At 38.5% G+C, this 72,089-nt stretch overlaps 2 protein-coding genes across 3 annotated transcripts in view; one reads left to right on the top strand and one right to left on the bottom strand.

The window, feature by feature from the left end:
• The window catches only part of smtnl1 (smoothelin-like 1), a 9,868-nt gene extending 8,111 nt beyond the window's left edge, over positions 1–1,757 (bottom strand). The window contains exon 1 of the mRNA XM_079893367.1: positions 1,197–1,757. Within this exon, the coding sequence (XP_079749493.1) occupies positions 1,197–1,253 (57 nt within the window). The 5' untranslated portion in view covers positions 1,254–1,757. The remainder of the gene's footprint in view (positions 1–1,196) is intronic.
• Positions 1,758–23,178: 21,421 nt separating this feature from the next.
• Positions 23,179–59,466, top strand: slc43a3b (solute carrier family 43 member 3b). 2 transcript variants are annotated; one of them, XM_079892772.1, is made up of 13 exons: positions 23,179–23,276; positions 31,849–32,057; positions 32,435–32,564; positions 37,630–37,676; positions 37,762–37,838; positions 38,655–38,747; positions 38,851–38,990; positions 40,829–40,959; positions 44,794–44,937; positions 45,189–45,296; positions 47,587–47,773; positions 57,194–57,317; positions 59,054–59,466. In XM_079892772.1, the coding sequence occupies exons 2-13, from the start codon at positions 31,874–31,876 to the stop codon at positions 59,156–59,158; spliced, it is 1,470 nt and encodes a 489-aa protein (XP_079748898.1). In that variant the 5' UTR covers positions 23,179–23,276; positions 31,849–31,873; the 3' UTR covers positions 59,159–59,466. The 2 variants fall into 2 exon arrangements, with proteins under 2 accessions (XP_079748898.1, XP_079748899.1); XM_079892773.1 differs by lacking the exon at positions 23,179–23,276 and having other exon boundaries at positions 31,745–32,057; positions 59,054–59,207; positions 59,290–59,466.
• The last annotated feature ends 12,623 nt before the right edge of the window (positions 59,467–72,089 follow it).

Raw genomic sequence — 72,089 nt, 5'->3', positions numbered from 1 at the left:
CATGAGTAAATGTGTTCATATCGTATTACAACATGATAATAATTACATAATATTGCCATTAATAATCATCTGTGGAAACACTGAACATACACCCTCAGACTGCGAGAGAGAGCCTGTGTGTGTGTGTGTGTGTGTGTGTGTGTGTGTGTGTGTGTGTGTGTGTGACACACTGTATTGTGAGTTTCTATGCATTTTATTGTAACTTTGGAGAAAATGTTATTGTAACTTTGTTCTGTGCAGACTCTGACTTTATCGGTTTTATGTTTGTGGTCCCAGAGAAAAACGTATTGTAGTACATCCAAAATAACCTCTTATTATCCTGTGTTTAATATGTTCCACTGAATTATTCCAAATTCATTTGACATTCATTTGATATTCCATAAATCAGCCATAAATCAGCTTGACTTGCTCTCTTGTTTCTGTTTGTGGCCAGTTTGACCCCAGCGCATTAAACAAATATAGTATAAGAAATAAAGATGAACCAAATAAACACCTGGAATGTATCTAACAAACATATATTCTAATAAAGTTATGTTAACGTTCCCATTAAGTTATGAAAATGTTATTTCTGAATGTTCTCAGAATGTTCAAAAACATCCAGTTTATTAAATGCTTTTGTCCTTGGTTTTGCACACATTAAGGGAACATTCCAATATTTAAATTAATCTTAAAACATTATGGGAACGTTACTTTTGAACGTTCTGAAACAAGTAGGAACATTTAAAAAACATTTGACGAACCTCAAACTAAAACATGTCAGGTAAAAACATGAATGATGTACAGATAATGTTTTTGAGCTAATGATTTGAGAACATTATTAAAGACCAGATAACTTTGATTGAATGTTGTATTAACATTACTGGAATAATGTTTGTTCGTAACTTTGAGAGAACCTTGCCAGAACGTAAGCTAAAGTTCTGACAATGTTCTGGGTATAGTCACATCTTTGCCTGTGAAAATTCATTGCATTCATCAATGTTTTATATCTGGAGTCTCTGACGACCCAAACTGAATTAGCATACCGTATTATTTGTGTGATGTTATTTTCTAGCACACCTCATGTCGTGTCAGCCTGATGCAGCATTAGTAATGTCTGTGAGATGTTAAAGGGCGTTGGGGTCTCAGACAGGACACGAGGGTTACCGTGAGCAGACGGAGAGAGAGAACAGACACTGAGAGAGAGAAACACACGTTACCTGCTCCTTCATCACCGCAGTCTCACCGGTCACTGCCAGATCCTCTGAGTCCTCCATTTGTCCAGAGTCTTCAGCTCAAGCCAGTCACACTACAGTAATCGCTGAACGGACACACAACACTGTCTTCTCCCTCCTTCACCTCTCTGTCTTTCTTCTGGTTTTCTTGGTCTCCTCCCTTCATCTTTTCCCTCTACCCCCCCCCCCCCCCCATCTCTCCTTCTGTCTCTATCTGACCTTTTAAACAACTTGCGCTCCAGAAATAGTGTAACACTGGCTCGAACAGAACCACTGAGCAGCTGTTAGTGCTGGTGAGGAATACACAACATTACACACACACACACACACACACTCAACACATTCACTCACACACTCACAAACACTCACGCACACACACATTCTCACACACACACACACAAACACACACACTCACTCACACACTCACACACACACACACACACACACAACACACTCACGTACACACACATTCTCACACACATTCTCACACACACACAAAAACACACACACACACACACGCACACATGTCTGTTTCACTATCTTTGCGGGGACTCTCCATAGACTTAATGGTTTTTATACTGTACAAACTGTACTTAACTCCTTACACTAACCCTACCCCTAAACCTACCCATCACACACACACACACACACACTAACCCTACCCCTAAACCTACCCATCACAGAACACTTTCTGCATTTTTACATTTTCAAAAAAATATAATTTAGTATGTTTATTTACCCATTCCCCTCATGGGGACCGCTGGCTGGTGATCTCAGGTTTTACTATCCTTATGGGGACATTTGGTTCCCACAATGTAATATAAACCAAACGCACATATACACACACGCAAACACACACACACACACACACTCACTCACTCACTCACACACACATTCTCACACACACTCAACACACTCACTCACACACTCACGCACACACACACACACACACACACACTCACAAACACTCACGCACACACGCATTCTCACACACACTCAACACACTCACTCACACACTCACGCACACACACATTCTCACACACACTCATTAACACTCACGCACACACAAATACACACTCACACACACAGTAGGAATAAACAGTACTGACGCACATCCAAGACACTGAATGGTCTAAAACTTTGATGACAGAAATAGTCTTTGAAGATCTAAATGTGTTTTAAGAGATTCTGCGAGTTGGATGTGAACTGGCTTGCCCTCGTTGAACCTTACTGGGCTTACACTCCTCTTTAGACACAACAGAATGTTGGGGTTTTATGTGAATGTGAGCCAAATAGGAGTGTGTAAATGAGTGTTTTGTCCTTTATCTGCTCGTCCACTTTGTCCACTCCTGTATGGCAGCAGACTGCGGCTCATCATGACCGGTGCAGCTCTTATCCTGCAGAGGAGCATCTCTTCCCTCAACACAGAGCAGATGCTTTTAAATATAGCCCGCTATCTTTGCTCTCATTCACTCGCCACCCATGATTATCTGTTCTCTCCATTCCTCTGTGCTCTCCTCTCTGCCTCAGCTCAGGCCACTTCATGTGCACAAATATATAGAAACATGTCAACCTTTAATTTAAAGGCAAAGGTTTGGGGTTGATATCTACGGAGCCCCTCAAAAGAAATGGTGCTGGAAAAAATATGAGATGGAAGAAAAAATTATCTGTCAATGCTTTTACGTTCCCTCACAATGCAGAAGGTATAGGGCGCGAATGCAAAGTTCCTCAGCGGATGCAGAACATATGCAGGCAGACGCATAAGCATTGACATAATGTTTTTCTCCCATCTTGTATTTTTCCACCACCATGTCCCTTTGGGGGCTCTGTAATCCAGCGGTGGAGATATGATGGCATTACAGGCTCGTTTAGTCAAAACACTACACAATTCACACATCCACACAGTAGCAGATCACCTCAGATCCAAAACTAAACACATCCTTAAAAACTTTACAATCATTTAACAAAACCCAGTTTTGACACGTCCGTATGGTACACACATGGTTCATCCGATCTGATTCAGTTTGAACCACTTACACACTGCTGCGCTCAATCATTTGTTAAATTTCTGCTTTTGTAATGATACTGTCATGCCTCCGCCTTCAGTTTTCACTCACCCGTCCACTTTTTACGTTGAATGTAGGCAGAAATAGATTACAGCTGTACAAAAACTAATCCCTGTAGCTTTTAGCCAGCCTTCTGAAGCGAGAGTAGAGAGGGCCAAAGTTATCACAGAGGCAATTGGCATATACATCTAGTCCACTATGCAGTAGAGGAGCCCAGCTTTACGTATTTATTAAAAGTGCACTAGCACTCATCTGGACACTTACAATGTGGAATTCATGTGGAGTGGTAATCATGCTGTTCAGTTTCTCACTTTTGTATACTCTTTTTTTTTGTATAATCGTTTGAATGATTGGATGATTTTTTAATTAGTAGTAGTGTATTTAATCGAACACATTATGGATGCCAGCATTTTGGTTTTGGAAAGAGTGTCGTTTAAACGCTGATATGTTGCCTGTGGATCATCTGTTCGAGGTGCAGCGGAAGAATGAGAAGACAGTTAAGTGACTTAATTATAACGATAATTATAATTAATGTATGTCTCCTTGTGTCAGGAGATACATCAGTGTCCCGGCCCTGTTGCAAGTAAATGTGAGGGAATTAGTATGGGTGATTCTGTCGTGAAAAACCGTATAACGACTATAGAGCCATGTCGGCGTTCGGAAATTGCGGTGGAATGGAGTTCTATAGCAGACCAGTGGAGTGAAATGCTCCCTTGTTACGAGTCAAGACACTTAATTCAAATGGAAAATGGGATGGAGGACATTTTTTCTACATCTGTGAAAGCCATCGAGGTCACAGAGGAGTACAGGAGCTGGGGTTGTTGAGGAAGACCCTCAGTTACTACGCGATCAAACGGGTTCGGTAGCTAACGGAAAGAGATCTATCGGTGCTTCGAAGGGTCTAAACATGGTCCACCTCAACGCTAGAAGTCTGCTTACAAAGATGAGTGAACTACAGCATTTATGTCAAGAATCAAATGTGTCTCTGTTTAGTTGTAGTGAAACATGGCTGGATGAATCAATAATGGACGCAGAGATAGATATAGCCAACTATTGCTTGGTAAGGAGAGACTGGAGGTGACCTTAAATGGTTCAAATTCAATAGGTCAAGAGACAATAATTCAGGGGGATCTTAATACTGATATGCAAAAAAATAATACTCTAATCTTTAAACATTTTGTAAAATCATATGCATTGAAACAGTTCACTGTGGACCCAACTAGGATTACTCTTAAAACCCAAACTATCATTGATATTATATTGGTATCGGATCATTCTAAGATATGTAGAAGTGGGGTCTTGGAGGCTGGTATTAGTGATCACTGTATAGTTTATCGGTCCCACTTTATATTAAGTGGCTTTAAGTACTATGTACTTACATGTACTTAAATTGAAATTAATAATTTGATACAATGTACTTATTGTGTAACTACATGTTTTTACATTGTACTTACATTTTAAAAATTCCTGCATGTAATTACAGCTGTAATTAATTTATGTAATTACATTTGTAATTACACAGTTGACCCTTCCCTTACACCTTAAACCTACCCAATCCACCACACCTGTCCCTAACCTTACCCGTATCACACCTCAATAGCAGCAAAAGTGTTTTACAATACAACATGAACACAATAAGTACATTGTACTTATTTTTTGATGTAAGTACATAGTACTTAACGCCACTTAATATAAAGTGGGACCAGTTTATCTAATCAGAAAATTGAGGAGAAAATTGCTGTATTATTATCATAATACAGCAAAAATACAGAAATACCGAAATACAAATTCTCACTCAAGAAATACAGTCCAGAAGTTTTTAAAGAAGAACTTAGTAAGGTTAACTGGACTGAGGTGATGCAATGTGAAGATGTGGAGTTGGCTTGGGACAGGTTTAACATAAAAATAAATAAAAAATTATTGACTGAAGTCAAGAATCAAGCAAAGGACATAACATTGGATGACAGATAGTATTTTAATGGTAATTAAGGACCGAAATGATTGTTTTAAGGATTTTAAAAAGGATAGAAATGATTTTAATTTTGAGAAATTTAAATCTAAAAGAAATGAGGTAAGAGATAAGATAAAAGAGGCCAAATATATATATATATATTTTATGACAAGATTAGTGAACTGAAGAAGGATACTCAAAAGATTTGAGTGATTAAGGACATATGAAAAAGAGCAAGGTCAAAGGATCTAGAATAAGTCTCAAGGTAGAAGAAAGATTGATGTCTGATCAGAAGAAGGTAGCAGATTATTTTAATAGCTTCTTTACTACTGTTGCTGAAAAACTGGCAAACGAGCTTCCAGCACGAGCTGGGATTTTTAATGATGAATTAGTCAAGGAGTATTATACAAAAAATGGTGTTATTCTGGGTGGTTTTTAATTTACAAAAGTAACTGAGAGTAATGTTCTTAACAAGTTAGGTGAACTCCAAAGTATATTAAGGATTCAGCTAAAGTTATTACCCCTATGGTTACTCATATTATAAATCTTTCAATTACACAAGGAAAGGTTCCTGGGGAGTTAAAAATAAGAGTTATCCCCATATTTAAGAAAGGTAGTAGGTTAGAATGTACTAATTATAGACCAGTTTCAATCCTGAGTGCTTTATCAAAAGTGATGGAAAAGATTATATATGATCAAGTTGAAGACTATGGGCCCTATTTTAACGATCTGAAACACAAGTATCAATTTGTATCGGATTTGCCAGGAGCGGTTCACAGCCGAGGAGACCGACGTTCTCGTCAGGGCCGTAAAACACAGAGAAGTGACATTGGGGATGGAGAAACACACCCAGATTAGCTTCGGTTAAACAGGCGTATGATCATTTGTGTAAATGTGTAAGCTAGATTTATGCCTATTTTTCACATCTTCATGGACACCACAATGATTTCCCTCGTGTGGTAATATTTTTCCTTGTAATAATGTATGGTTTTCTAAAAATGTGAACTGATGTGTCTGTGTAGATGAGAGAAGCAAAGTGTGTGTGTGTTGTGCTCATGCTACATTGATTATGGCCAAGCATGCGCCCTTAAAATAGCATATGAACGCGCCACTGACTTTAGACGAGGTTTCTCCTGGTCAGTGGAGGAATTGTTTTCTGAAACTGCAAAATAGCACCAGGGAACGTTTGTGCCGGAACACGCCTCCTCTTTTCGCTGAACCGCCCCCGGGAGCGCAAGTTCATTCCCTAATTTACCGGTGTGCGTCTGTGGAGGGAAAAGTCTGCTGTGCGCGGGTGCAAAATAGGAATGATACATGCGTCGGTGTACAAAGTCAATTGCGCTGGGTGCAAGATAGGGCACTGGGATTGTGTTTTTTATGTTAATGATTTAAAAATGGTCTTTTCTAGTAAACGTTTTTTATATGCAGATGATGCAACAATAATTGTTTTGCATGAAAGGAAAGAAAATGTTGAAAATGAGTTAAGTAGAGAGATTGAAAGGGTCTCTAAATTGTTTATTAATAATAACCTTTTTTTACACTTTGGTAAAACCAAATCTATATTATTTGGTTCGGCTGCTAAATTGAAAAAAGCTCTTGATTAGAGGTAAAGGTTGGTGACTTGATCATTACACCAAAACAGGAAGTAAAATATCTGGGATGTGTATTAGATAATAAATTGACAGGAGAAAATATTTTTCAACATTAAATTTTTTTTTTTTTTTTTAATTCAAAAATATGTAATAGGACAACATTTTTAGCAAGACAGGTGGCTTTTCTAAATACTCAAACTTGTTAGCTGGAGCATTAGTGCAGGCACACTATGATTATGCCGCAACATTTTGGTTTAGTGGTAGTACGAAACGAACCAAAAATAAATTGCAGACTGCTCAAAATAAGCTATGCAGGGTAATATTGAAAGCACATCCACAGTTGCATCTAAATGAACATTTTAGAGAGCTTGGTTTTTTAAAGGTCCCGTTCTTCGTGATCCCATGTTTCAAACTTTAGTTAGTGTGTAATGTTGTTGTTAGAGTATAAATAATATCTGTAAAATTATACAGCTCAAAGTTCAATGCCAAGCGAGATATTTTATTTAACAGAAGTCGCCTACAGCGAACGGCCCGTTTGGACTACATCCCTCTACTTCCTGCTTTAATGACGTCACTAGAACCGTTTTTTGACTAACCTCCGCCCACAGGAATACACAATAAAAGGGGGCGTGGTCTTGTTGCGCTCCCACAGAGAAGAGGAAGAGTTGCGTTTGTAGAGTGTGTTTGTCGCCATGTCGTCGAGACGCTGTTATTTTCATCCCGGAGTCCAATCACCTTTGTTTGGCCTTCAAATTGATAGAGTAATATTAAAGACATGTTTACAATAACACTGAGCGCATACATCTCCACGTTATGGTAAGAGGCGTGACCTTTCCGGGCAACGTGCGCTAAGCTGCTGTCGGATCACAACACAGGAACCGCTGCACAATCAGGACTCGTTACGTATTTCTGAAGGAGGGACTTCATAGAACAAGGAAGTCATCAGCCCGTTCGTAGGACAGTGAAAACAGCAATATACAGATAAGTAAATTGTGTGAAAAATACTGTGTTTTTTTACACACGAAACATGAACACATGTTATATTGCACACTGTAAACAATCAAAGCTTTCAAAAACACACGAAAAATGGGACCTTTAAAAGTTGAAAAAAGGGTAACATTTCTTAAATTGGAGTTGGCGTTTAAAATAATAAAGAAAAGTGTTCCAATGTACCTGACAGATTATTATGTACATGTGAAAAAAAATGCATGGTCATTCCACAAGGGGGAGTAGCACTGATATTTATCCTTGTAGATGTAAGAGTTTAATGGGGATGAATTCCTTTCTATATAATAGTGCTATAGCCTAGAATAATTTACCTTGTTGTTTAAAGCAGACAAAAGTTGAAAGTGTTTTTAGAAAGGAATTTAAAAAATGGCTTTTTTATCATTAATGTAAAAGTGAGGTAGTGTGAGATGCTGAACTTGATGGTGATTTCTCTCCATATATGATCTGTTCTTACATTTTGTAAACATTTTTTTTGTGTATCTTATCCTCGACAGTTTTTGAAATGATGTATGATACCTCTTTGTACAAATTTTCTGTTTAAATATTGTCTAAAAAAAAATCAATCAATCAGGACAATGCAAGAAACATAATGCTGTCAATGAAGGATTGGGTCCACATATTGGATGCTTTGCCCATAACCTTGAACTTAGCATCACAGCAAGGAATGGCAGTCAATCAGGTATCTCGACTGCTGGGGAAAATCAGAAGAACTGTTGCCGTTTTTTTCACCGCAGCTCAGCAGCTGCCCATAGTTTGAAGATAAAGCAGGAGATGCTTCACTTGCCAAAACATTGTTTAATACACGACGTGCCCACACGCTGGAACTCCAGCTATGAGATTGTTGAGCGGTATCTTGAACATAAATCTGCTGTTTACTAACAGAAAAGGCCCTTAAAAACATGGATATCATCAATCTGACTGACCACGAGGTGAATGTCGCAGAGAGTGTGATTGAGATTATGAAGCTTCTAAAGATGGTCACTGAAATAACACCATCAGTTTTCATGATTTTACCATTTAAAAAAATGATCTTGGAATCAGTTAAACAAAATGATGACGACACTCCCACTGACAGGGAAATCAAGCAAGCCATCAAAGAAAATCTGCAAACCAGATATTCTGACCCTGGTCTTGAGAACTTCCTTTACAAGTACACATGCTTCCTGTCGGCCTGTCATGTGAGAATCTATGAAGATATCCTAATCACAGAAGTTCTGATCACCGCAGAACAGGTATGTATTATATAATAATTTTATCCTAAGATTGATATTTACTCTCATGTAAACTGGACATATTAACATTGTTACAATGTTCACTTGACTCACTTAGTAATTAGCTAAATAGTAATTTTATTTGTGTCATTTTACTGCAGGGTGAGACCAGACTACAGAGGCTAGTCCATCGTCTGTGACAGCAGAGTCAGCATCTTCTCCTCTGCCAAAGAGGTTAGCCTTGGCAGAAATTTTTGGCCTACTCTTTAAAACTATTATAAAGAGCCAGGATGATTTGCAGCAGCAGTTGAAGGATGAAGTGTACACCTACATAGCAAAGGAGTGCTCTTCAATTGAATCAAACCCGCTTGCCTGGTGGAAGGCTCAATAATCTGTTTATCCTAAACTAGCCAAGCTGCCAAATCATTAACTGGCAATACCTCGCTCTCGCTCTGTCCCCAGCGAGAGGGTTTTCTCGACTGTAGGTGATATAGTTACTGCCACAAGATCTTCACTCACTACTGATAATGTGGACAAAATTATCTTTTTGAAGAAAAACCTGAAAATAGAATAAATCTTAGCTTTTAAGAGGTGCATAATGACCTTACGTCACAAAGTTAATCACAAAATATTATACATTGCTCCAAATGCAAAGAGTTTACATATAACATTTTATTTTATTTTCACATCGGGAGATGTCATTCAGTTCTGTATTGCCTTTTATTTTGCATCAGGTGTAGGACGAAATAACTGAAACATTCCTTAGTATTCATTTGGTAGTATTTTCACAAAAAGAGATTTGTTTTTGAGTTTATTGAATCTTGTTGTTTGAAATCTGGCGTATGTGGCTGTAACGTCACACCAGCAGAGGGAGCATTCACCCGAGTACTGACTGTTGCCACCCCCTCTGCTACCTCTGCAGTGTCCGGTCTCGCAGCCATAAAGCCTCACCACGCCAAAGAGAAGTTGCGAAGAATTGCCAGTTTCGCCTGACTTACTGAGCGTTTTTATCTATTCTATACTGACCTTTCCGCTGCCATTATGCCATATTCATATTCGAACACTAGCTGCAGAGAGTGGCTGGAATGATGTCTCGCGAAAAGCAATGTTTTCAGAAAAGCTTGAACGTTGAACTCGCGTGTAAAGGTGAAAACTGTTCCTTTTCTGAATATGTCACCTTGGCTATAAAAGTGGATAACCTCATGAGAAATGCTCCAAGGAGAAAGCCAACGCATTTTCCAAAGCCACTCATGCCAGTTAAACACACACCCCAGTCAATCAGACACTTGTTACCACCTGCTATACCCTCTGAAACCCAGTCTCCCCACAAACTCATGCAGCTTGGTTTTGCTAAACCCACTGAGGAAGAAAAACTACGACGTTGCATGCACAATCTTTGTTTTTACTGAGGAGAGCTAGGCCATCACAGCATCGGTTGTCCACACAAAGCCCGGAGGTCTACCAATTCAACGGTCGAAATGGTCGGTGAGTGTTGAACACTTCTCTCTCCCCCACAAAGTAATTTGTGCTTCCTCCCAGAATCGCTATTGAAGGTGTTTTTGTTTTTCAATTCCACAGCGCTGATCGACTCAGGTGCCACCCTGAATCTCATCCATCGAGACCACATCAACAAATTCAACATTCCTACCCAGCTATGCATTCCACCAATACAAATCAGCGCTGTTGACAACAAGTCCTTTGGAGATGGCATCATTCAGCAGACTGTGCCCCTACAACTTCAGATTGGTATGTTTCACCAAGAAGCCATTTCATTCTATGTGATTGAGTCACCTCGCCACAATTTCATTCTGGGAAAAGTAACCATGGTTTTCTCTCCATGATACCAGGAGATGGTGGGGTCATGGAGAGAAAACCATGGTCAACTGACCCATTGGTCACAATTCTGCCACTCTCACTGTATGAACACCCTGATTGTCAAGCCATGTCTTACCACCAGCATTGAAAGCCCTGATAGTGAACACTACAAAGCTATTCCTTGTTACCATAACCTTAGAAGTGTTCAGTAAAGTAATATCCACTAAACTACCACCTCATCATTCCTGGGATTGTGCCATCGACTTGCTACCCAACGCCATGCCTCCTAAAAGTAAAGTTTATCCACTTTCACGTCCCGAAACCCAAGCCATGAAAGAGTATATAGAGTAGGCCCTGAGCTCTGGCTTCATCTGTCCCTCCACTTCTCCCACAGCGGCTGGCTTCTTTTTTGTCGAGAAGGCTGGAGGATTACGCCACTGCATTCTACACTACGGCTTCATTGGCACCATTTATTTTCAAGCTTGTTAATGGCATATTTTTATGAATGAAGACCAGTATCACTGATATAGCTACTTATGTCTCGATGAAAATTTATTTTTCCAAAATTTGAAACATTAGGCTTAAAAAATATAACAACTTTTAATTTAAGTGAACTTAAAACAATCCTCACTTAAACCCATAATAAATGTCATATTTACCTGTACCTTACCTGCCTAACCGATGTGAATTATATAGAAATTGAATACGTTTATATAACAGTCCGCACTGCATAAATTATAAATGAAAAATAGATTAATCCTTAAGCGTTGAGCAGTTAGTCATTTTCTCTGTTCCCATTGTTCTTTGGTTAACTTTACTAACAGAGAGAATTGCTGTCACTTTAATACCCGCCGCTGCTGACAGGATCTCATTCTCTACTCTTTACTTCCATTTCAGATTGTATTTAACTCATTTGACTGTTCTTGTGAAGATACTCGACAAAACTTACATTTTGGCATAAATGTGTGTGTTATGGTTCGTTCAAACGCGAAAGAGAACTCGCACTGTCGACTGCGATACTGGCGCGCGTCTTTCTGTGTGTGTGTGTGTGTGTGTGTTTCAGGAGGACATTCACTGACAGCGCGTTCTCTTTTAACTTCTCGCGCATTGATAGTTTAAAACATTTGCGTGAAGGAGAGCATGATCATATAACCCAAAGGATGACAGAAATAACGGGACACTGCGATAAATATTTTAACACGTTAAAGCTGGACAAAAGTTAATCGCATGCGCTTACGGTGACAGCACTAAAGTTAGGCTACTTGTCATACATTGCTGACAGAAAATGCTGCGGTTTAAAGTGGACTCGTTTTCATGGTAGGCCTACACAGAATGTTTTTTTTTTTTGTAAGCTACACAGAATATTTAATTAAATATTAAAATTAGCCAAGTCTGAAGTTACCAAGCAGCAGTGTATGTTAACGTTAGCTCAGTTATCAACAGGTGTAGACAGAAAATATGATTATCCTGACCTGAGCTAATTTACTGAATCAACCAACTCACATCTCCTTTCTTTCTTTTCATCCATGATGACATTAAAGTCACCTGTTGTTGTTTCTGGCGTTTCATCGCTGTCTGTGCCGCAACCGCTACTTGCTCATACTTGCTCATTGCTCATTCAGTGAGCTATTTTACACAGGCTCGGTCCTGCTCCACTGTGGCAATGACGGCGTGCGGTTAAACATCATAACAAACGAATTTGAGTGGGGGTGGGGGGGACAACGGGATTTAGGAAAGTGTCCCCATAGGAAATTACGCCCGTGGGTAGGACATCATCCCCAAGTTTCATGAACTAGCGCTCCTTTCACCGACAACATATAAATCTCAATCACACTGTGTTGCCAGGCCCTGCCCTGCTCCGCTTCTGATAGGCTTGTAACGTTAGTAAGAGCTGCGTTCCTTTCATATGATTGGTAGGTGAAATCAATTGACTCGAAAATATTAAACCGCATGCAAGTTACAATTTTTTTTTTTTTCTTCCTCACGGCCGCACGCCGGAGATCCGGCACGGTGCCGGAATACTTTAAGCCCTGACGCTCAAAGGTAAGCCTTCGAAGCCACCCATGCTTACGACAACTTAAAGAAAAGTTTCACTCCAGTGCCCATCCTCAAGCACCCTGACCCCAACCTTCCCTTTGTAGTAGAGGTGGATGCCTCCAACAATGGCATCGGAGCTGTCCTGTCGTAGTGGCATGGACATCCAGGGAAGCTTCACCCCTGTGCTTTTTTCCCCATAAACTCACAGCTGCAAAAAGAAATTATGATGTTGGAAGAACTACTCTCCATGAAAGCAGCAGTCGAAGAATGGAGAAGAATAGAGGGGGCTCTTCATCCATTCCAAATTGTAACTGATCACAAGAACTTTGAATATATCAAGAACGCCAAGAGATTAAATCCACGGCAAGCTCATTGGTCCCTTTTTTTTTTTTAACAAGATTTCAATTCACTGTCACGTATCGACCAGGTAGTAAAAATAGCATGTTGATGCCTTGTCAAGACGTCACGACTCCCTGTATGATGAACCCACTCCTGAATCCATCTTGTCCCCATCTGTCATCATCGCCCCTATTACCTGGGACCCGATGGAGGAACTCCAACAGGCTCAACAACATGAACCGACGCCCCCAAACTGTCCCCCCAGCAAACACTACCAACCTCTGCACCTGCGGGTAATGCAATGGGTCCATACCTCACTGAGCTCCAGCCACCCTGGCATCTCGCATACCCTCCATTTACTGCAAAATTCCTTCTGGTGGCCCTCCATGATTAAAGATGTAGCTACTTACATCAAGGCTTGTCACATCTGTGCCCAGTCTAAGACACCTAAAGAACTGCCCTCTGGTCTTTTACAACTCTTACCATTCCACAACGTCCTTGGTCGCATCTCTCAGTGGATGTTGTCACTGACCTGCCCCTCTCCAATGACTGCACCACAATCTTGTTCATAATTGATTGGTTTTCTAAAGCCTGTGATCTGGTACCACTAAAGGGTCTTCCCACAGCCATAGAAACTGCTGAGACCCTGTTCCAACGTCTTCAAGGTTTATGGTATCCCAGAGGATATCTTTACTGACAGGGGAACTCAGCTCATATCACAAGTCTGGAAAACTTTTTGCAGGCATCTGGATGTTAACGGCCTCGCCTCCTGTCAGCCTCAGCTCCGGTCACCACCCCCACTCGAATGGCCAGGTTGAGAGGTTAAATCACGAGATTGGCAGGTACTTGTGTTCATACTGTAGTCGTGAACAGAATCGATGGGCAGAATTCTTACCATGGGCAGAGTACGCTCAAAACTCCCTAACACACTCATCCATCGCCCTAACTCTGTTCCAGTGTGTGCTAGGGTATCAGCCCCCCTTATTTCCATGGTCTGGTGAACCCTCCTCTCTACCTTCAGTTGACGACTGGATCCGTCGTAGCGAGAGTGTGTGGGACAGTGCTCATGCATGGTTCCAAAGAGCCGTGCGAAATCAGTAAATCCAGGCTAACTCACATCCACCCTACCAACCAGCGGGTCTGGCTCTCCACAAGGGATCTCAAGCTTCGGCTGCTGAGCAAGAAGCTCAGCCCTCGGTATGTAGGCCCATTAAAAATCTTACGACAGATCAATGATGTCACTTTCCAACCAGAGCTTCCTGTCAACTACTGCATTTCTCCTTCCTTCCATGACTATATCCTCAAACCCAATGCGGAGAACCAAGAACCACCACCACCACCACTTGACATTGATTGTTCACCAGCATACAAGGTGACTGAACTACTGGACTCTAGGCAAAGAGGGGGTCAGCTCCAAGATTTTCAAGAATGTGTGACGGCTGGTTCCTGGCAGTATTCCTGTTCAATACTGACCTTGAGGTTCACTTTCAAAATTTTAGTTGTCCTGTTGCCACAGTGGCACCATATACAGGTGCTGGTCATAAAATTAGAATATCATCAAAAAGTTGATTTATTTCAAGAATTCAACTTAACAGGTGAAACTAATATATTATATAGACTTTTTTATCATTGCAAAAGTGAGATATTTCAAGCCTTTATTTGTTATAATTTTGATGATTATGGCTTACAGCTTATGAAACCCACAAAATCAAAATCCCAGAAAATTAGAATATTACATGAAATCACACAGTAATTACACAGTGATACCATGGTCATTGAACCAGGTTTTGGTTATTTTGGCAGTGTAGGCCGGTGCAAATCCTGCTGGAGAATGAAGTGAGCATCTCCATAAAGCTTGTCTGCTGAAGGAAGCATGAAGTGCTCTGGAAATGTCCTGGTAGACGGCTGTGTTGAGTGGACAGCACAGTGGACCAACACCAGCCGATGACATGGCTCCCCAAACCAACACAGACTGTGGAAACTTCACACTGGACTTCAAGCATCTTGGATTGTGTGCCTCTCCATTCTTCCTCCAGACTCTGGGACCTTGGTTTCCAAATGAGATGCAAAATTTGCTCTCATCAGAAAAGAGGACTTTGGTCCACTGTGCTTTATTAAATCCAGAGTCAACGCAGCCGTCTACCAGGACATTTCCAGAGCACTTCATGCTTCCTTCATTTTCCAGCAGGATTTGCACCGGCCCACACTGCCAAAATAACCAAAACCTGGTTCAATGACCGTGGGATTACTGTGTAATTACTGTGTGATTTCATGTAATATTCTAATTTTTTGATTTCGTGGAGTTTCATAAGCTGTAAGCCATAATCATCAAAATTATAACAAATAAAGGCTTGAAATATCTCACTTTGCATGTAATGAGTCTATATAATATATTAGTTTCACCTGTTAAGTTGAATTCTTGAAATAAATAAACTTTTTGATGATATTCTAATTTTATGACCAGCACCTGTATACATTTTGTACGTCTTCCGTGCACATTCAAAATGTTGTGTTGTTTATGTTATGTGTAAGGTTGTTTAAACACATTTCAAACTTGAACAGTATTTAATTAAGTGTGCTTCTAGAAAGAGAAACAACAATAAATAAGTATAAATATACACACTGATAAAGCATCAATGTACAAATGAATAAAATCTGCATTTCTTATGACATTAACATTAGAAAAATGGGTAACACTATACGATAAGGTTTAGTTAACATTAGTTGACTTAGTTAACATGAACTAAGAATGAACCATACTTCTCCAGCATTTATTAATCTTAGTTAATATTAATTTCAACATTTACTAATACATTATTAAAATCAAAGGTTGTATTTGTTTGTTGTATTAGTTACTGTGAACTAATATGAACAAACAATGAACAGCTATATTTGTATTAACTAATATTAACAAAGAATAAATAGGCGGTTACACTTTATTTTAAGGTGTCCTTGTTACAGTGTAATTGTATATTTAAGTACTGAGTAATATTAAGCAACTACATGTACTTGTTATAGTTAGGGTTTGGTTGAGGGTTAGTGTTATTACTATGGTAAGTACATGTAACATATGTAACAAGGACACTGTAAAATAAAGTGTTACCAATGAAACCTTATTGTAAAGTGTTACTGAAATATGTCTTTAAAGTGGTCGTATAATAGGATTAGCTAATGAGTAGCTGAAAGACATGTGTGCTCCGGCAGACACGATAAGCACGTCTTTAAATACAAATTCTCTAACACTGCACAGTGTAAATACACAGTATAACAAATGAGATTAACTTACTCTTTGATGCACACACACATGCGATCACTCAATACTGCAGCATCACGGATGAGCTGGCGTTATCATCACGTTAGGTGAATGATTTACATATATGAACATATTACATATATGAACATATTAATGACTGGCCTCAGTTTAGCACATTAACAATACCCTTATAATGCATTATAAATAACAAAAGTGTTACCTTTTTTTTTTGTAGAACTGCTTTATGGATGAAATTAACTGAATTAATAACTATGATGATTTTTACAATGGAACTTAATCAACGCTGAACTTACTTAAGCTGAACACTTCTTCTAGATCTGTACAGCCAAAATACATAATGTTCCTGTTATCACTGTAAAGCTGCTCTGAAACAATCTGTATTGTAAAAAGCTCAATAGAAATAAAAGTGACGAGTTCTGTTTTTGTTTAAAAAAAAAAATTATTTCTGTTTTGGATTTCCATGAATTTCTCTAACAAGTTTGAAAAGGAATAAATCCTCCATTTTGAGTTACATTGTTTAATTTCTATATTCATTTCAAGCATGGCCATCCATTGGAAATACTCCTGTTAGGACACCTGGATGGCAAAAGGCCAACGGCAAAAAAATAGATAAGAGAGAACAGTTGGATATCAGCAGTGACTCAATGACGACATAAAAGTCTATCAACCTGGCAGGATCATACTTTCCTTTGACACTTTATCAAGGTTTGCTTTATCAAGGTCGTTTCATGCATTAGCATTTACATACTACACTCCGAAAAACTGATTATAGCACAATAACTGTTAATCTATTAAAATTGCATGTAAAGCACACTGTATTTAATGCTACTCTCTCAAAGCCCCCACTACCCGATCATCAGTCTAGGTTAGAGCTTCCTTTCTTTCCTTTCTTTTTTCTGCAAAGCGCCTTACCATCAGACCTGGGTATGTTTTATAATGTTTTATTAAAATATTACACACACACATATATATATATATATATATATATATATATATATATATATTATTTGATACATAGTAGCCTGTGATCTTTACTTATCCTTGGTCAAAGATTTGTTACCCTGATTCCATTTAAAGGAATGTTCGGTTACACTTTATTTTAAGGTGTCTGTGTTACTGTGTAATTATATATTTAAGTAATGAGTACTACATGTACTTGTTATAGTTAGGGTTTGGTTGAGGGTTAGTTGCATGTAATTATGCCTAATTTATAGTTATTACTATAGTAACTACATGTAACGTGTAACAATGACACTGTAAAACAAAGTGTCACCAAATGTTCTACTAACATACGTTAAATAATTGTTCTAACCGAGTTTCTCTCTTAAAGGATTGTAAAAGATGACGAGCCAGAGCATGAAGTTTATTCTGATCATCACTTTTCTCCAGCTGTGCCTCTCTGCTGTGCCACCATTTAAAACAAACCAAGTAAATTATTTTTTCATCACTAGAGACATTTTTAACAATCACACATTTAATTTGATCAGTATTATTAATGAATGCCCATTACTTACCACTGATTAGTGTTTTTTTAACTATACAGCCTGAGTTTGGAGATATACTTCAATTTTCTAGCAGAGGTCCATGTGGAATAAAAGTTGCCAGTCACTTTGCTATATTTGTTGGTGACGAGAAAATACCTGGAAAAAACGAGGACGACAACATCTTTGACATGCTAAGTATGACGCAATATATTTCAAAGATAATACGAATATTAAGATAGCTATACGCTGGTCAGAAAGTTCTTGCATAATTCTTCCACAGAATATGGCGATGATGGATCCAGTACATCCATCTCATCCAGAAAGCCTGGTACTGTACATCTGGCTGTGCTTTCAGACACCTGGACATAGATAGAGATGTTACTGTAAACAATTACCAAGATGATGAAGTGAGACCAGAAAAGGCAGACATTATAGCTGCCCTTATAAAGATGAATGCAGGCTGTGGAGAATGGAGCTTGGCAAACACTTGTGAACATATTGCCACTTCTATTCGTTATGGAGAAGCCCGTGCAAAGTGCAAACAGGTGTGCTAGAAATAAAAAAAAAAAATCATACTAAATAATGCCAAAACGATTATAACATTTTACATTGTGAAAAATGTTGTTATAATATTACTACATCCAATTTCGTTCTTAGACGGGTACATTGGCAGCAGCGATATGCCCATTCGTCAATTTATTCTCAGAAGTGAAGAAATCCCTGAACGCCAGCAGATCCCGGCGCGCAGCGGCAGAAGCAGCTTGAGAATACACATCTCTGTATTCATTTGTCCATGTCCTTTTCCTGACAGTAAAGATCTTAATAAACCTGAGAATATGCAATACAAGTGACTTTGTCTTGTTCAGGTGTTATAGATTGAATTGCTGTGTGTGTGTAACAGGCTGTTTGCATGCAATCATTTTACTAATATATAAAGTAATTTAGACACAACAGCATGTTTTCAAATTTCAAAACCCCTTTGCTGCTTTACATCTGGACATCAGAACTTCACTATTGTGATCTGTGAAAGGTTTCACAGTACAGTTTTGGTTAAGTGTCTAACAAAAAAAGTGTAAAAATGAATCAATATATTGACACATATAGAGGGAGACATCTATTTCTTAAACACTTTACCCATTAATACTATAGTAATTTATTCTAATCTATTTGGTTTCTCTATGTATTTTTTTTTATGCATATCTTAGTGTTTTTTTCCCACTAACCACACATACATGTTATTTTCTGTTATTTTATTAACTTAAACATAGGTAAATGGTGCTGGCATATTATTGTAGGAGATTGTATGCTAAATACAGTGTAATCAGATTAAGCCATGAGAATGTTATACTGTACATTAAGCAAATGGAAGTAAGCACAAATGTCAGGGAAAGTCAAACTTATCCAGGGCTCAAAGCCCCTCAGACCCCAGAGGTTAACACTGCATCATGCTCTCTGTTTCAGTTCAGGAAAATGGAAATCCTTCTAGGTCTAAATCTCTGGAATAGTCTTCCTGATACTGTTCGTTGCTCAGACTCGCTCTCCCAGTTTAAAACTAGATTAAAGACGCATCTCTTCAGCCAGGCATTCATATAATATTTTTAATCTTACAGTTAAATCCGACCTCTAGTTCATAAACGCCAGAGGAGAACTGGCCCCCGACTGAGCCCGGGTTCTCCCAAGGTTTTTTTTTCTCTATTAGGTCTCCTGATGGAGTTTTTCGGTTCCTTGCCACTGTTGCCTTTGGCTTGCTCAGTTGGGGATATTTGGGGATATTTAATTTAACTAATCAATCAACGATACTATTGATCAGCATTACCAAACGTGGACGTTTTCCACTAGAAACAAACATTGATGTATTATTTTAATTTAATACTGTGAAGCTGCTTTGATACAATCTGTATTGTGAAAAGCGCTATATAAATAAACTTGACTTGACTTGACTTAAATCTGTCATGTGCCAATGAAATACTGAAGGGTCCGAGTACCTTCGGATTATTTGTTTTCTTGTTTTTGTCTTCAAAATGGGAAAATGAAGAAACCATTCATTACTCATTCGACCCTTCTTATGAACATAAAAAAAAAATCATAAAACATTGAACTTTGTTCTAATTCGCCAAATGGAAAAGCAATAAAATGGGCAGGTGTTACGGGTCTGGTTGCAGCAACGAGGAAACAGGATCTATATGCAGCAGTCTTTATTAATCATAAACTCATACTTACAGAAATACTCAAGATACTAAGAATTATCTCACACGGGACAGAACAACCAGACAAATACCAACGATGACAGACAACTGAACAGGACAGAACACAGGGCTTAAATACACAGGGACCTAATCAAAGAAACAAGACACCGCTGACATGACTAACGAGACAATGACTGCGGTGTCTTGTTTCTTTGATTAGGAGTGGCGGGAAAAGAACAAATTAACACAGGAAGTCCAAACACAAACAGACATGTAACAGCGGGAATAAAACGCCCCTTTCTGCTGATCGGTCAACCAAAGATCAAGCCATGTCGTCATCAGTTCTTACTCGGCTCCATGCAAATTAACAGTAGTAGCAGTTACATTAACCAATTATTGAGAAAACCAAAAAGAAATGTAATTAGTGGTTAATGAGGGATATCAATAATTGGGAGGGTATTGTTGTCAAAGGAGGAATCTTTATCATTAGATGTGCCTCAGAAGGTGATTAAGGATTTAGATAAGATACTTTAAGGGCCCTATCTTACACCCGGCGCAATGCAGCGCCAAGCGCGACGCAAGTGTTTTTTGCTAGTTTCAGCCCGACGCAGTTTTCATTTTCACGTCCTGCGCCACGATGTTTAAATAGCAAATGCATGTGCGCCCATGGGCTGGCCTGAGAACGAGGAGTGTTCTGGTGCATTGTTGGACCGTTACTATTTTGAGGAACAGAAATAGACTGAGCCATTGACCGACTGAAACCTGCTCTAAAGTCAATGGTGCAATATTATTCTTTTTTTGTTATTTAAAGAGCGCGTTAGTAATGTGCGCCTATAATGAAACCTTTAAAATTAAATGGTTGATAGAGTTTATGAAGAAAAGAGAAAGTCTTTGGAATGTATTTCCTAATTATATATTTAATACTCTTGAAGGCATAGACTTCTTGTTGAAATGTAATTTTTCTGTTGACAAAATCCCTGTTAAATAGGCCAGTTTTCACAGACAAGCCCTGCTAGCATGGAAACTGGTACAGTATATAAGCAAAAATTTTCACTGCACAGTTATTTCATGGAATAACAAAGACATACTATTTAAAAACAAATCACTATTCTATCATACTTGGTTCAACGAAGGGATTATTTTAGTAGGGCAATTGGTTTATTCTAATGGATGTTATCATATACTGAATTTCCACAAACATTTGAATTACCAGTGAAACCAAGAGAGTTTGCTATTGTTCCTGATGCGATTCCAAAGAGAGTGATATTCCTCTTAAAGAGCTCGAATTCAGTGGAAATCAACATGGACAATCTTTGTGGCAACATTTTCACTTCGCAACTCATATTGCAGTCAGAAATAATATGTACACAACTATAAATTAAGTAAAATTATTTATGCACTTCCAAGTACTTCCTCCAGAGGACAGTCATCTGAGAGGGTTTCTTCACTGTCCTGAGCAAAAGAAACAAATGGGTATTGCAAAGTGTTGCACTTTCTTCCCTTCTGATGTAAAGTTAGAAAAGTCCACTTACTGCACATGCTTCAGCCACTTTCCTGGGAACAGGTAAAAGTGTTGGTGTATTGTGTAAAACTGCACAAAAGAGGAAAACACAATGGCATTACAACGAACTACACTATGGCAAAATATTTTTGCATTCAGTTCAGCAGTTTTCACCTTCACAAGTCAAAGCAATTGATCACTACTCAATATTTAACAGTTGAAATGACTGTACCAGCCATTTGGATTATATGCGTACTTAATTTAATGCAGCAACTAATTATTTTACAGTGTAGCAAGATTATTTAAAACTCATTTACCAGTAATGAAGGTGTTGCTGCTACTGGGTCTGAGGAAGAGCTGAACGCATGATGCCCTCCACAATGGGTCGGTTCACATTCAACCCCAGGGCCAGCTCTTCTGCCGGGGTGTAATGTGGGGGTGCAGGACCAACACCTGTTTTTTTAGCTCAGCCTTTTTCTTGGTTGCTGTTATAAACAGACAAACACATCATTTAACAGTGTTTTTTGTAAAAGAGACTAAGAACAGTAGGCTACAAGTAGAAAAGATTACCATCTTGTCCTTCACTTTCACTTGTTCTCATGTTCTAGTGGGTCCTGAGGTGGCTCTGACATTAAGAAATTATTAAATTATTAAAATACAAGAATATATACTGTAATAAGTGATAGAACCATAACATGGTGAGCACTTGCACATTTAATTTGTCTGCTACTTTTTGCCAGCCCTCTCTCCTGGCTTTTGCACACTTTGAGGTGTTCCCTGGCGTTTTAATTAAGCTTTCAAATTCAGCACAATCTTCAAGCAATAACTCTTGCTCTGCTGAGGGGAAAAACTGAGCGCGCTCTTTGGCCATGATGATCAGCCAATAGCAGCGTTGCTGATCAATGTTCTTACTATCGATACATATCCCCTTTTAAACCAGCGCATGAACGCACAATTATCAGTACAAGAACCTAATTAGCCAGATCATGATTAGCACGATGCTATTATCTTGGATGTCTCATTTGATCTCGGATGTTTTAAGCAGCGTACGAAGAACGGACCCCAGAGGGCACTCCACACCGGATTAACATTATTCCTGCACGGACTACATTTCCCATAACTCACTGCCTGGACCCATCACCCCTGATTGCTCACCCTATGAAAGCCTGGTCACTCCTGTCACTCATTGCTGAGTGTTGTGTGAGTTAGTTCTGCACTGCTGAGCATTAGTGTCCTGGTTCTCCTGTGTCCGGGTTTCTCTGTTGGCCTCAGCCCTGTGCCTTGTTATGGTTTGGACTGTTAGCTTATGACCTTTGGCTGTTAGTGGACTTCGATTGTGGATTTACCTTTCAATAAACTGCGTTTGGATCCCGAATTAATTATAGTAAAGCCAGAGTCAGCACACAATTCATTAGCTTATATGCTAGTGTTCTCTGCCAGAGAGAGAGAGAGAGAGAGAGAGAGAGAGAGAGAGAGAGAGAGAGAGAGAGAGAGAGTGAGTGAGTGTTCTCTTCCACAGAGAGAGAGTGTGTGTGTGTGAGTGAGAGAGACTGCGTGTTTCCTCATTCTCTGTCTCTCAGTCTTCTCTTCACTCATGACCGGTGAGTTCTTCATTCTTCGCTTTAACATCACATCATAAACACTGCACTGCACGAGAATGAGGAAAGATCGGAGTGTGTGTGTGTGTGTGTGTGTGTTGGGTTGAGACCTATATTTTTCAGTCTATGGTTGAGACGGAGAAATTGGACCAATAGCGGTTTAGCAGTAAAGACTGATTTTTGTAATGCATGTCTGTCCGTCAGTATCTGGAGTTATGTTCTGTTGCGTGTAATATTACCAACAGCGAACAAAACAGCTTTGTCATATTCATGCAGCTGTATTATTCTCTCTCTGCTGGCATGATGTGCTTGTAAGTTGAAATCAACGAAGCTTTATAAGTCATAACCGGCAACATGTACAATACAACATTCAATTCACATTTATTTGTAGCCTACAGCGCTTTTCACAATATATTTTCGTTTTAAAGCAGCTTTGCGGAAAAGAGTCCACACTGCAGTTCAGATGATCTGTTATCAGAGGAAACTAGTTATCGATCCCACAAATGTACAAATCACGCAGTTAACGTCATTATGATTTTAGGCAGAAAGCTCACTGAAGTAATTATTACAAGTTGTGAACATGATTACAATAGAAAATGTTGTGTTTTCATAACATAATGAATTGAACTAAACAGTAGCTCTACATTAAATAAATCAGCAAATAAATATATGAAGTTAGGGGGAAATAATAAACAATAATGGTAACTCTTTACAATAAGGTTCATTAGTTAAAATTGGTTAACATGAACTAAGAATGAACAATACTTCTCCAGCATTTATTAGTTAATATTAATTTCAACATTTACTAATACATTATCAAAATCAAAGGTTGTATTAGTTAACATTAGTCAATGCACTGTGAACTAACATGAACAGCTGGATTTTTATTAACTAACATTAACAACGATTAATAAATACTGTAATGTATTGCTCATTGTTAGTGAATACATTAATGTTCATGTTAACTAATGAACCTTATTGTCAAGTGTGTACTTGACTAACTTCAGTTCGAGACTGAGATCATGATGGTCTGCTATCACACAGGACTATGAGCTTTAACTGACTATAGAGCTCAGACTGATCATTACACACACACACACGAGTCAATAAAGCGTTCTGTGCACTGAGTATCTTCAGGCCTTTGGACTCGCTGAGATCTTCAGCTCTGAAAGCTGGATTTGGGGAGAGTGTGTGTTTCATGGCTCTTTGAGGAAGTGTAGTCAGATATCTGATGATGTTTGACATTAAACTGCTGACGAGATCATTCAGCACATCTGTGGTCACATGATCGTGTGTGTTCGTCATGTTTATTCTTAGTCTTCATCACATGGACTCTGTGTGTTTCACCGTCCTCCCTCCGTTAGTTTATCATCATGATTCTTCACTCAGTTGAGGTGTGTGTCTCTGTGTTCAGGTGTGTGTCGCTGTGTTCAGGTGTGTGTGTGTGTGTGTGTGTGTGTCATCATCCTCTCTATGTAAGTTCAGTTCTGTTTGTGTTCATTAAAGATTGTAACTCTTCTTCTTCGTCGATCGTTTTTCTCGCCACAAAACCCCATTACAGTGTTGATGAACATAGCCAAAAATTAATTTGATGTTATGCATAGAAAATATATTTATTTACATGTGCACAAACGTCCATGCTTTAAATCTGTAATCTTTACTGGAAACTAAATTTGTGTGTGTTTTTTTTATCTCTATTAACTGAAAAATTCTAAATGTAATTTATACATATAATGACTTGAAGGCGTATAATGTGTAGTGAGCTTGTTTTTAATGTCTGGATTAAAATTGATTTCTGATTTCTGTTCTGAATATCTTGAAAAGAAAAATTAATTAGTTTGGCAGGATCATTTTACTATGCTGTCTCACAAAATATTTAAACAAAACTATTTAATCAAATGCATGGAGTGCGATCACATGCAGAACATCTTATCTTACAATAGTTCAGGTTCAAGACACTCAAAATAGTGTCATGTGATCTGGCTCCTCAAAATGTAATGACATTTATTAATTATGAATTTATATATATTATATATAAATATAAATATATATATATATATACATACACCGTGAGCGAAATTATTTGGCAAATTGTATTTTTGATGATTAATTTTATTATTGAACAACTAAAGTGCTCTTGGTCAATCCAAAATATTAATAACCCCAAACTGGGATATTTAAGGAAGTAAAAGTGAGGTTTTGGATTTCTTAAGAGAATATCTGTGTGTGCACAATTATTGTGCAACTGTTAGTGTGCAGAATTATTGTGCAACAAAATGAAAAACGAACATTTTTCCATCTCACTTTAATTTTTTATCTCGTAAAAGGAGAATAATAACAACTCAAAATTTACAAATAAACATTTCTGACATTTAAAAAAAAAAAGTCAGTGCCCAATATATCCAGCCTAGAAGTCATAAGCCTTCATTCCTGGAGTCCGTCAGTGTGTGATGTCCTCTATAGGGTTTAGATCCGCTGATCCGGGTTAAGAAGTCCTCTATAGGGTTTAGATCCGCTGATCCGGGTTAAGAAGTCCTCTATAGGGTTTAGATCCGCTGAAGAAGTCCTCTATAGGGTTTAGATCCGCTGATGAAGTCCTCTATAGGGTTTAGATCCGCTGATCCGGGTTAAGAAGTCCTCTATAGGGTTTAGATCCGCTGAAGAAGTCCTCTATAGGGTTTAGATCCGGTGAAGAAGTCCTCTATAGGGTTTAGATCCGCTGAAGAAGTCCTCTATAGGGTTTAGATCCGCTGATCCGGGTTAAGAAGTCCTCTATAGGGTTTAGATCCGCTGATCCGGGTTAAGAAGTCCTCTATAGGGTTTAGATCCGCTGAAGAAGTCCTCTATAGGGTTTAGATCCGCTGATGAAGTCCTCTATAGGGTTTAGATCCGCTGATCCGGGTTAAGAAGTCCTCTATAGGGTTTAGATCCGCTGAAGAAGTCCTCTATAGGGTTTAGATCCGGTGAAGAAGTCCTCTATAGGGTTTAGATCCGCTGAAGAAGTCCTCTATAGGGTTTAGATCCGCTGAAGAAGTCCTCTATAGGGTTTAGATCCGCTGATCCGGGTTAAGAAGTTCTCTATAGGGTTTAGATCCGCTGATCCGGGTTAAGAAGTCCTCTATAGAGTTTAGATCCGCTGATCCGGGTTAAGAAGTCCTCTATAGGGTTTAGATCCGCTGATCCGCTGAAGAAGTCCTCTATAGGGTTTAGATCCGCTGAAGAAGTCCTCTATAGGGTTTAGATCCGCTGAAGAAGTCCTCTATAGGGTTTAGATCCGCTAATCCGGTGAAGAAGTCCTCTATAGGGTTTAGATCCGCTGAAGAAGTCCTCTATAGGGTTTAGATCCGGTGAGGAAGTCCTCTATAGGGTTTAGATCCTCTGAGGAAGTCCTCTATAGGGTTTAGATCCTCTGAGGAAGTCCTCTATAGGGTTTAGATCCGGTGAAGAAGTCCTCTATAGGGTTTAGATCCGCTGAAGAAGTCCTCTATAGGGTTTAGATCCGCTGAAGAAGTCCTCTATAGGGTTTAGATCCGCTAATCCGGTGAAGAAGTCCTCTATAGGGTTTAGATCCGCTGAAGAAGTCCTCTATAGGGTTTAGATCCGGTGAGGAAGTCCTCTATAGGGTTTAGATCCGCTGAGGAAGTCCTCTATAGGGTTTAGATCCGCTGATGAAGTCCTCTATAGGGTTTAGATCCGCTGATCCGCTGATGAAGTCCTCTATAGGGTTTAGATCCGCTGAAGAAGTCCTCTATAGGGTTTAGATCCGCTGATCCGCTGAAGAAGTCCTCTATAGGGTTTAGATCCGCTGAAGAAGTCCTCTATAGGGTTTAGATCCGCTGAAGAAGTCCTCTATAGGGTTTAGATCCGCTGAAGAAGTCCTCTATAGGGTTTAGATCCGCTGAAGAAGTCCTCTATAGGGTTTAGATCCGGTGAGGAAGTCCTCTATAGGGTTTAGATCCGGTGAGGAAGTCCTCTATAGGGTTTAGATCCGCTGATGAAGTCCTCTATAGGGTTTAGATCCGCTGATCCGCTGATGAAGTCCTCTATAGGGTTTAGATCCGCTGAAGAAGTCCTCTATAGGGTTTAGTTCCGCTGAAGAAGTCCTCTATAGGGTTTAGATCCGGTGAGGAAGTCCTCTATAGGGTTTAGATCCGGTGAGGAAGTCCTCTATAGGGTTTAGATCCGCTGATGAAGTCCTCTATAGGGTTTAGATCCGCTGATCCGCTGATGAAGTCCTCTATAGGGTTTAGATCCGCTGATCCGCTGAAGAAGTCCTCTATAGGGTTTAGATCCGCTGATCCGCTGAAGAAGTCCTCTATAGGGTTTAGATCCGCTGATCCGCTGAAGAAGTCCTCTATAGGGTTTAGATCCGCTGAAGAAGTCCTCTATAGGGTTTAGATCAGGTGAAGAAGTCCTCTATAGGGTTTAGATCCGCTGAAGAAGTCCTCTATAGGGTTTAGATCCGGTGAGGAAGTCCTCTATAGGGTTTAGATCCACTGAAGAAGTCCTCTATAGGGTTTAGATCCGCTGAAGAAGTCCTCTATAGGGTTTAGATCAGGTGAAGAAGTCCTCTATAGGGTTTAGATCCGCTGAAGAAGTCCTCTATAGGGTTTAGATCCGCTGAAGAAGTCCTCTATAGGGTTTAGATCCGCTGAAGAAGTCCTCTATAGGGTTTAAATCCGCTGAAGAAGTCCTCTATAGGGTTTAGATCCGCTGAAGAAGTCCTCTATAGGGTTTAGATCCGCTGAAGAAGTCCTCTATAGGGTTTAGATCCGCTGAAGAAGTCCTCTATAGGGTTTAGATCCGGTGAGGAAGTCCTCTATAGGGTTTAGATCCGCTGAAGAAGTCCTCTATAGGGTTTAGATCCGGTGAAGAAGTCCTCTATAGGGTTTAGATCCGCTAATCCGGTGAAGAAGTCCTCTATAGGGTTTAGATCCGCTGAAGAAGTCCTCTATAGGGTTTAGATCCGCTGAAGAAGTCCTCTATAGGGTTTAGATCCGCTGAAGAAGTCCTCTATAGGGTTTAGATCCGCTGATCCGCTGAAGAAGTCCTCTATAGGGTTTAGATCCGCTGATCCGCTGAAGAAGTCCTCTATAGGGTTTAGATCCGCTGAGGAAGTCCTCTATAGGGTTTAGATCCGCTGAAGAAGTCCTCTATAGGGTTTAGATCCGCTGAGGAAGTCCTCTATAGGGTTTAGATCCGCTGAAGAAGTCCTCTATAGGGTTTAGATCCGCTGATCCGGGTTAAGAAGTTCTCTATAGGGTTTAGATCCGCTGATCCGGGTTAAGAAGTCCTCTATAGAGTTTAGATCCGCTGATCCGGGTTAAGAAGTCCTCTATAGGGTTTAGATCCGCTGATCCGCTGAAGAAGTCCTCTATAGGGTTTAGATCCGCTGAAGAAGTCCTCTATAGGGTTTAGATCCGCTGATCCGCTGAAGAAGTCCTCTATAGGGTTTAGATCCGCTGAAGAAGTCCTCTATAGGGTTTAGATCAGGTGAAGAAGTCCTCTATAGGGTTTAGATCCGCTGAAGAAGTCCTCTATAGGGTTTAGATCCGGTGAGGAAGTCCTCTATAGGGTTTAGATCCACTGAAGAAGTCCTCTATAGGGTTTAGATCCGCTGAAGAAGTCCTCTATAGGGTTTAGATCAGGTGAAGAAGTCCTCTATAGGGTTTAGATCCGCTGAAGAAGTCCTCTATAGGGTTTAGATCCGCTGAAGAAGTCCTCTATAGGGTTTAGATCCGCTGAAGAAGTCCTCTATAGGGTTTAAATCCGCTGAAGAAGTCCTCTATAGGGTTTAGATCCGCTGAAGAAGTCCTCTATAGGGTTTAGATCCGCTGAAGAAGTCCTCTATAGGGTTTAGATCCGCTGAAGAAGTCCTCTATAGGGTTTAGATCCGGTGAGGAAGTCCTCTATAGGGTTTAGATCCGCTGAAGAAGTCCTCTATAGGGTTTAGATCCGGTGAAGAAGTCCTCTATAGGGTTTAGATCCGCTAATCCGCTGAAGAAGTCCTCTATAGGGTTTAGATCCGCTGAAGAAGTCCTCTATAGGGTTTAGATCCGCTGAAGAAGTCCTCTATAGGGTTTAGATCCGCTGATCCGCTGAAGAAGTCCTCTATAGGGTTTAGATCCGCTGATCCGCTGAAGAAGTCCTCTATAGGGTTTAGATCCGCTGAGGAAGTCCTCTATAGGGTTTAGATCCGCTGAAGAAGTCCTCTATAGGGTTTAGATCCGCTGAGGAAGTCCTCTATAGGGTTTAGATCCGCTGAAGAAGTCCTCTATAGGGTTTAGATCCGCTGATCCGGTGAAGAAGTCCTCTATAGGGTTTAGATCCGCTGATGAAGTCCTCTATAGGGTTTAGATCCGCTGAAGAAGTCCTCTATAGGGGTCTAGATCCGCTGAAGAAGTCCTCTATAGGGTTTAGATCCGCTGAAGAAGTCCTCTATAGGGTTTAGATCCGCTGAAGAAGTCCTCTATAGGGTTTAGATCCGCTGAAGAAGTCCTCTATAGGGTTTAGATCCGCTGAAGAAGTCCTCTATAGGGTTTAGATCCGCTGAAGAAGTCCTCTATAGGGTTTAGATCCGGTGAGGAAGGACTTCATCTTTAAGGCCTTTACTGGAGCTTTGTCCTGCATAAACATCATGGTCTTCTTGAAATATGCAGACTTTTACTTGTTCCAGGGCTTGAAGAAAGTGTCTTCTTTAACTGGCATTAGGTCTGGGAGTTGATTTGAGTCCATCTTCATCTAAAGAGGTCCATCTATCTGATCTTCAGTAATAGCTCTGTGCGGTTCCTGATCCATCAAGAGCCACTCTCATCTCATCAGCCCATGATAAAGCCTTGGAGAAATCAGTCCTCTGAGGTTCTTGGCCCAGTCTTCACGCTTCATTTTGTGTGTGTGTTGTTAGGAGTATACTCCTATCTATATATGCCGTTCAAAAGTTTGGGATCAGTAGGTTTTTTAATGTTTTTAAAAGACGTCTCTTCTGCTCGCCAAGGCTCCATTTATTTGATTAAAAATACAAAACAAACAGTGATATCTTGAAATATTATTTCAATTTAAAGTAACTATTTTCTATGTGAATATATAGTAAAGTGTAATTTATTCCTGTGATGAAAGCTAAATGTTCAGCATCCTTACTCCAGTCTTCAGTGTCACATGATCCTTCAGAAATCACTCTAATATGATGATCTGATGATCAAGAAACATTTATGATTATTATCAGTGTTGAAAACAGTTTTGTACATTTTTTGATTATTTGATGATGAATAGAAAGTTCAGAGGAAGAGAATTTATTTTGAAATAAAATATTGTTGTAAAATTATAAATGTCACTTTTGACCAATTTAATGCGTCCTTGCTGAATAGAGAGAGAGAGAGAGAGAGAGAGAGAGAGAGAGAGAGAGAGAGAGAGAGAGAGTTTTTTTCAGTGATTAAATCTAAACGTTTATTGCAGTCGGTATAAAGACTACAGTAGAAGCGTAGACCTGTGTGTTGTCGTGACTGGTGTCGGATCATGTCTCTGAGGACGCTGACGTAGACGGTCACACACACACTGAAGAGCAAATCTTGGCTGGTCTTGTGATCGGGACTGTGAAAGTGCGATTAAGAGTTGTCTTATTCTGAGCACGGTTGCATCACTGAATGGCACAGACCGAACGGGAAGATCAGAAATACTGCGTCTTGTGCCAATCACACGTTTAACTTCTGCTTTGATTTATTTTAGGCTGTAAAATAAGTCATGAGGTATTGCAGAGTCATCCTATTGTGTTGAACGGCCAGAGGCCAGCTCGTCTTCTGCATTGGATCAGTGCATTTCTCAATCGACCACAACACCCTAACCCTTCAGCCATTCAGACGGGCTGGTTTTGTGGCATTTTTGTCCACAGCCCATCTCACGCTTCAGTGAGGAATGTAGGAGTCAAGTCAAGTCAAGTCACCTTCATTTAAGTGGAGTGAAGGTTTGAGGAGCGAGGGAGAGAGAAATACAGATGTTTCAGTGCTTATCAGTAGTTCATTCACTTCAGTTTAACTGTAAAAGGTCATATACACAGATTACACAAAAAACGTGTCAGAATTATATTTGTTTACAATACTGGTTGAACATGTTTTAGGGATCTCGTCACAATGAACTAAATTAATACCTTTTTTACAACAGAAAGGAACCATCACTGAACTCACTGAAGCTGGACTGAGACACTGTTTTCCTCTAGATCTGCCGTACAGCACACACACACAGTGTTGCATTATTCTCCTGTTATCTCTGTGAAGCTGCTTTAAAACAGTCTGTGTTGTAGAGAGCGCTTTATGAATAATGGTGACTTGCCTTGACACCAGAAAAGCCGGATGCAGAAGTCACCATGTTCTGGAATGCTCACACCAGTTTCCTTCCGCTGAGAGGCTCCCAGAAGGAAGGAAGGATTAGTAAATGGGAGGGAAAGATCTCAGAGGACCATATAAAGAGAGAGAGGGAGAAGTGTGTGTGTGTGTGGTCATTTGAAGACTCAGTAAACAGTGCATTCACGTCTCTGGATCGTCTCTGAGGTTCTCTGGATTGACTGGCTGTGTGTCTCCTGAAGGAGCCGTGTGACCTCTGACCTGGAGATGTTGGGCTGTGGGGACGGGCGCAGGGTTCGCTCCTGGCTCACGCTGGCCTCAGGGCTCCTGGAGTGTCTGGGCTTCGCAGGCGCCGTGTTCGGCTGGGCCACGCTGGTGTTCGTGCTCAAGAGCGAAGGGTACTTCAGCAGTCTGTGTGTGAACGCCACCGTCAACGGGACTGCAGTTGAAGGTCAGTAAACACACACACACACACGTGTGCCTGATGTATGTGTTGAACACACACGTGTGCCTGATGTATGTGTAGTGCTGTTAACCCTTGATCTGAAGGTCAGTAAACACACACACACACACACACACACGTGTGTGCCTGATGTATGTGTAGTGCTGTTAACACTGGATCTGAAGGTCAGTAAACACACACACACATGTGCCTGATGTATGGGTTGAACACACACGTGTGTGCCTGATGTATGTGCAGTGCTGTTAACACTGGATCTGAAGGTCAGTAAACACACACACACATGTGCCTGATGTATGGGTTGAACACACACGTGTGTGTGCGTGATGTATGTGCAGTGCTGTTAACCCTGGATCTGTGTGTGTCAGATTGCAGAGGTCAAGATGAGCAGTTCTCCCTCGTCTTCACCATCGCATCCTTCATGAATAACTTCCTCACGCTCCCGAACGGATTCCTGTTCGACCACTTCGGGACCACCGTCGCCAGGCTCCTGGGAATGTGAGTCCGGTTTACGTGTGTGTGTGTGTGGCGTTCCTGCACACCATATCGCAACAAATAGCCGTCCAAACACAGCCCAGACGTCTAAACTAATTAAATTGGGCTGTCAGTGAACATTTAATAGATGTTTAAACCATCGCCCAAGATTAGACTAGTCACCAATTAGATAAAGAAGAAATGAAACCAAACACATTGTAATCACTTTGCTTACATGGTGGAATATCAGACATCTCTCCAGTTATTTTGGCTAGAAGTGTGTTACTCCTCAGCAAGCAACAGCCGTCATTTCTCCGTCTCGGTTAACTATAGACCCGATGTAGTCCGGCTGTGAGTAACACACTTCTAGACAAAATAATAATAATGTTGTTTTTGCCAGAATAACTTGCGAGATGTATGATATTCCATCATGTAAGCAAAGTCAACAGTGATTACAATGTGTTTGGTTTCATTTCATTTCTTTGTTTAATTGATGACTAGTCTATTCTTGGGCTGTGGTTTAGATGTCTATTACATTTTCACTGGAAGCCCGAATTACTTTTCCCTTGTTTTAGCCTAGACGTCTGGGCTCTGTTTGGACGGCTATTAGACTATCTTTTAAACGTAAAATTGCTTGCTGGGTCATAGCCGGACTATATCAGGTCTATAGTTAACACACACACAGTGAAATGACGGCTATTGCTTGCTGGGGTAATAACCTGGTATTCTGTGAAATATCCTAGCGTTATTTTGTACACACCATGGTAAATGTAATACTGCGGAATGCAGTCATATCACCTTATCATTTTTTTGCAAGGGACATATTGCTCTCTCCTCTTATTTTCAAGACTTTTTAGTGTTTATATATATAAGCACTATGACAAAATTGCAATATTTTGATTGTAGTAATGTTTGAAGGATGTGAACTGCTTGTTTAGGCCTCATAAGCAATCAGGAGAGAAGTGCATGGACAAATCTGTGAGAAAAAGAGGAGTGATAGAGGGATGAAGTGAGGAGAGAGGAGTGATAGAGGGATGAAGGGAGGAGAGAGGTTTGGCAGGACACTGGGATCTGTGGTGCATTGAGATGACAGAACTGATGAATGGATGTCTAGCCAAACTACCCTAAAGCCTATTGAGAGGCTTTATAACCGTGCCCTAAACATTTTAGATAACAAGCCCATTCAATTCCATCACTGTTACATTTTAAGTAAACATAAAATCTTAAACTTTGTTAATTTTGTTAATCTTAGACACATAAAGTTGTTTTTTAAATGTTTGACTGGACTTGGACCTGAGCCACTTTGTAGATTTGTGAACCGGCTGGAACCCTCCAGATCCACAAGAGCTGCTACATGTGGAGACTGTAAAGTGCCATTACGTAAAACATCCTGTGCCCAAAGTGTTTTTTCTGTGAAAGGAGCCAATCTGTGGAACTGGCTTCCTACAAATATAAAGACTTTAACTAAACTGTCCACCTTTAAAAAACGAACAAAAGCCCGCTTCATACAGCAGCAGCCGTGTGATCATGCCATAGGAGATGTATAGCTGTGTGTGTGTGAGGTGTGCATCTGTGTGAGTTCGAGTGAATGTGTTTATTTACTACACTTATTTTTATTGGTGCTAACTGGTTTCTGGACATTTTTTTATAATCACTGTAAAAAAATGTTTTACTTTTATTATCTTAACTGTTAAAAGCCGTTCTAGGGACAGGTGTTGTGAATTAGCCATGGCTATAAACACTGATACAGGCATCGGATTGTTCTTTATGTAATAATCTATGTTTTTTTGTATCTGTCCCTATTCAAATAAACAACAAATAAAATAAATAAATGTGGACACGAGCCCAAGCCACTGCGTTAGAAAACAGAATATAAAAACGAAGTGGAATTTACAAAGATAGCTCAAGCTCATTTTGAATCAAAACACAAGTTCATTAGGTTTTTTTGGGGTTTATTTTTTACAGGGACAGTTTTCGGTTATCTGTAGTCCCTGGACAGAACGTCACAAGTCTCCCTAAAACAGAATATATGATTAAATATACACAATAGTTTAAACTACAGTTTTTCTCGATTGCTTAAGTCCAATAATGCCCTTTTCACAAGATGTAAAATAAGTCTCTGATGTCTCCAGAGTGTGTGTGTGTGTGTGTGAAGTTTTACCTCAAAATACCACACAGATATTTTTATAGCATGTTAATATTGTCACTTTTTGAGGGTGAGCAAAAACACGTAGGTTTGTTTGTGTCCCTTTAAATGCAAATGAGCTGCTGCTCCCGGCACAGGGGGCGGAGCTTCAATAGCTTGTGCGTGTGTGTATGAGTGTTAGAGATGTGTGGATGGGCTATTATTTCACCCGCAACCGCATCACAATACTCATCATCCGTCCGCCATCCATCCGCACCAATGTTTTTTGACCAATTCTCCAAGCCGCACCCGCCCGCCATCGGCTGGTTGTTGCAAGGTCTATGGGCGATGCAAGGCGCTACTTACGCGAGCCGCGAGGCTAGAATCCTCTTGCCTGATCTAGAAAGGAGACTGATCCAATGCAGCAAAGATATTCAAAGCCCCTACTAGTACAGCCTGTTGGCCATGTTGAGTCCCCAGAACATCAGCAGTGAACTCCGTCTCCGATCGGCGCACACGGACAAAAATACATAAATAGCCTAAATAAAACTTGACCAAACCTGACCTTACCTGACTAGGCTACTGTACAATTTTTTCATTGTAATAAAAACACAATTTAGCACATCATTTCAACATGCTGCTCTTTAGCCTACTACTAATTAATGCCTATTGCACTTTATTTTTTTGCAAAAAGAAAGAAAGCTTGAATAAAATAACAAGTCATTCACATTATAGGCTAATTAACTCTACGCACTGTTATGTCAGGGTGTCGATTAGGACGAGTCTGTTCTGAAGACTCCCGTTCATTTTGACTGCATGGGAAGAGAGCGCGTCTTTTTCAGACAGTGCACTTCATTTTATACCAGCAGGACTAACAATCATGATTGGTTCAACCGCCACCCGCCCGAATTTAATTAAAATATTATTTTTTGTCACATCATCCGCCCGATCCGTGGTTTATTCGCAGAGTCTGCGGCTGTAACCGCCAACCGCACATCTCTAGTGTGTGTGTGTGTGTGTGGGCGTGTGTGTGTGTTTCTTAGCAGCTCTGATTACCTCACACAGACACGCAATGAAAATATAAGCCTTTTAGCCTTTTTTGTTTAAACCGGAGTTAGACAAAGATGGAGAGATTTAAGAAGAAGTGACAACATGTAGAAGCTTTGAGCGTTGTAACTTTGCAGAAGTTGTTTATGCTCAAACAGCAACATTACACACTAAATAAAGTTAGAAAAGGGAAATCATAATCAACCACCCCTTTAAACACATTTCTTAAAATTATGCCTCTATTCCTCGAAACTCTCCGTAACTTCCGTAAAGTCTCACCCATTTCCCTAAACTGTCTATTTTCAGGTCAAAATGAATCTCTCCACTCAAAACCATTCAATCTTGCTGAAAAAACAAACTTTGCCCTACACACACATGACACACAAGCTATCAAAAACACACACACTACAACATAGTCTTACACACTGCTGATGTCAATTCAAATCAATACTACAGAAATAGGTAATCTGCAAGTTATGTTGTTTGTGGTTCTCCCCCTCAAAAACCTTTTCACTTGATGAACAACAACAAATGTATACATTAGCACATTTCTTTTATTCCTTCATGTGCTGTACAGTACAATACACCAAACAACAACAACAACAAATGACTCTGCCCCAGCATCCCGTCTTTGGTCAGGGTCAATCACAGGCTTTATTGGCCCTAGCCAGACAGCGGGGGGGAATCCTCGAGTGTGCCTGATCCACCCCTGACACACATCAACAGAAGTGTCTAGGCTTCTTCCATCCCGTCGTCTCTGTGTCCTACAGAAATAGAAGTCCTGATTACTGTGACTGTGACACATTCCTTTTACAAAATGGAAGCATTCAGAAACTCTTATCTGTGTGTGAGGCAATCTGATGCATTTCTTTTCATTACAGTAGGATAGGGCAACAGCTCCAGTACATGTATGTGTTGTACAGTACTCTAAAGCTACCATAGAGAGCAGTCTGAAGTGAAACTACCTGTTTCCTGAAGGTTCTTATGATCGAGGCGACGGTGAAGCGACTCAAGTTTGGCTGAACTCGTTGCCCAGCCTCCCTCATAGTCACACCATGGACACGCACGTGGTCAACTAGATTGGCACCAGCTTTATCTAATACATAGAGACTTAATATTTTCTATAAAAAAAATCTATTAGAAGTTTCCATTGAATAATTTGCTCTAAAGCCAAACTATTATTCATGTGACAGATCATTTGCTCAGCTACTAATTTCTCAACTGCGTTTGATACTGTGGGTAAGATACTGATAGGCCTGTAAGTGCAGGTCGAAAGGGGATCTCTGAGAAATCAACAGGTTAATAATTTTAGTAATAGGTTTGATTAATGTTGAACTAAACTTAGGCATAGTTTAAGCATAAACTTTAAGCATATCTTTGAAGTGCTTAGACTGTCTATTTTCTATGTGAATATCTAGTAAAGTGTAATTTATATCCTGTGATCAAAGCTGAATGTTCAGCATCATTACTCCAGTCTTCAGTGTCACATGATCCTTCAGAAATCACTCTAATATGAGGATCTGATGCTCAAGAAACATTTATGAATAATATCAGTGTTGAAAATAGTTGTGCTGCTTCAGATTGTTGTGCAAACCGTGTTTGTTCAGGATTCTTTGATGGATAGAACAGCATTTATTTAAAATAAAAAAGTCTTCATTGTCATAAAGTCTTCATCCTAATAAAAGTATTACTGTCTTAAAAAACAATATTGACCCCAAGCTTTCAAACAGCAGTAATCCTTTTATATGTGAAGCTTAAGTGTCCAAATATTTGTGTGACCACTTTCTATCTCAGCTCCTAAATCTCCGTCTGTAATCAGTTATAACACAATCCACATGTTCCACAGACAGACAGGGCTGAGAAAACAACAAGATGAACGTCTCTCATATTCTCACTGTGTTATGTTGTACTTCACAGATCGGTTTACACTGCAGGGATGTTGTTAATAGCCTTTTCCACTCCAGGTAAAGAGCGTTTTTATCTTTATTTGACCTTTAGTGCATTGCTAGTTGAGTGTGTGTGTCTGATGAGTGCTGTTCCCTCCTGCAGTGAGCTCTGTCCTCCTCTTCCCCGCTCTGTCCTTCATCGCTGTGGGAGGAATCCTGTTCCTGATGACCAACATGCAGGTACTGAAGATCCCACAACACTCCTCAAACCTTTCTGATGTAGAATATTAGGGAACACTTTATTTTCATAGTCCACTTTAGACATTTAACTATTAGTATGTAGTTGCAAAGTTACTTATAGTTAGTTGAATATATGTTGGGGGACCATCAAAATAAAGTGTTACTGAGAATTAATATCAGAATATGAGGGTGCTTTTGGTTTAACCTTCATGTTCTTTTAGTGTTACGACCCCAAACATCAGGTTGGGAGGCCGCTGGTTTGTTTAACACTGACCAACCTCTTTGAAAAGCTGGATTGGAGAAGGCGTTTGGTGTTATTAGATCGCATCCATCTCTTTCATTTCAAGACCAAGAAATAGTCAAGTCAGTTATACAGTACATGTTGTTTCAAAGCAGCTTCACGGTTTTGAGACTTTTGAGACAAATTAATATTCTGAACTTTACACAGTTATTTAACTGATAATGATCAATTCAGTTAATCAGTTAAATAACTGTGTAAAGTTCATCGATTATGAGTTCAGTTCAGCTATAAGCTGCCAGTGTCATTGTTCAGTTCAAGTGTTGATTCAGATTTGTTCAATGATAGTGTTGATGTTGCAAAATGTGTCAATTATGAAACAAAGTCGGATCAGCTATGAAACAGTGATGTCATCACTGACATCTTTTTTGTTCTCATCCAGTAGTGTCAGTGCATTCAAATCAAGAATATCACTGAATATTAACTGTCTTTTTCACGTTTTCCATTATATGACCCTTTAACATAAACGATGAACCCACATGTAATGTCCTCTTCATGATCTCCTCATGTGTCTCTAGGTGGCGAATCTCTTCGGCGCTCACCGCTCTACTATAATCACTCTGTATAACGGAGCCTTCGACTCTTCCTCTGCGGTTTTCCTCATCGTCAAAGTAAGAGGCAAATGAAAGCCACACATCAGATGATTATGCTGAGATGAGATGACTGATATCATGAAAGGCCTTGAATCATGATGGTCCGATCTCTGTCTTTCAGTTGCTGTTTGAGGATGGCGTGCCTCTGCGATGGTCTTTTCTCTTCTTGTCCTGCTGTAGTGTGTTTCATCTGTTCCGCACCTTTGTGCTGATGCCTCGAACGCATATCCCGTACCCGCTGCCGGAGGACTACAGCTACGGGTAAACCACACGCTCAGCCCCTATTCCTTCAGAAACACTCAGGGCCCTATTTTAACGATCTGAAACGCAAGTATCAAACGCGAAACGCAAGTAACTTTGTGGGCGGGTCTCGACGCAAATCTAAAATGTGTTGGTCTGAAGTCGCTTCATTACTCATAGGTGTGGTTTGGGCGTAACGTGAAATAAACCAATCAGAGCGTCATCTCACATTCCCTTTAAGAGCAGGCGCGCTTGTTCCATGGCGGATTGCTATTATAACGGCGGATTTTCAGGAGCGGTTCACAGCCGAGGAGACCGGCGTTCCCGTCAGGGCCGTAAAACACAGAGAAGTGACATTGGGGATGGAGAAACACACCCAGATTAGCTTCGGTTAAACAGGCGTATAATAATTTGGGTAAATGTGTAAGCTAGATTTATGCCTATTTTTTCACATCTTCATGGACACAACAATGATTTCCCTCGTGTGGTAATATTTTTCCTTGTAATAATGTATGATTTTCTAAATGAGAACTGCTGCATCTGTGTAGATGAGAGAAGCAAAGTGTGTGCGAGTTGTGCACACGCTACATTGATTATGGCCAAGCATGCGCCCTTAAAATAGCATATGAATAACATGCGCAACGCGCCACTGACTTTAGACGAGGTTTCTCCTGGTCAGTGGAGGAATTGTTTTCTGAAACTGCAAAATAGCATGAAGGAACGTTTGCGCCGGAACACGCCTCCTCTTTTCGCTGAACCGCCCCCGGGAGCGCAAGTTCATTCCCTAATTTACCGACATGCGTCTGTGGAGGGAAAAGTCCGCTGTGCGCGGGTGCAAAATAGGAATGATACATGCGTCGGTGTACAAAATCAATTGCGCTGGGTGCAAGATAGGGCCCTCAGTCCCTATTCCTTCAGAAACATGTAAACCACACGCTCAGTCCCTCTGCTGATCGGCTCTAATCCACTGCCTCCTCCTGGAGAACACCAGAGACACCTTTACATCTTTATATAAGCTGCAAATAACACTAGAACTTCACCGGCGGGGAAACCTCAAGCAGACAGTCTCAGTAGCCGCGTTTCCATTACAGATTTGCGCAAAACTTTTGCGATATTTTCTAAATGTCGATAAAATCTATTGCGAAATGACGTAGTTTCCATTAAGCAATGTTATGCGCGCTAAAACATTTGTTTTTTCCTATCGCGATAAGTCCTTCCAAAAATCATGGCAACTGAAGTTGGTAGTTTTCTGTATATCCCAGCCACCGCACTGGACATCAGCAATGATGGAAGGAGACGTAGGCGTGTTACTCAAGCTTTAATGGCAAGGAAAGACCCTTATACTGTGAGCGGCTCGTATGAGGGGTTTCTGGGAGTTTCTCCCTCAGATCTGCTTAAAGGTCTTGATAAAGTGTGGCATTTCTCTGTTGTTTAGAATCCAGTATTCCTGTAATTCTTTTGTCTTTTATGAGTTTAATAAAGAACTCTGTCTCTTCTTCTGTCCAAACATACTGTGTCAAAAACTGTTTCCATTGCAGTTTTGCGAAATATTCCTTTTTCGAATTGCCTGAAAAAGCACCTCATGCGAGCGTAAAGACTTTATTTGCGATAAATGGGAGTTTTTGCGAAATTGACGTGTTTCCATTGGGCGTATTTTCAATTCGCAATTTGAAGGGTAATGGAAACATGGTTAGTGTTTCATATTGTCTACTCAGTTTCTTTAGGCTTTGCTTTTTTCTTCTTCAGAATACTTGTAGCTTTGCACAGATTACTTTATGCTCTATACTGTATACTTCACTGTCTGCACCGTATATCTTTCCTCCAACAATGCTTTGCCTGTTTCTTATTTACACCAATAGGGTGAACTGTGGAGTAACCCGGGATTATGCCGTTGCAAAGAATGATGAGAATAACATCCAGACTTCTAAATCTGAGGAGGAAATGCCATTTAAAGAGACATCTGCCCAAGGCCAAACCACAGACACAACAGGTATGCAAGAGTTCAACACTAAACACACTTGATACATGTGCTATTTGTGCTATACGCCTGTGCAGTATGAAGATAAAATTCACAAAATTCAATATAAAACAACAATGTAACATAACTACACTGTAAAAATGTCTGTAATTGTTACAGAAAACAGTTTTTACAGTCCAAACCTGTTAATACTGTATGATTCATGATGAAAATAGTAAAAAGACATTCCTAGAAGTCCCTATGTGACACATCGCATTTGAATGATTATATTTTATGTAGTTCATTTTGTTTCTGGACAGACCACTTATGATGAACTCAGGGCACTAATGATGATTCAATATGTGCTTTTCTGTTTTATCATCTGTATTATCATGGTGGTTATTAGTACATTATAATGTAAAACTCTTAAGATTTTGTCTGTAAATGCACCACATGTTCAGATGAGATCATTCTCAGAAAAACACAACTTTTGCACCATTTCTGGTCACAGTTCCTCTTGCGTTCTGGGCATGTCCCACATGGGAATCGAACCCACAACCTGAATGGGTCAGAGCTTGTTGATGATGATGATACGCCACAGAGGACACTCGTTGCCACGTTACTGAAGAGAGGTTTCAGAGTCCACAAACGCGTCAGTTAGCATGTTAACTGGTTAGCATGCAAAGCTAACTTAGCCACAAATGTAGCTTATAGCCACATTAGAAAGAATGGACACAATACAGCATGCTAACCAATTAGCATTGTTACGAGTTTAAGATGTAAATGGGATGATTGCGCAAACACTTACGTGAGATACTGTTGCCATGTGTGCAAGTAGCAGAAACAACCAGGAATACCAAAGTTAACGTTGAAAACATTTCAATTGAAAAGGTATGAATGACGTTACAAAACATAAAAAATTATAAAATATAAAAGGAAAACGTAAAGTAAGAAAACAAGAGTGTCACCAAATCAAATGAAATAATCAAAACATAATTCCCTATGTTTAAAATAAACTATAGTTTAAAATAAACTATTTAACCCACACCTCTAAAACTACCTACCAAAAGAAAAATGCAGAAACAAAACCCGAAATCTTCACCATATACGCCGCCTTAAATAAACTACGCTGACTAAATAAAAAACAATAAATACAATGCATGGCGATTACTCTCCGGCTAAATAACAGAAAACAATTCTAACTACCGTGGTCTTTAAAGACAGAACACGCACGCATAGGTCACACGCACTACACACTTCTAGTGCTCCAACTCTAAACAGTGCATTCCATCGGCAGCAATACTAACAAACCCCCAAAGGAATGTTCATCTCTGAACCCTTGCGTAAGCAAAAGCAAAAACAAAAACATAACCATAAACAATCGTAAACGTGATCATGATCATGGTTTCAGCAAACAACTCAAGGCATGGGAAGTTGGCTGAGATCTGGCGCTGATCTGCCTCGCTCTTGGTCACTGGGCCTTTTAAACCAGTAGAAGGTCTGTGGAACGTCAGTTCTGATTTTAACGTTGTGACGTCACATCTCTTATGGGCAACCAATGATCCCCACCTAAGAATAACGAATAGAAACACAAACACAAAAGAAAGAGAAAAATACACAAACACATGTGGAACGTAACACTTTCCCCCTAAAAAAAACACACAACTTTTTTTCTTTACCCTTTTCCTTGCATATTAAGCTCTAGATAAAGCGTCAGCGATTATATTCTCCGAACCCTTCTTGTGTTTAATCACTAGATTATAACCTTGTACCATCAAGGACCAGCGCATCAGTCTCTGAATACTCAAGGATTGTGATCTGTGAATACAATTACAGGCAGATTACTAGAGCTCACATAGACATCAAAATACTGCAAAGCCAATAGCAGGGCCAAAGTTTCCTTCTCAATAGTGGAGTAGTTCAGCTGGTGTTTATTGAACTTACGGGAGAAGTAACACACAGGATGGTCAATACCATGAACGTCTTCTTGTACAAGCACTGCCCCCGCACCAACAGAACTTGCGTCGATTTCCAGTTTGAAAGTTCTTTCAGCATCTGGAGCTGTCAAAACAGGTGTACTACATAATGAAGCTTTAACATTATCAAATGCATTCTGACAGTCATCATTCCACAGGAAAGTACGTGAAGGACTAAGGAGTGATGTCAGGGGGATGGCCACAGTAGAACAATTCTTACAGAAACTCCGGTAATGACCGGCCATCCCCAAGAATCTGCGGAGTTCTTTGCGCGTAGCAGGAACTGGGAAGTCTGCAATTGCAGTCACTTTTGCCTCTATCGCCCACTTCTTTGCCCAAGTACGTAACTGTAGCTTGACCAAATTCACTCTTGGCAAGGTTTAACATCAGTGAAGCGTTTTCAAGGCGTTCAAACACCTCTCTCAATGTTGAAACATGTGCGGACCAATTAGGTGAATAGATCACAAGATCATCCAAATATGCATTACAGTTCCGGACACCAGCAAGCACAATGCTAAGCTATTATAGGACAACAAATGCAGGCACGGTCAACTTTAGAAAGGTATTTAGAGTATAGTTCAAACATATGTTTAGTCATTTCTGAGCGGCTTGGTCTAAAGATCATCTGAGACAATTTAGAACAAAACTGGACAAGATTTGTGGGAGGAGTATCGAAACAACTGTTTTTCATCTTCAATATGGCGTATAGGCAGATTAATGGAAAATTACAAATGAGATATCGTCGATATCGGCATAGGCAAGGAACATAATGACACAAAGAAAACAAATGAAGTAAACAAGTAATAGGCATTTTTGCACAAATCCTTATATCTCTGGAACACTAGTTGGCGCTGTGTTCAAACATCTCAGGTACCTTCAGATCGTGGTGCAGATGAAGCGTTCAGAGTTTCGTTTCGGTAGATCAAAGTTACAGCCGAGATACAGCGTCTGATCTAATTTTGAGTCAACATTGTTAACTTCGCATAATCATAACCTTTGAACAAAAAGGAATATCAAAACTCTGTAGTTTCTGTGTTGCTCAGTCCAGTGATCGTCAGAGCAAATTTTTGAGTAGCGAAAAAATGTAATTCTGTACTTTTCAAAATGGCCACTACTGCAATGACCACTATTGAATGGGTGGTGGCGCTATAGAGCTGGTCCTAGAGACCTCAAAGTTGGTAAGATTACTTGTCATTACCATTAGTACAAGTGTGCCAAATTTCATTATTTTCCTACTTATGGTTCATGAGGATGCCATAGAAGAAAAATAAGAAAACTAACAATTACAGTAGGGGCTACAGCAGCTTCAGTGCTTATATACAGGCACCAAAACACCATCCCATAATACAGTACCTGAAAAATTGTCACATTGTTTTTTGTGGCTGTTTTTTTATTTGCCATAAACTGTTTTATTCATGAACAATCAAGTCATGTGTTACTTTTAGTGATAACACTGTTGGTAACATTGGCATTACTGTTTTCTCCAGAGCGGCTATATGTATAAATGAACTAAATTAATAACGTTTTTACAACAAAAATGAAGCACACTGAGCTTACTTAAACTGGACTGTGACGCTACTTCCTTCTGGAAACAAACTGTGTTGCATTATTTTCCAGTTATCTCTGTAAAGCTGCTTTGAAACACTCTGTGTTGTGAAAAGTGCTGTATAAATGAAGGAGACTTGACGTGACTTTAGATGAACTTGCTCCTCAATGTCTTGGGGTTGGAGATTTTACATGTCACTTCCTGTCTAAGTGGGCATGACTTGATTAGAATAAGCTGCAGTGTGCATGCGACATTCAGATCCTCACCTGGCCACATTATTGTTTGTTTGATTGTGAAGTATATCTTGTGAAGAGTATTAACACTATGTGTGTATGTTTTTGTCAGAGCGTAGTTTCAAGAGCTGTTTCCTCTCCTGGTTCTTCTTGTGGCATATGCTGTGGCTTTCTGTGATGCAGCTGAGACACTACTTGTTCATCGGGACCTTAAACCCAATGCTGAATCATCTGGCCGGAGGAGAACCAAGCCTCGGTACACACACACACACACAAACACACACACACACACACACACACACACACACACACACACACACACACACACACACACACACACACACACACACACACACACACATACTGTATTATCCTTATGCCCTGCTCTGTCTGTGAATCAGGTGAATCCCTTTGAGCAGTATGTATAGATATAGGCATGCAGACAGGCTCCGGCTGCATCATGAGACTGAATGCTGTTTTCACTCAGTGTTCTTCTTGTTGTCTCAGTCAGCAGATATACGAATGCGTTCGCGTTCACTCAGCTGTGTGGGATCCTGTGCGCCCCCTGGAACGGCCTCATCATGGACCGACACAAGGGAAAGCAGAGAGAAGCAGGTCAGCACACACACATGCACACACACTTCTCTCATCTCTTTACAGGTATTCAGTGTACATATGAAAACATTGTAGGAAACACACTTTCTTGTCCAAAAATACCATTTGTTAATTTAAAGTTTCTAAACAAACTTTCTGATTTCTGATGTCAGTGAGACCTGTTTAAGGGATAGTTAATCTTAAACTTGTTTTTTTTTATTGAAATGAGAATATTAGATAGCAAAACTTCCCAAGGCAAAATTTTTAAGTGTAGTTCAAGTTGAAGCATTACAATTACTAAATGGAAATAAATAAACTAAAACTGAACTACTAATGATAAATCAAACTGAAATAGTACTTATAAAACACTAATAAAAATGACAAAAGCACATACAATTACTATATTTTATATTTTATAATATTTTAAACTATAATAGTTAATATTTAATTATAACTTTAATATAGATGAATAGATTAATTATGAATATTTGGATCAGTTAATCGGATTAACATGATGTAGCTAAATTAATATTACAATCAATTAATCAGTTCGTCCAGCAAACATTCAGTATTGATTATTTATGAATTCTAAAAAAAGGGTATTTTTCATGTACATTAGAGTGTGTAACAAGATCAATCGTTTAAGAGACATTAATCTGCAAGCAGAGAATAGCCGCGTTTCCACTGTCGGGCCAGTGCGAGCAGGGCTTTAATAGGGTCGTGTCGGGCTAATAGCCTCGGGTCTGGAGCGAAAGAAATCACTGGAAACTAGCCAGATTGCAAAACTAGCATGATAAAAGCGACTGTTTGCTAGCATTTTTGTTGTTTACTAAAGATTTCAAACCCAAGAATCGATGTTTTAACCAATAAGTGATACACTGATCATAATGAATTAATTTGTGTCAAGATTGCACATTAGTCACACAGAAATAAAGTGGTCACTGTTATTTCACAAAAGAAAGAGGACACACGTAACCTACTGATCAGTCGCGTCTGTTTCTGTTCATTTGTAGTCACATGACAGTATGTTTACATCACATCCAGAAAGAATAAACATTTCTACAAATATGCCACCACAAATACGACCTGAGGAGCTTATATTTTCAGTCAGAGAAACAGAGGAAGCTCCTGTAAAACCAGAGTTGCTTTCTTTTATGATTTGTCTGATTTCTTCTGTCATATTTACCATGTTTACTATGGTAGTGGTTAGTTGCATTGCAAGTATTTCTGCCTTATATGGTGATCAGAATCCGGAAGTTATTTCAAACACTTGCTACTGTATGAAAGTGAGTTTTGAGCTAAAATGATGTTAAAAGTCTTTAAGTATTGTGCACAAATTGTATTAACTAAATCATGAATCCATTTATACTCCAATTAGTAAACGAACTATGAGGAGGTGATGTCCACTAAAGTGTGAGTCGTTAAATGAGTATTAATTAGATGGAGACACGATATAGGTGGGGTTACATTAACCAGTAGTTCTCTCATAAAGCATGCATAAAACAAAATACAATGCAAGAGACACTATACATCATAACATAATAATAATCATACACACAATGTCCTGGGATGCACGTTCATCTATAGAAGAGCTTGTCTATAAATGAATGCAGAAGAGTCTGCTGTATGCGTCTTTACTATGGCCTGAGTTTAGAGCAAAGCTCTGCATTATTTCTTCTCCTGCCTGTTATTCGCAGTTTCGAGGGATGGTCCAACACACAGAACTATTACCATAGTTGTTGGGGAGAGTGGGTTAGCCGGATAGTTCATTAAATATGAAGAATAATTTCGGTGTCTGATTGGTCCAGCCATTACATAGTATATAAATATGATGCTAAAATAACACTGGTGCAAGGGTGTCCATAAAGAATTTAAGAGAAAACTAAAAAAATGTATACAGTTTGAATCACTATTTAATTAGTATTAGATATTGAAACATTTTGCTTGTTCAATAATAATATATCACCCAGTTATTTAATTAAAAAATGTAGTCACTTCATTACTCACACAGTATAAATAATTTTTTATGAGACATTTTGATAGCTGAAAATATGAATACAAAGTTCTGTCATGAAACGCTATATGTCGTGGGCATGTCGAGTTTGTACTGTAAGTTCTGTGCTTGCTCAGCGTAACAGATCTCTTCCACCAAGACCACACACATTAACATTGTCATATCCATTAGCATGCCAAACACTGAAAGTTTGGTTTGACTATATTCCTGTCACGACTACCCGCTTCTCTTTAACTTATGTTGTGAACACGGGCCTCAAACCACAGCCTTCTCGCTTCCCTTTACTGTGTTGTGCAGGCCAGAGTGAGCGGGAAGCAGACCTGAGGGCGGCCATCTTGTCCCTGTCTCTGACGGCGCTGCAGTGTGTGTTGTTCTCAGTGTGTGCCGCGACCCCTCTCCTTCCTCTACAGTACCTCACCTTCATCCTCCAAGTGCTCAACAGATCCTTCCTCTACGGGGGAAACGCTGCCTTCATCAGCATGGCGTGAGTCTTCTTCACATTAGAGGAACAGCTCCTCCTGTAATCATCATTTAATCATCATTTAATCACGCTCACGCCGTTCCCAACCTGGAGGACGTTCTGTCGTGTGTGGAGCACAGATATATCGGCTGCAGTTTCGAGAAAAGGAAAATCATACAGGGTTGGTAGTGGTTTGAGGGTGATTAAATATCAGCAGATCATTTTTGGATATTACTCTTGAGAAAAAGAAGCACACTTTAGCACACTTTAAAAAAGAAGATACTTAAGTTTGAACTGAATGTAATGTTTTTAGACACGGTGGGCCCTATTTTAACGATCTGAAACGCAAGTATCAAGCGCGAAACGCAAGTAACTTTGTGGGCGGGTCTCGGGCGCTGTTGCTATTATACCGACGGGATAAATGACTCTTGCGCCCGACGCAAATCTAAAATGTGTTGGTCTGAAGTCGCTTCATTACTCATAGGTGTGGTTTGGGCGTAATGTGAAATAAACCAATCAGAGCATCATCTCACATTCCCTTTAAGAGCAGGCGCGCTTGTTCCATGGCGGATTGCTATTATAACGGCGGATTTGCAGGAGCGGTTCACAGCCGAGGAGACCGACGTTCTCGTCAGGGCCGTAAAACACAGAGGAGTGACATTGGGGATGGAGAAACACACCCAGATTAGCTTCGGTTAAACAGGCGTATAATAATTTGGGTAAATGTGTAAACTAGATTTATGCCTATTTTTCACATCTTCATGGACACCACAATGATTTCCCTCGTGTGGTAATATTTTTCCTTGTAATAATGTATGGTTTTCTAAAAATGAAAACTGCTGCTTCTGTGTGTAGATGAGAGAAGCAAAGTGTGTGTGCGTTGTGCACACGCTACACTGATTATGGCCAAGCATGCACTCTTAAAATAGCATATGAATAACATGCGCAACGCGCCACTGACTTTAGACGAGGTTTCTCCTGGTCTGTGGCGGAATTGTTTTCTGAAACTGCAAAATAGCACCAGGGAACGTTTGCGCCGGAACACGCCTCCTCTTTTCGCTGAACCGCCCCCGGGAGCGCAAGTTCATTCCCTAATTTACCGACGTGCGTCTGTGGAGGGAAAAGTCCGCCGTGCGTCGGGTGAGAAATAGGAATGAAACATGCGTCGCTGTACAGTCAATTGCGCTGGGTGCAAGATAGGGCCCGGTATGTTAATTGTTATTAAAATGTATTATAGTTAAAAATGTTAATGCAATTTTTGACAAAAGGTTATTAAATATACTTTAAGGTAAAACTTTTCATTTGACATTATTACGGTCAGAGAATGTTTCCATAGAGTACTCACGAAGACGAAATAAGATGCAGAGAAACAGGCTTCACAAACACAACGTTAGACAGAGCAATGAACTCAGGAGACATGGGACTATAAAATATATAAATCCAGAATAAATACAGGACTAATGAGCCAATTAACAAGGTGAATGAGATGAATCACATGTGAAAACTTTCTTTACAAACACATACATGGCCTTTTATTTCACTATTGTTATATTATCTGCACGTTTAGTTTTAATATATATAAAAAAAAAATTATTTTCATGATTTGTTATCACAACTTTTTATCTTTAGTCAAATCAACTTAGATGATTAATGTGGTTCAGATAACATCATATTTTGAGTTACTGTTTATTAAATCAATCTCCTTTGTTGTATTAACTCAAATTCATTTCAACAAACTCAAAATTTTAAGGCAACCAGCTAACTTACTGTTTTAAGTTAAACAAACCGGTTTTTTTTTACAGTATGCATCCATAAGTAAAAGAAGAGAGTTGTTCAGTGTTTCAGGTTAGAGTTGTTCAATGTTGTTCAGTGTAAATGTGTTTCAGGTTTGAGTTGTTCAATGTTGTTCAGTGTAAATGTGTTTCAGGTTAGAGTTGTTCAGTGTTGTTCAGTGTAAATGTGTTTCAGGTTAGTGTTGTTCAATGTTGTTCAGTGTAAATGTGTTTCAGGTTAGAGTTGTTCAATGTTGTTCAGTGTAAATGTGTTTCAGGTTAGAGTTGTTCAATGTTGTTCAGTGTAAATGTGTTTCAGGTTAGTGTTGTTCAATGTTGTTCAGTGTAAATGTGTTTCAGGTTAGAGTTGTTCAATGTTGTTCAGTGTAAATGTGTTTCAGGTTAGAGTTGTTCAATGTTGTTCAGTGTAAATGTGTTTCAAGTTTGAGTTGTTCAATGTTGTTCAGTGTAAATGTGTTTCAGGTTAGTGTTGTTCAATGTTGTTCAGTGTAAATGTGTTTCAGGTTAGTGTTGTTCAATGTTGTTCAGTGTAAATGTGTTTCAGGTTAGAGTTGTTCAGGTTAGTGTTGTTCAATGTTGTTCAGTGTAAATGTGTTTCAGGTTAGAGTTGTTCAGTGTAAATGTGTTTCAGGTTAGTGTTGTTCAATGTTGTTCAGTGTAAATGTGTTTCAGGTTAGTGTTGTTCAATGTTGTTCAGTGTAAATGTGTTTCAGGTTTGAGTTGTTCAATGTTGTTCAGTGTAAATGTGTTTCAGGTTTGAGTTGTTCAATGTTGTTCAGTGTAAATATGTTTCAGGTTAGTGTTGTTCAATGTTGTTCAGTGTAAATGTGTTTCAGGTTTGAGTTGTTCAATGTTGTTCAGTGTAAATGTGTTTCAGGTTAGAGTTGTTCAATGTTGTTCAGTGTAAATGTGTTTCAAGTTTGAGTTGTTCAATGTTGTTCAGTGTAAATGTGTTTCAGGTTAGTGTTGTTCAATGTTGTTCAGTGTAAATGTGTTTCAGGTTAGTGTTGTTCAATGTTGTTCAGTGTAAATGTGTTTCAGGTTAGAGTTGTTCAGTGTAAATGTGTTTCAGGTTAGTGTTGTTCAATGTTGTTCAGTGTAAATGTGTTTCAGGTTAGTGTTGTTCAATGTTGTTCAGTGTAAATGTGTTTCAGGTTTGAGTTGTTCAATGTTGTTCAGTGTAAATGTGTTTCAGGTTTGAGTTGTTCAATGTTGTTCAGTGTAAATATGTTTCAGGTTAGTGTTGTTCAATGTTGTTCAGTGTAAATGTGTTTCAGGTTTGAGTTGTTCAATGTTGTTCAGTGTAAATGTGTTTCAGGTTTGAGTTGTTCAATGTTGTTCAGTGTAAATGTGTTTCAGGTTTGAGTTGTTCAATGTTGTTCAGTGTAAATGTGTTTCAGGTTAGTGTTGTTCAATGTTGTTCAGTGTAAATGTGTTTCAGGTTTGAGTTGTTCAATGTTGTTCAGTGTAAATGTGTTTCAGGTTTGAGTTGTTCAATGTTGTTCAGTGTAAATATGTTTCAGGTTAGTGTTGTTCAATGTTGTTCAGTGTAAATGTGTTTCAGGTTTGAGTTGTTCAATGTTGTTCAGTGTAAATGTGTTTCAGGTTAGTGTTGTTCAATGTTGTTCAGTGTAAATGTGTTTCAGGTTTGAGTTGTTCAATGTTGTTCAGTGTAAATATGTTTCAGGTTAGTGTTGTTCAATGTTGTTCAGTGTAAATGTGTTTCAGGTTTGAGTTGTTCAATGTTGTTCAGTGTAAATGTGTTTCAGGTTAGAGTTGTTCAATGTTGTTCAGTGTAAATATGTTTCAGGTTAGTGTTGTTCAATGTTGTTCAGTGTAAATGTGTTTCAGGTTAGTGTTGTTCAATGTTGTTCAGTGTAAATGTGTTTCAGGTTTGAGTTGTTCAATGTTGTTCAGTGTAAATGTGTTTCAGGTTAGTGTTGTTCAATGTTGTTCAGTGTAAATGTGTTTCAGGTTAGAGTTGTTCAATGTTGTTCAGTGTAAATGTGTTTCAGGTTAGTGTTGTTCAATGTTGTTCAGTGTAAATGTGTTTCAGGTTAGTGTTGTTCAATGTTGTTCAGTGTAAATGTGTTTCAGGTTTGAGTTGTTCAGTGTTGCTCAGTGTAAATGTGTTTCAGGTTTGAGTTATTCAGTGTAAATGTGTCTCAGGTTAGAGTTGTTCAGTGTTGTTCAGTGTAAATGTGTTTCAGGTTAGTGTTGTTCAATGTTGTTCAGTGTAAATGTGTTTCAGGTTAGAGTTGTTCAATGTTGTTCAGTGTAAATGTGTTTCAGGTTAGTGTTGTTCAATGTTGTTCAGTGTAAATGTGTTTCAGGTTAGTGTTGTTCAATGTTGTTCAGTGTAAATGTGTTTCAGGTTAGAGTTGTTCAATGTTGTTCAGTGTAAATGTGTTTCAGGTTTGAGTTGTTCAGTGTTGTTCAGTGTAAATGTGTTTCAGGTTAGTGTTGTTCAGTGTTGTTCAGTGTAAATGTGTTTCAGGTTAGAGTTGTTCAATGTTGTTCAGTGTAAATGTGTTTCAGGTTAGTGTTGTTCAATGTTGTTCAGTGTAAATGTGTTTCAGGTTAGAGTTGTTCAATGTTGTTCAGTGTAAATGTGTTTCAGGTTTGAGTTGTTCAGTGTTGTTCAGTGTAAATGTGTTTCAGGTTAGTGTTGTTCAGTGTTGTTCAGTGTAAATGTGTTTCAAGTTAGTGTTGTTCAATGTTGTTCAGTGTAAATGTGTTTCAGGTTAGTGTTGTTCAATGTTGTTCAGTGTAAATGTGTTTCAGGTTAGTGTTGTTCAATGTTGTTCAGTGTAAATGTGTTTCAAGTTAGTGTTGTTCAATGTTGTTCAGTGTAAATGTGTTTCAGGTTTGAGTTGTTCAATGTTGTTCAGTGTAAATGTGTTTCAGGTTAGAGTTGTTCAATGTTGTTCAGTGTAAATGTGTTTCAGGTTAGTGTTGTTCAATGTTGTTCAGTGTAAATGTGTTTCAGGTTAGTGTTGTTCAATGTTGTTCAGTGTAAATGTGTTTCAGGTTAGTGTTGTTCAATGTTGTTCAGTGTAAATGTGTTTCAGGTTAGTGTTGTTCAATGTTGCTCAGTGTAAATGTGTTTCAGGTTAGAGTTCTTCAATGTTGTTCAGTGTAAATGTGTTTCAGGTTAGTGTTGTTCAATGTTGTTCAGTGTAAATGTGTTTCAGGTTAGTGTTGTTCAATGTTGTTCAGTGTAAATGTGTTTCAGGTTAGTGTTGTTCAATGTTGTTCAGTGTAAATGTGTTTCAGGTTAGAGTTGTTCAGTGTAAATGTGTTTCAAGTTAGTGTTGTTCAATGTTGTTCAGTGTAAATGTGTTTCAGGTTAGAGTTGTTCAGTGTAAATGTGTTTCAAGTTAGTGTTGTTCAATGTTGTTCAGTGTAAATGTGTTTCAGGTTAGAGTTGTTCAGTGTAAATGTGTTTCAAGTTAGTGTTGTTCAATGTTGTTCAGTGTAAATGTGTTTCAGGTTAGAGTTGTTCAGTGTAAATGTGTTTCATGTTTGAGTTGTTCAGTGTTGCTCGGTGTAAATGTGTTTCAGGTTAGAGTTGTTCAATGTTGTTCAGTGTAAATGTGTTTCAGGTTAGAGTTGTTCAATGTTGTTCAGTGTAAATGTGTTTCAGGTTAGTGTTGTTCAATGTTGTTCAGTGTAAATGTGTTTCAGGTTAGTGTTGTTCAATGTTGTTCAGTGTAAATGTGTTTCAGGTTTGAGTTGTTCAGTGTTGTTCAGTGTAAATGTGTTTCAAGTTAGAGTTGTTCAGTGTTGTTCAGTGTAAATGTGTTTCAAGTTAGTGTTGTTCAATGTTGTTCAGTGTAAATGTGTTTCAGGTTAGTGTTGTTCAATGTTGTTCAGTGTAAATGTGTTTCAGGTTAGTGTTGTTCAATGTTGTTCAGTGTAAATGTGTCTCAGGTTAGAGTTGTTCAGTGTTGTTCAGTGTAAATGTGTTTCAAGTTAGTGTTGTTCAATGTTGTTCAGTGTAAATGTGTTTCAGGTTAGAGTTGTTCAATGTTGTTCAGTGTAAATGTGTTTCAAGTTAGTGTTGTTCAATGTTGTTCAGTGTAAATGTGTTTCAGGTTTGAGTTGTTCAGTGTTGTTCAGTGTAAATGTGTTTCAGGTTTGAGTTGTTCAGTGTAAATGTGTTTCATGTTTGAGTTGTTCAGTGTTGCTCGGTGTAAATGTGTTTCAGGTTAGAGTTGTTCAATGTTGTTCAGTGTAAATGTGTTTCAGGTTAGAGTTGTTCAATGTTGTTCAGTGTAAATGTGTTTCAGGTTAGTGTTGTTCAATGTTGTTCAGTGTAAATGTGTTTCAGGTTAGAGTTGTTCAATGTTGTTCAATGTTGTTCAGTGTAAATGTGTTTCAGGTTAGAGTTGTTCAATGTTGTTCAGTGTAAATGTGTTTCAAGTTAGTGTTGTTCAATGTTGTTCAGTGTAAATGTGTTTCAGGTTAGAGTTGTTCAATGTTGTTCAGTGTAAATGTGTTTCAGGTTAGAGTTGTTCAATGTTGTTCAGTGTAAATGTGTTTCAGGTTAGTGTTGTTCAATGTTGTTCAGTGTAAATGTGTTTCAGGTTAGTGTTGTTCAATGTTGTTCAGTGTAAATGTGTTTCAGGTTAGTGTTGTTCAATGTTGTTCAGTGTAAATGTGTTTCAGGTTAGTGTTGTTCAATGTTGTTCAGTGTAAATGTGTTTCAGGTTAGAGTTGTTCAATGTTGTTCAGTGTAAATGTGTTTCAAGTTAGAGTTGTTCAATGTTGTTCAGTGTAAATGTGTTTCAGGTTAGTGTTGTTCAATGTTGTTCAGTGTAAATGTGTTTCAGGTTAGTGTTGTTCAATGTTGTTCAGTGTAAATGTGTTTCAGGTTAGTGTTGTTCAATGTTGTTCAGTGTAAATGTGTTTCAGGTTAGAGTTGTTCAATGTTGTTCAGTGTAAATGTGTTTCAGGTTAGTGTTGTTCAATGTTGTTCAGTGTAAATGTGTTTCAGGTTAGTGTTGTTCAATGTTGTTCAGTGTAAATGTGTTTCAGGTTTGAGTTGTTCAGTGTAAATGTGTTTCAGGTTAGAGTTGTTCAATGTTGTTCAGTGTAAATGTGTTTCAGGTTTGAGTTGTTCAATGTTGTTCAGTGTAAATGTGTTTCAAGTTAGTGTTGTTCAATGTTGTTCAGTGTAAATGTGTTTCAGGTTAGTGTTGTTCAATGTTGTTCAGTGTAAATGTGTTTCAGGTTAGAGTTGTTCAGTGTTGTTCAGTGTAAATGTGTTTCAAGTTAGTGTTGTTCAATGTTGTTCAGTGTAAATGTGTTTCAAGTTAGTGTTGTTCAATGTTGTTCAGTGTAAATGTGTTTCAGGTTAGTGTTGTTCAATGTTGTTCAGTGTAAATGTGTTTCAGGTTAGAGTTGTTCAGTGTTGTTCAGTGTAAATGTGTTTCAAGTTAGTGTTGTTCAATGTTGTTCAGTGTAAATGTGTTTCAGGTTTGAGTTGTTCAATGTTGTTCAGTGTAAATGTGTTTCAGGTTAGAGTTGTTCAGTGTTGTTCAGTGTAAATGTGTTTCAAGTTAGTGTTCTTCAATGTTGTTCAGTGTAAATGTGTTTCAGGTTTGAGTTGTTCAGTGTTGTTCAGTGTAAATGTGTTTCAAGTTAGTGTTGTTCAGTGTTGTTCAGTGTAAATGTGTTTCAGGTTAGAGTTGTTCAATGTTGTTCAGTGTAAATGTGTTTCAGGTTTGTGTTGTTCAATGTTGTTCAGTGTAAATGTGTTTCAGGTTAGTGTTGTTCAATGTTGTTCAGTGTAAATGTGTTTCAGGTTTGTGTTGTTCAATGTTGTTCAGTGTAAATGTGTTTCAGGTTTGTGTTGTTCAATGTTGTTCAGTGTAAATGTGTTTCAAGTTAGAGTTGTTCAATGTTCAGTGTAAATGTGTTTCAGGTTTGTGTTGTTCAATGTTGTTCAGTGTAAATGTGTTTCAGGTTAGTGTTGTTCAATGTTGTTCAGTGTAAATGTGTTTCAGGTTAGAGTTGTTCAATGTTGTTCAGTGTAAATGTGTTTCAGGTTTGTGTTGTTCAATGTTGTTCAGTGTAAATGTGTTTCAGGTTAGTGTTGTTCAATGTTGTTCAGTGTAAATGTGTTTCAGGTTAGAGTTGTTCAATGTTGTTCAGTGTAAATGTGTTTCAGGTTAGTGTTGTTCAATGTTGTTCAGTGTAAATGTGTTTCAGGTTTGTGTTGTTCAATGTTGTTCAGTGTAAATGTGTTTCAGGTTTGTGTTGTTCAATGTTGTTCAGTGTAAATGTGTTTCAGGTTAGAGTTGTTCAATGTTGTTCAGTGTAAATGTGTTTCAGGTTTGAGTTGTTCAATGTTGTTCAGTGTAAATGTGTTTCAGGTTAGTGTTGTTCAATGTTGTTCAGTGTAAATGTGTTTCAGGTTTGTGTTGTTCAATGTTGTTCAGTGTAAATGTGTTTCAGGTTTGTGTTGTTCAATGTTGTTCAGTGTAAATGTGTTTCAAGTTAGAGTTGTTCAATGTTGTTCAGTGTAAATGTGTTTCAAGTTAGAGTTGTTCAATGTTGTTCAGTGTAAATGTGTTTCAGGTTAGTGTTGTTCAATGTTGTTCAGTGTAAATGTGTTTCAGGTTAGAGTTGTTCAGTGTTGTTCAGTGTAAATGTGTTTCAGGTTAGAGTTGTTCAATGTTGTTCAGTGTAAATGTGTTTCAGGTTAGTGTTGTTCAATGTTGTTCAGTGTAAATGTGTTTCAGGTTTGTGTTGTTCAATGTTGTTCAGTGTAAATGTGTTTCAAGTTAGAGTTGTTCAATGTTGTTCAGTGTAAATGTGTTTCAGGTTAGTGTTGTTCAATGTTGTTCAGTGTAAATGTGTTTCAAGTTAGAGTTGTTCAATGTTGTTCAGTGTAAATGTGTTTCAGGTTTGTGTTGTTCAATGTTGTTCAGTGTAAATGTGTTTCAGGTTTGTGTTGTTCAATGTTGTTCAGTGTAAATGTGTTTCAAGTTAGAGTTGTTCAATGTTGTTCAGTGTAAATGTGTTTCAGGTTAGAGTTGTTCAATGTTGTTCAGTGTAAATGTGTTTCAAGTTAGAGTTGTTCAATGTTGTTCAGTGTAAATGTGTTTCAGGTTAGTGTTGTTCAATGTTGTTCAGTGTAAATGTGTTTCAGGTTAGTGTTGTTCAATGTTGTTCAGTGTAAATGTGTTTCAGGTTTGTGTTGTTCAATGTTGTTCAGTGTAAATGTGTTTCAGGTTTGAGTTGTTCAATGTTGTTCAGTGTAAATGTGTTTCAGGTTTGTGTTGTTCAGTGTTGTTCAGTGTAAATATGTTTCAAGTTAGAGTTGTTCAATGTTGTTCAGTGTAAATGTGTTTCAGGTTTGAGTTGTTCAGTGTTGTTCAGTGTAAATGTGTTTCAAGTTAGAGTTGTTCAATGTTGTTCAGTGTAAATGTGTTTCAGGTTTGAGTTGTTCAGTGTTGCTCAGTGTAAATGTGTTTCAGGTTTGAGTTGTTCAATGTTGTTCAGTGTAAATGTGTTTCAGGTTTGAGTTGTTCAATGTTGTTCAGTGTAAATGTGTTTCAGGTTTGAGTTGTTCAGTGTTGTTCAGTGTAAATGTGTTTCAGGTTTGAGTTGTTCAGTGTTGCTCAGTGTAAATGTGTTCCAGGTTCCCGCCGGCACACTTTGGGAAGCTGTATGGAACAGTGATGGCTCTCTCCGCGGTGTTCTCACTGCTCCAGTATCCCTGCTTAGCTCTCATTAAAGGACCACTGGGTGGAGACCCTCTTTACGTAAGATCTCAACACTATCCACGCACGCATGTCCTGATCATGCTCTGATCTACAATGTTTCATGTGTAAAGGACTCTGTTGTCAACAGTTTAGATGTTTGAAGCAGAGCTCACACACTTTAAAACCATCAGCTTTCTATCGGCGAATCTGCAAGTTTAAGCCCGTTGTGAAATCAGCACGGTGAAATATTTCACCCTCACGCCAAAATTCCAGATCGCATCGATTCCTATTGAAACAACCTGTGAATATATCTGCAATAACATATGCTAACATAAACTACCCGACTGCTATTATAACCCTCCAGTGGAGATCATGTTGTGGCTTTGATAGCGAGCGGTTATTGCACAAAAACACACAGTATGTTTTACCAATGGGTTTATTTTATTTCAGCGGCTTAATGCTTTCCTTGAAACTTGTTTTTCCAACATTAGCCACATCACCTCTGCCAAATACTTCTTGAAGGGAAAGGTGGGAGGCAGCCTCAAGATAACATACAGCTGTTGATCTTTAGAAAATCTCTCAGCATTTGTTTGGCAGATGTAGATTCAGCATTTTTGTCATTTTTCTGAGGTTTTGAAACTTCTGTTGTGTTCAAGTTTCATCAGTCAAACAGCCGTCTAGATAAAAAACATAAGAACTGTATATTTAAAGGGGTCCTTTTCTGCTTTTCTCCATGTTCATCTGTCTTTAGTGTGTGTAATGTTCCTGTTTGATCATGAAAAAGCTCCAGCGTACGTGAACGAATACGTCACAATATTCCTCATTTAAATAATTAATCCACAGAATAAAGGGGCGGGGCCTGGTTGAGTTAGTTAGTAGTGTGTTGAAACTGGCTGTAATGGAAATGGGCGGGATATTTCCCAAACACACTCGACCAATCACAACACACTGCTCCAGCAGACCAATCAGAGCACAGTGTGCTTTTCAGAAGGAGGGGCTTCATAGAGACAGGAACTAAACAGGATTGTGTTTCCCAAAAGCATCGGTAGTCAACTATAGTCGCAAGTTCCGACGGTATCATCAAGATAAATATATATTTTTTGCGAGATATTAAGTCGCATTTGCGCGTTATAAAGTCAGAATTGAAAGAGAAAAAGTTAGAACTGCGAGTTTATATCTCTCAATTCTGACTTTATATCTCGCAATTCTGACTTTATATCTCGCAATTCTGAGAAATAAAGTCAGAACTTGCAATTTGCTCTAGTAAGTAAGAACGAGCTTATGATTAAAATTGGAAATAAAGCAAAATAACTGAGAAAAATGAGAAATAGTCCTCAGATGTCATATCCGTAATTTATACCAAAACATCTAGCATTAATTCAATCTTAAACAGGTTCATTAACAGTAGTTATTACTCCACCACCTGCGTGACATCATTAACCAACGCGGTTAAACGACCAATTTGCAACAATATAGTTTCGGGAAACAGTCGTGACTAGCTCGTTGATTTCTTCAACGCTGCATCAGTACTATGGTAGTGAAGCAGCGAGTTACGGCGTTGTACGGGAAACACACACCTGAGCGTTACTGACAGACTGGGAAGAGAGGAGCTGCAACAATGGAGAATATGAGGAAAATAATCAACATTCAATCAGGAAAACCTGTCCTAGTAGAGCCTGAAACATCATCAAGACTGTAAAAGGCCATAACTGATCCTCTTTAAAGCATTTCTGCCATTAAAGAAAGCTCTTGTTTCAGAGTAACAGCGCTGACTGAACTGTCATTGATTTCTCCAGGTGAACATCGCTCTGACTGTTCTGAGTCTCCTGGCCTTCATCAACCCTGTGTATGTTTACCTGTACTGTCGGGATCTGGCGGCCCAGAGAACCGCTTCACACTGAAGGGAACATCAACCTGACCTCTGACCTTTACAACTGCTTTCTGTTACTGGTTAGTTTTTATTTACAAAACTTCAGGAAACGACGTATAATGGAAATAAATGTGACTAAGCTTTGAGTGTCCCGTTCTGCAGATGTGAGTAATCTGTGCCGAACACATCAGGAAACCTCCACCCTCTTCACTCACTTATCATGTGTATTACTGTTGGATCTAGCAGTGTGATCATGCACATTCACACAGAATATTATACACTGTAAGAAAAAATCTGCAGAAAGACTGAAGAGATACCGCTAATTTTCTGCCAGGTTGTTTACTGACATTTAACCCTAAAACACAATACAATGCAATGTGTACTGTAATTCAAAACAGTGGCAAAACACCTGTGAAAAAAGAAACATTCCTTCATAATAACATCCCAACTAACAAAAATATATTCTAAGAACATTTAGCTAACACTCCCATTAAGTCACATTATTTCTTAATGTTTTTTGCATGTTCTAAAACCGTTTTTTTCTTGGTTATGTGAACGTTAAGGGGACCTTCCATTGTATCGTTCTTCAGTCATTATGGGAATGTTACTGTTGAATGTTCTCTGTATTGTCAACATTCAAAAATGTTGAATTTTTAATTTTAAATTTAAATTTTTTTGCTAATGTTTTGAGAACAAATGACAATCTATTCATTGTTACTGGAAGGATGTTCTTAAGTTTAAGAGAACCTTGCCAGAGCGCTCTGTTAGCTGGTATAGAACATTATGACCTATTTTATAATTTTTTCTTAAATTGTGCAACTGTTGAATAAAAAAAATGTTGTTAAAAAATAAAATCAAAAAGCTTTTGATAATCATAAAGGGAACACCATAAAGATATATATATATATATGACATGGATATTTTGAGAAACGTCTGCAAATGAATCTGTGACAGGTGCATATTGAATGTATGTTGAGTTTGCTGTAACAGTAACACTCACTGGACTCCACACACACGTCATGTCCAGTCTCAGCCAGTGTTGTGATGCTGTATGAAACACTGGGTTGAATGGTGTTGGTTGTGAGAGCCTCTGCTGGACACTGCATGAACCACATCATCCTCAACACTTCCAACAGAGCTGTTATTCCGTCTGTGTACACACACATCAGTATTACTCCAAATAAAGGGAATTTTTATACATGCAGTGGAGTCGACTAAATCTGTCTGTCTGTGATTGCTGCCTAACTGACGAAGATATGTTGTCTTGTAAGAATGTTTTGCTAGCGTTCTTATTAAACGTTTTGTATATGTTATTTCTGAATGTTCTCTGAACATGACATTTCCATTTTATTTTTTAATTTTTCTTGGTTATGAGAGCATTAAGGATATACATTTTTTTTTTTTCAATTTAGAAACATTATAGAATTGTTGCTTTCAATTCTCTTTGAAAGTTTTGAAAGAAGTAGTCTTTTTTTTTTTTTTATGTTAGCTGAACATCAAATTAACATTTCGCACACACACAAAAAAAAAAAAATCCCATGAAATAACACTCATGTTCTAATGTTTTTCACCATTATTAAAGACCAGCCAACTTTGAATAAACCATTTATTAACGTTACTAGAATGTTTGTTCATAACTGTGAGAGAACCTTGCCAGGGGTGTGTCATATAAATAGAGGGAAAAAAAACAGCATAAATAAACGAGGAAATATCGATTACACAGATCACACAAACATAACAATCCTCACCACAAAACATAATAACAATATTAAATAAAGATTATACAAAAACACCAAAGAGTGAGCATATACTGAAAGTTTTAGTAGCCTTTTTGTTACAGCAGGTCTTAACATCTTTTTGAAAGTGAGAAAAATTTGGGGCAACTTTCACCGTTTTAGATTTGTGGATATAATATTTTGCAAGCAAAATAATGATGTTGCAAAGAAAATAAACATTTTTATATTGCTTCTCAAAAATTAAAAACCCAAACAAAACATCCTTGAAATAAAGCTCAAAGTCTTTATATATTGTCGTGGAAATTCTTTCTAGACATTAAACAATAATTGGATCCTTTTCCTACCAGGGCTTGTTTTTTCTGATAAGCCCATGTGCACTGTTATCTCTACCTCCCTTTTCACACATATTCTAACACCCCTTTGCTCTATGCACACACACACACACATATGTTATTCTAAAAACAACTAAATATATTTTGCTCTTAGTGCAAGCAAGCTTCTCTGTTTTTAGAGAAGAACAAACTGCTCTTCTGAAAATGTCTTTTTAGACTCGTCTTCAGCTATAAGGAAGAAGATGATATGCAACTTGCAGTTTCTTTAACACCATATATGGTTTAAGCTGACTAAATGAAACATTTCCATTACAATATATATAGTTAACAATGAACTGGAAACAAAAGTTTTCTTGTATATCCACAATGCCAAAAAAGATTCTCTGGTTGTGAATCACAAAAACTCCGACTGATTGGGATCACGCTTAGGGAGCCTGTCATCTTCGAGTATTGAAAAAACGAGCCAATGCACAGTGGCGTGTGAGATTTGCATCTCACGCTCCGCCCCGCAGCACGGGTATAAACACGGAAGCGGATTGTGGTGGATTTTTAATAAATAAAATAGTTAACTGTATATCAAACTAATATTAACTATGTATCTATGTATCTAACCTTACTTCCCTTTTTAGACCTAACAAAACTAACACTCTGAAACACAATGTACTAAAATGTTCTGTTCTTTGGCTATGTATGTGTGCCCTTTCAGAAGACTTGAGTATGTGTATGTATAAATAACAAATATGGGAAATGAAACTAAACAGATGACTAGGTTAGAACCTTGTGATTAACAATGAAGTAATCATTAAACCAAAGTTTGCTTTACCTAGTAACAGAAGGGCTTGCATATGAAGAACCAATCAAACTCATATCATTTTGCCATACCTCCCTATTCTATAAAAACTGTTGTATTCGTGTTAGCTGGTGGGATTCTCAATGGAATTTGTCTGAGATCCTCCGGCCTTGCTTCTTGGGAGAGATTCCCTGAGAACTGCTCGGGAACTCTTCCGGCCGTGATTAAAGCATTTGAAGGACATTATCTGAAGTCTGTCTGTTAATTTCTGCTGCGCAGTAGGAGAGTTAGTTTATAGAGGTAGAATATATATTAATCACGTTCGACGGTTTGGTTTGTGCTACAAATAGCACAAACCAAAGTTTTTTGGCTGCCGAAATGACAGACGAGCAGTTCAGTGTCGGTAACTGACCAGTCTAGTCTTGAGTTATAAAGTGTAATGAAGGAAGCAGATTTCGCGGAGAATGACTTGTGGTATTCATAAAATAAAGTGCCCCCGTATCTTTGGTTGAAGTCCACTAACATAGCAAGATAGAGATCTAACTCTCCCCTTCTTTCTGGATAAACCTGGCACAAAACGTCTCTGTAAATGCTAAAAGCAATTACAAATTCGCCAAACATAAGATTGCGTTGCAAACGGGAATCAGAAGTTTTGAGTAGGACTGCCACGTCGCCACAGTCCACCATTTTCCTGTCAGCTGCAGGCGAAGGAAGCAGTACAGTAGTCAAGTTAATGTCCTTAGCTTGGGCGATGTTAGCTCTTAGATGGGTAGACACCGTTACGGTGGCGGGTGAAACAAAATGCCTACCGGAAATTTGAGCTGGAGCTGCTGTTGAGAGATTGAAGTTTGAAGAAGTCGGTGGAGCAGGAACAACTTGAAATGGCGACTGAACCGTATATGAAGGAGCTGGTAGAGTAGCTGATGTCGAAGGCACACTCGGGGGATCACTTAGTCCGAAATGAGGAGGAGGGAACTGTGGAATGGCTGAAAAGTTCAAGGCAGAATTTGAGCTGAAGTTAGTGAAGGAATGTTCAAAATTCGCCATTTTTAATTCTAATCCTTTAACTTAATCCTGAGAGAGGCTTTGAACTGCAGAGATGAGATGATGATTCATGTCGGTGGAGACGTCGATCTGCGGAGAAGATGACACTTATGCAGGCAGCGAGGCTCTTTTTGCTGGACGAGGTGAGGATCATTTTGCAGTTCTCTTCCTGCCGGCTTGTTTTGGCTGACGATGTTGAGGCTTTTGATGTCGAAGAATTAAAAACTGGTGGATTTCCCATGGTGTTTTGGGCCAGGAGGAGCAGATCTTCTCTTGATAGACCTTGACTGATGGGTATTCCGGCGTCCTCGAGAGCGCTGATCATGCTCTCCGAATGGGGAGATGCGGCTCTGAATGCGCGACCTGCGACGTGCAGCAGGAGGAGACAGTGGGCTGAATTCGTCATCAGAATCAGAATAATCGCAAACAATATGCATGTCTTGAGACATGTATGGTTGGGAACTGAGCAAGGAATGAAGGCGTCAGCCTCTGCGAACTCAAGCTGCAAACTGGAGTAATAGGAATATTATAGTGAAATTCTTGACAAGTAAATAAGTAACCGTCCCGATTAAATAACTGACTAACCCGATTGATCCCATTCCATCCCATGACCAGTTTAAAAAAATAAGGACTTACGTTTATAACAAATATTCTTATTGGTTGGAGAACAACTGAGTTTGAAAATCATGGTAATAGTGCTTGTTTGTGGAAATTAGAGGGATCTTCTCAATGCCGAAGTTACACATCAATAGAAAATTCAACCCTCATCTGAGAAAAGACATATTCCAATATAATATTCCAAATACTGGATGGATTTCTCAAGTATTTCCTCAACCAGTTGATTTTAAAGTATTATTTAACATTGCAAAATCAACAAAATTAAGACCGCCTTTACTGAAGCTGTTGGACAAAATAGATTTTTTGACATTATGCGTCTTATTTTTCCATACAAAATTACATAGTAGTTGATAAGTCTTTTTACAGATTACTCTATCAAGGTCTGAAGAGATAACAGACGTGAGATGCCTTCCGCCTTAGAGAATCCTTCCTTTTAAAGATAAGTCTCTCTGAGTAAATGTTCTTTTAGTGTTCTCTATGATAGGCAAAAGTTTGAGCACATTTAGCTGAAGCCCAGATGCACTGGATACCGTTTTTATAGTATTAAGAGCTAAGGGAATCTGGTCTGAATTTTTAAGGAAAAGGGTAGTATCATCGGCCAATTGACTGATGATGATCTCCTTTCCCATGAAACTAACTCCTTGTAGGCCACTATTCTTAATGGAATTGGCTAATAATTGAGTATTCAATGTAAACGGGTATACAGACCCTTTCCAAAAAATTAGAATATCATGGAAAAGTTTATTTATTTCCATAATTCCATTCAAAACGTTAAACTTCCATAGATTATAGATTCAGGGCCCACAACTTAAACGATTTCAAGTATTTAGTTGTTTATTTGTACATAATTTGGGCTTCCAGCTCATAAAACCCACGAAAACAGGATTTCAAAAAATTAGAATATTACATGAAATCACACAGTAATTACACAGTGATACCATGGTCATTGAACCAGGTTTTGGTTATTTTGGCAGTGTGGGCAGGTGCAAATCCTGCTGGAAAATGAAGGAAATATGAAGTGCTCTGAACATGTCCTGGTAGACGGCTGCGTTGACTCTGGATTTAATAAAGCACAGTGGACCAAAGTCCTCTTTTCTGATGAGAGCAAATTTTGCATCTCATTTGGAAACCAAGGTCCCAGAGTCTGGAGGAAGAATGGAGAGGCACACAATCCAAGATGCTTGAAGTCCAGTGTGAAGTTTCCACAGTCTGTGTTGGTTTGGGGAGCCATGTCATCGGCTGGTGTTGGTCCACTGTGCTGTCCACTCAACGCAGCCGTCTACCAGGACATTTCCAGAGCACTTCATGCTTCCTTCAGCAGACAAGCTTTATGGAGATGCTGACTTCATTTCCCAGCAGGATTTGCACCGGCCCACACTGCCAAAATAACCAAAACCTGGTTCAATGACCATGGTATCACTGTGTAATTACTGTGTGATTTCATGTAATATTCTAATTTTTTTAAATCCTGTTTTCCCGCACAAATGCTTTCATAAATTACTCTTTCTTTTGCAAATCTTTGATAAAATTCTGAAGTAAGTCCAAGTTACTAACCTTTAAACTTTAATAGATTCGAGAACCTCAACTAATGTGATGGGGCGATCACAAAGATCTTTATCAGGAGCACTAATGCAATTAATGTCACTTACCAAGGCCATAAAGGATATGGTGCGGTCATAACAGAGTAGGCTGCTATAAAGGTTCTTATAGAATTCTGAACAACATTTGGCAATTTCTTTTGGGTTTTCAGAGAGTGTCCAATTTTCAACGGATGAGTGTTGTTTTTTGTCAGGGATTTTTCCAGTCTAAAAAGATAAGCTGAATTTTGTTCTCCTTCTTCGAGCCAGTGTCTTCTGGATATTACAAATGCACCTTCAGCTTTTAATTTATAAAGTTTGTCCAAATTGTGCTGATACTCAAATAGAGTATTATTTCCTTCCACAGATAAGCTATCAGGGCATCTAGATGACAAGTACTGTATGCAGTAGTGGAAATGAGGTTCTCTTCTTGGGCTCTTTTGAGCAGTATTACTACAATAATTTCTGAAAAACTTGCCCAATTCAAATTTAAGCAACTCCATAAAGTTGTTTACCATAAGTTACCATATGTTTACCATAAACCCGTTCTGCTTTGGCTTTAGTCCACAAGAATTACAGTCTCAAAAGAGTTATAAAATTTAGCTGAGGACATTGGTAGTATCAATAAAGATTTGAAATGCTTTATGATTGGTAATGGGATAGATCAAATATCAGTACTTAGATTGTCTTCAAGCGCATGTGAAACTAACCATAAATCTATTCTCGATTGCTTAAATCTTGTATTAATACACCAGGTAAAAGTTGTGTTATTATGAGGATGTTTAACTCTCCAAGCGTCAATCAGATCAAATCTTTGCATTAACAATTTTTGCTTTACATTTGTATTAGAACAAGAACCTGGAGGCCATCTATCAATCACATTATCTAATGCGATATTAAAGTCACCACCCAAGAGTATATGAACATTAGGGAATTTGGCTAACCAATGAACAATTCTCTCTTCTATCCTAATCTAATAGAATATAATTTTCTGCCTTTGAATTGTAGCCATACATATTTATGACAATACAATTATAGTTATGAGTTATATATAGTTTTCCAGCAAATAAGTTAGCTACTCTAGCTAGTCACGACTTCAACCGCTTTGGTTAATGACGACACGCAGATGTAGGAGTAATAACGCATTTTAATGAATCTGTTGAGATTGAATTAACGCTAGATGTTTTGCTATAACTTACGGATATGACATCTGAGGACTATTTCTCATTTTTCTGTTATTTTGCTCTATTTCCAGATTCAATCATAGGCTCGTTCTTACATACTAGAGCACGTTCACACATGCGCACAAAAAATTACGCATTAAATCTTGACAAACTAAAAGAAGTAAATTACATTTGTATGTATTCTAAATAAAAGACTCTCCTACTCCTAAAAGAATATCCTACTCTCGCCTACATCTCAAACAAGCCTAGTTTCCCAAATCTCAAATTCACCCCTGTTTGGTTGTGGGAGTGTTCCAATCAATGTACTCATGCCATCATTTCCCAAAGCCAGCTATGGTCGCTCGTTCTGTCGTTACCAATATATTTCAATGGAGCGAGGAGCCTCTTTCCCAAAGAGTTCAACTTGCAACCCTAGCTTGCTAATGATGCTTTTGGGAAACACACCCCAGAGTGACTAGTCACATGCCATTTATGGATCAGGTGATTGGCTCAAAGAAAATAACACCTGGACTGAGTGCACATGAGCAAAGATGGACTTTGACAACCACTATAGGGCCTGTCACAGATGACCAAACAGTAATTTGAGAACTGAAATCAATTATAGTGATGAAAAATACAAATGAAATTGGCCAGATATGGCATAAAAAGCTTTGTGAATCAAGCTCAAGGACTCGATGTGGTTTAAATGTCTCACCAGTGTGCACCAGCAGATGGCGCTCTACGCAGTGTTTTTCTGAAAAGCTTTGCACACATGTACACATGTACACATGCATCTGTCAGGAATATCTGCAGCAGGTGGTGCTTGATGAAGCTGATGAGTGGCCATGATCTCACTGCTATTCATTCATGCATAATCTTTACAGTTATTGTGAGCTGTTTTAATTTAGAGGTCCACTTATTTCAAGTGGTTCTCAACCTTTTTTCCTCTTAGGGCCCATCGTGTCTAAGACGATGTTTGAAGGCCTCAGCTAACAGGGAATGTTCTGTCAATATTCATTCACTCAAATTTATGAACACAGTAACATTAATAGAGCATTCGTTCAAAGTTATATACTCTTTAATAATGTTCTCAAAACATTAGCACAAAAACATTTTACAAATCATCTGTGGAACGTTTTTTCTGAAGTGTTACTACTTGTTTTAGAATATTCAGAGACCATTCAAAGGTAACATTCCCATAATGTTTGAAGAATGATACAGTGGAATGTTCCTTTAATACTTAAAAAAATAATAATAATTTTTAAAAAACTGAATGTTTTAAACATTCAGAAATACATTTTTCATAACTTAATGGGAACATTTTTAGGGAACACTGGCATCTATGTATTGGCTAAGGTGAAGAAGCAGGACCCAGATAGCACAGGTACGAGGTACGTCTGAAAGATGTCTGGTAAAGATCTGGAGTTCTGGAAAACATCTGATAAACGTTTCAGAAAAAGCATACATTTACATACATTATAAATAATAAACATCTTAAAGACATCTTCTAAATGTCTTTATGACAGGAAACGTCTCAGAGACGTATTGCAGATGTGCAAATACTATGCTATCAGGGGAGGCATGGCATCGTTTTTTTGATTTAGTGTTGAACAATTTGCAATGTCCTTCTCAACATTTCCAAAATAGCTCTTGTTTATTGTGCTCTGATGACTCATCTGAGGCTGGGCTTTCATTAAGCGCGTTATTGATTTGTTGTCAGCGTGACGAACTTCGTCATCCAACATCTTTCCTCTCCCTGAGGAGAGTGTGATTAAACGGACCTCAACGAAACAGAGGAGCTATGGTGTCGGGCCATAGAGAAAACTAATGTGGTGCAAAGGACCCGTATCACCCCCAAAAATATTAATACACCAACAATCCTGGATGAGCATATTTTAACTTTTGGTCTCAGTAATACAATAATAAAATGTTTGACCGATTTGAATTCTAATGAGAATTTACATCTTTAAAAGGCTATAACATGATATAACACATTTTAACATGATCTAAAACAGACACATAAACTAAAAAGACTGATGAGAAGAGGAGAAAATATCATCCTGCACCAACATTAATTAGAAACCTTTTTAAACTACATGACCTCGCATACTAGAATTTCTCATATTTTAATGTATTTATTATGGTACATTTTGACTCTATTGTAGAATTTTTAAAAGATAATCTGTTGAGGAAATATATGTTATATTTATATTAAAACTGTGGCACATTGTAGCTATAGTTTATAAATGTGTAGGTTGCTATTTTTCATTTAAAAAATGCTATAGATCAATGAAAAAATAACAAAATAAGTCAACATTGGCCTGAGCATGGACATGAGGAGTCATAATAGTCTTACCTGTGATTGTAACCTTATTGTAACAAATGCTACAGTTAAACTATTTCAAGAACTATGGTACATTTTCATTAGGGCAAGTACAAGTCAGAATCAAGAGCTTTAAAGTCTGGACCTTCTTGAATTATTAACCAAACAATTAGTTTTCCCCCATTTGTTTTGTTCTAATTATGAGTTGGAAAAGCCTTCGGATATTAAGAGATGACATTGCCGAAAATCTTTAAGAGCCTTGTGAACTGTTGAGGAGTCGGAAATACTCTTAGGAGCCTATAAGAAAATGTTAGTTTGTTGTAGTTAGTTTGACTTCCTATGGCAACTTGAAGTAGACAATTCTGTCATACTGATATGGTTCCAGATGCTTAAATAATATAAAATACATTCTATGTATACAAAAATCATATGTAAACAAGTAATTGTTAACTATAGGCTATTAATTTATTGCAGTTATTTTATACTTGTTTTCCCTGAACATCCACTCAGTGTGATAAATAACTGTTTGGGATATGACATGGTCTGACAGTGCCACTAAAATTACTAATGAACAAAATAGACTAGCAGAAATAGATGGACGAGGGCGGCTGTGTAAAATGACTGAGAGTGAAACTTAGTCAGTGAGATGAATGTGACAGAAAGATGGGAAGGCTCTAATGATTACTATAAATGTAAGTTCCAGGATTCAAGGGAGCACAACAGATACATCAGTCAAAATTAGTGTGTTGACGTATGTTAGACCGGAAAAATGAAGCAAAAAGTGCAAAGGTAAGAGAATTTAAGTAATGACGTGCTGCATACTCAATGATGTATAGTGCTCAAGACATTTGGTAGTCCGAGAAGTCCATCATGATTACTGAAATGCTGGGATGTGATGTAAACTCCTTCCTTCTCACAATTTGCAAGTGGATTTGTTCACCTAGTCTTGCCTTTATATCAGGGTGTCCAAACTCAGTCATGGAGGGCCACTGTCCTGCAGAGTTTAGCTCCAACTTGCCTCAACACACCTAACTGAATGTTTCTCGTGTGCCTAGTAAGACCTTGACTATCTGGGGCTCAGGTCAGGAAGCAGACAGACTGGCTGAACCGGCCGTCTGCTAGCGGCCTCGCGTCACCCAGGTCAGATAAATCCCATCACATAGAGCCTCTTTCACCTAGATATCATCATATAGAGACTGTGTCTGTTCCCCGAATTAGGACATACAAAAAACTTCCAAACCCATCTAAGGGTCAAAATTTAATTGATGTTCAACAAATAAAAAACGTACTCGCTTACTTCAAAAGCACTCATTGTTAATGATATGATTTCAGATAATAACCTAGATGTGCTGTGTTTGACAGAAACCTGGCTAAAACCAAACGATTACATTACTTTAAATGAGTCCACCCCACAAGATTACTGTTATAAACATGAGCCTCGTCTGAAAGGCAAAGTGGGAGGAGTTGCTGTAATTTATAGTAATATTTTCAGAATTACTGAGGAGTCTAGTTTCAAATATAATTATTTTGAAGTGTTGGTGCTTAATGTAACAATATATAGTGTAAATGATAAATCACGTTTGAGATTTGTGCTGGCTACTGTATACAGGCCACCAGGGCACCATACAGACTTTATCAAAGAACTTGCGAACTTTCTATCAGAGTTAGTATTGGCTGCAGATAAAGTCCTAATTGTTGGTGATTTTAATATGCATGTAGATAACAAAAAAGATACATTGTGATTAGCATTAACAGACATTAAGGAAAATAGTCCAACGCCGTGGTACAACGAGCACACTCTGGCCCTTAAGAGTGCAGAACAAAAAATGGAGCGCAACTGGAAGAAAACAAAACTAGAGTTTTTTCACTTTTCATGGAAAGAAAGCATTATTGCATACAGAAAAGTTTATTTTATTTTATTTTTAGACTCTCTTAAAAGAAAACAAACACAATCCTAGATATTTATTTGATTCAGTGGCTAACAAAAACTAAAGCTTCTACTTCTGAAGTTTCCAAAGAGCACAGCAGTAATGACTTTATGAATTTATTTACTTACAAGATTGATTATATTAGAGAGAAAATAACTATGCAACCGTCTACTACAGTATCACATCAGGGAGTGTATTGTAGTGTCGATTCATTCGTTGCTATAGGAGAGGAAGAATTTTCTAAACTCATTAAATCATCTAAATCGACAACATGTATGTTAGACCCTATACCGACTAAGCTACTGAAAGAGATGCTTCCAGAGGTCATAGATCCTCTTCTTAATATCATTAATTCATCTTTGTCATTAGGATACGTACCTAAAACTTTTAAGCTGACTATTATTAAACCTGTTATTTTAAAAAACGCAACTTGATCCTAGAGATTTGGTCAATTACAGGCCTATTTCAAATCTACCCTTTCTGTCAAGAATACTAGAAAAGGCAGTATCTTCACAACTATGTTCCTTTTTAGAAAAAAATAAATAACGGAATCTGCCAGGATTTCCAGTCAGTATTTAGAACAAATCATAGTACTGAACCTTACGGAACGAAAATATATTTCCCATATGAATGATCAATATATTAAATGGGTTAACAGTATATTTGAAAATATACAGAATAATATATTGTGTTCATATATTACAATATGTTGAATAATACATAAGGAATTGCCCCTTTTCATATATTGAAAAATATATAACAATATATTTACTAATATATCATAATGTATGTAATTTTACATTCAGTAATACACTTCATAATATACAGATGTAGTCTATATGTGACCCTGGACCACAAAACCAGTCTTATGTGTAATTTTTTTGAAATTGAGATTTATATATCACATGAAAGCTGAATAAATAAGCTTTCCATTGATGTATGGTTTGTTATGATAGGACAATATTTGGCCGAGATACAACTATTTGAAAATCTAGAATCTGAGGGTGCAGAAAAATCGAAACATTGAGAAAATCGCCTTTAAAGTTGTCCATTTCTATTGGCGATAGTGCTACATTCACTCACAAAAATAAATGTTTTATATATTTAAGGTGGGAAATTTACAAAATATCTTCATGGAACATGATCTTTACTTAATATCCTAATGATTTTTGGCATAAAAGAAAAATCTATCATTTTGACCCATACAATGTTTTGTTGGCTATTGCCACAAATATACCCGTGCAACATAAGACTGGTTTTGTGATCCAGGGTCACATATGTGATCAGATATGGTACTGCATGTGTAATATTTTGCAGATATATTCACTTATGCAAGATAAACACATATATATTTCTTATATATTTTTTTAATTATTTACATTTTAAATGTTTTATATTTTCAAAGGCACAAGCACACCTGTATTTACTAAAGTATTTAACCAATAGACTAT

The sequence above is a fragment of the Squalius cephalus genome (genome assembly GCF_949319135.1).
Source record: "Squalius cephalus genome assembly, chromosome: 14".
NCBI classification, from domain to species: domain Eukaryota; kingdom Metazoa; phylum Chordata; class Actinopteri; order Cypriniformes; family Leuciscidae; genus Squalius; species Squalius cephalus.
The sequence above is the reverse complement of the archived record's forward strand: the minus strand, read 5'-3'. Positions and strand labels throughout refer to the sequence as shown.

Coding starts and splice junctions, on each gene's coding strand:
- slc43a3b (XM_079892772.1), top strand. CDS start 31,874: ATGTTGGGCTGTGGGGACGGGCGCAGGGTTCGCTCCTGGCTCACGCTG. Junction 44,938..45,188: donor CGGAGGAGAACCAAGCCTCG/GTACACACACAC, acceptor TTGTTGTCTCAG/TCAGCAGATATACGAATGCG. Junction 45,297..47,586: donor GGGAAAGCAGAGAGAAGCAG/GTCAGCACACAC, acceptor TGTGTTGTGCAG/GCCAGAGTGAGCGGGAAGCA.